Source organism: Sesamum indicum, linkage group LG6 (assembly GCF_000512975.1).
Source record: "Sesamum indicum cultivar Zhongzhi No. 13 linkage group LG6, S_indicum_v1.0, whole genome shotgun sequence".
Lineage (NCBI taxonomy): Eukaryota > Viridiplantae > Streptophyta > Magnoliopsida > Lamiales > Pedaliaceae > Sesamum > Sesamum indicum.
In genome coordinates, this window is record NC_026150.1 from 11,020,734 (window position 1) to 11,091,566 (window position 70,833).

General features: G+C 35.2%; 8 protein-coding genes across 17 annotated transcripts in view; 3 read left to right on the forward strand and 5 right to left on the reverse strand.

Moving 5' to 3' along the window:
• The window catches only part of LOC105164343 (CAP-Gly domain-containing linker protein 1), a 2,494-nt gene extending 1,971 nt beyond the window's left edge, over nucleotides 1-523 (reverse strand). Inside the window, exon 1 of the mRNA XM_011082969.2 lies at nucleotides 1-523. This exon is cut by the window's left edge and continues 1,971 nt beyond it. Within this exon, the coding sequence (XP_011081271.1) occupies nucleotides 1-259 (259 nt within the window). The 5' untranslated portion in view covers nucleotides 260-523.
• LOC105164344 (FAD-dependent urate hydroxylase-like) lies at nucleotides 11,566-16,214 on the forward strand. The gene is made up of 6 exons (XM_011082971.2): nucleotides 11,566-12,010; nucleotides 12,123-12,269; nucleotides 13,882-13,947; nucleotides 14,027-14,189; nucleotides 14,408-14,636; nucleotides 15,144-16,214. The coding sequence occupies exons 1-6, from the start codon at nucleotides 11,832-11,834 to the stop codon at nucleotides 15,662-15,664; spliced, it is 1,305 nt and encodes a 434-aa protein (XP_011081273.1). The 5' UTR covers nucleotides 11,566-11,831; the 3' UTR covers nucleotides 15,665-16,214.
• LOC105164345 (GTP-binding protein YPTM2) lies at nucleotides 23,319-27,312 on the forward strand. Its single transcript, XM_011082972.2, has 8 exons — nucleotides 23,319-23,523; nucleotides 25,628-25,700; nucleotides 25,888-25,935; nucleotides 26,026-26,073; nucleotides 26,216-26,287; nucleotides 26,363-26,518; nucleotides 26,700-26,803; nucleotides 26,957-27,312. Exons 1-8 carry the CDS (start codon nucleotides 23,510-23,512, stop codon nucleotides 27,051-27,053), a joined length of 612 nt encoding a protein of 203 aa, XP_011081274.1. The 5' UTR covers nucleotides 23,319-23,509; the 3' UTR covers nucleotides 27,054-27,312.
• LOC105164346 (classical arabinogalactan protein 10-like) lies at nucleotides 35,879-36,635 on the forward strand. Its single transcript, XM_011082973.2, has one exon. The coding sequence runs from the start codon at nucleotides 36,049-36,051 to the stop codon at nucleotides 36,457-36,459; it is 411 nt and encodes a 136-aa protein (XP_011081275.1). The 5' UTR covers nucleotides 35,879-36,048; the 3' UTR covers nucleotides 36,460-36,635.
• Nucleotides 36,763-45,131, reverse strand: LOC105164347. Of its 6 annotated transcripts, none has more exons than XM_011082978.2 (8): nucleotides 44,848-45,131; nucleotides 43,594-43,682; nucleotides 43,416-43,491; nucleotides 42,262-42,311; nucleotides 41,833-42,174; nucleotides 41,341-41,391; nucleotides 40,559-40,679; nucleotides 36,763-37,009 (listed from the first exon to the last, which is right to left on the reverse strand). In XM_011082978.2, exons 1-8 carry the CDS (start codon nucleotides 45,008-45,010, stop codon nucleotides 37,002-37,004), a joined length of 900 nt encoding a protein of 299 aa, XP_011081280.1. In that variant the 5' UTR covers nucleotides 45,011-45,131; the 3' UTR covers nucleotides 36,763-37,001. The 6 variants fall into 6 exon arrangements, with proteins under 6 accessions (XP_011081280.1, XP_020550771.1, XP_020550772.1 ...); XM_020695112.1 differs by lacking the exon at nucleotides 36,763-37,009 and adding an exon at nucleotides 40,275-40,472; XM_020695113.1 differs by lacking the exon at nucleotides 36,763-37,009 and adding an exon at nucleotides 44,580-44,723 and having other exon boundaries at nucleotides 40,275-40,679; nucleotides 44,848-44,989.
• On the reverse strand, nucleotides 50,228-54,058 carry LOC105164349 (RGG repeats nuclear RNA binding protein A). 2 transcript variants are annotated; one of them, XM_011082979.2, is made up of 7 exons: nucleotides 53,625-54,056; nucleotides 52,477-52,798; nucleotides 52,193-52,258; nucleotides 51,973-52,105; nucleotides 51,362-51,520; nucleotides 51,235-51,282; nucleotides 50,228-50,737 (listed from the first exon to the last, which is right to left on the reverse strand). In XM_011082979.2, exons 1-7 carry the CDS (start codon nucleotides 53,818-53,820, stop codon nucleotides 50,564-50,566), a joined length of 1,098 nt encoding a protein of 365 aa, XP_011081281.1. In that variant the 5' UTR covers nucleotides 53,821-54,056; the 3' UTR covers nucleotides 50,228-50,563. The 2 variants fall into 2 exon arrangements, with proteins under 2 accessions (XP_011081281.1, XP_011081282.1); XM_011082980.2 differs by lacking the exon at nucleotides 52,193-52,258 and having other exon boundaries at nucleotides 53,625-54,058.
• LOC105164350 (RGG repeats nuclear RNA binding protein A) lies at nucleotides 59,690-65,711 on the reverse strand. Its single transcript, XM_011082982.2, has 7 exons — nucleotides 65,159-65,711; nucleotides 63,153-63,465; nucleotides 62,914-62,979; nucleotides 62,693-62,825; nucleotides 62,119-62,277; nucleotides 61,990-62,037; nucleotides 59,690-60,163 (listed from the first exon to the last, which is right to left on the reverse strand). The coding sequence occupies exons 1-7, from the start codon at nucleotides 65,340-65,342 to the stop codon at nucleotides 59,990-59,992; spliced, it is 1,077 nt and encodes a 358-aa protein (XP_011081284.1). The 5' UTR covers nucleotides 65,343-65,711; the 3' UTR covers nucleotides 59,690-59,989.
• LOC105164351 overlaps nucleotides 68,671-70,833 on the reverse strand; it is a 2,266-nt gene continuing 103 nt past the window's right edge. The window contains exons 1-4 of one of the 4 annotated variants that reach the window (XM_020694520.1): nucleotides 70,190-70,833; nucleotides 70,051-70,101; nucleotides 69,555-69,621; nucleotides 68,671-69,272 (exon numbers count right to left, since the gene is read on the reverse strand). The exon at nucleotides 70,190-70,833 is cut by the window's right edge and continues 103 nt beyond it. In XM_020694520.1, coding sequence (XP_020550179.1) covers nucleotides 69,168-69,272; nucleotides 69,555-69,621; nucleotides 70,051-70,101; nucleotides 70,190-70,224 — 258 coding nt within the window. In that variant the 5' untranslated portion in view covers nucleotides 70,225-70,833 and the 3' untranslated portion in view covers nucleotides 68,671-69,167. The other 3 variants (XR_848018.2, XM_020694519.1, XM_011082983.2) reach the window with 3 other exon arrangements.

Sequence of the window (70,833 nt, forward strand, 5' to 3'; positions counted from 1 at the left end):
ACTTCAACGCATCTCTCTCCGAGTTCGACCGAGCTAGCTCCATTTCCAAGGACCCATTTGACTGAAGGAGCGACTCCATCTGCTGGCGGTACTCAACTGCCTGCTTCAGAAGATACTGATTCAGAGTTTTGAGATTTTCCAGCTGCCCCGAAGCCTCAGAATCCACGGCTGGCGCGGCCTCTTGATGGGCTTTCACAATATCCTCTTGCTTCTGCACCGGTTTATCCTGGTGGGAATGCGACATTTTCTTCTTAGCCATTGATTTTTTTCTCCTTTTTTCTTTTTCAATACAATATCTCTAGTATTTTTGGTGGTAGAAGAAGGGATGGACGATGAAGGGTTGAGGGTTTTCTGAGATTTATGGCTGGGGAAAACGTGAAATGTAGAACCTCAGATAAGGGGTAATGGGAAAGACTGCATACAGAGAAAGAAAAGGGAAGTGAAAGCGATGGGATAGTTCGTAGGGTTTCTTTGCAATTCAAATTTTGGAGGGCTCGAGATACGAGCTCCATTTATTTTGGTTTGGTCGATGGAGATATTAATTTTGGAGGTTGGTGGTGGCGGTTGTTGGTACTTGCTCCTTTGCCTATTTTAGATTATCAACGGTTGTTTCGTATCCCTTGTGTGTATATATAATAAATAATTTTTATTAAAAAAATAATTTTATTAATTAATATTAATTTTAAAAAATTGAATAAATAAGTTATTTTATCATAATGGATATTTTTTATTTAACAAAAATGGCACATCGATATCATTAATTGTTATATATGAATGTGGATGAACTTTTTTTTTTATATTAATATAAAAGAAAAAGCTACCAAACGATAGTTATGAAAAATTGTGATGAATGAAAAAGTTAAAAATAATTATTTAATTTTAAAAAATTAACATACCAATAAATTAAAGACGCCAATAGGGTGCTTCTTCAATTATATATAGTAGTAAGTGTGGCACATTCTATGTATGTGCATAATTTTTGTAAATGGATTAAAATAAATTATTTATATAAAATGTTATTAATTTTTGTAATTTAAAAAAGTACCTAAGAATATATATTAAGATAATAAATTAATATAAATATTTTTATTTATAAAAAACTTACAACAAAAATAATAAATAATATAGAAAAACTAAAAAAAATGTATGAAAGAAAAGAACGTATGAAAGAATATAACCATCCAGAGGTAGTTATAAAAGAAATAATTAATTAATTAATTTAAAATTTTAAAAATAAATAACATACAAAATTAAATGAGATACAAAAAGAGTGCTCTCACTTAATATATAGTATGAATACTAGTACTTGTATACACGACACCTTCATATGTGTGTATAATTAATGAAACTAATTAATATTTAAAAATTATATTAATTAAATAAAAGTATGAAAAATATATAAATAGGAAGTTGAGAAGAAAAAAAAATAAAAATTGACAAATTACAAAAAGATAAAATACCATTCTTACTGTTTATATTATTACTAAATGTCATAAAGTATATAAAATTAAATGAACACATTATCGCTTTAAATATAACTCACATTTGTGTTAATTACGGAAGATTTATTACTATAAATTAAATAATATAATTAGACAAAGAATATAGTGAGACACGTAATAAATTAAACAATATAGTGAGATACATACAAATTGTTACCGACATAATTATAATACTACACATAGAAATAATGTCGAAATAAGTCATATTTTAATAAAATAATTTATTTGCATTTGTATCTTATTTAGGCAAACGTATATTTGTTATGCTAATTATCCATTTCTATAAAGAATTAAGGAGAATTTGTAAGATAAAATGTTACATATTAAATGTTGCACCTTTTGATATGTTTATCCGGAGATGGGCTGAACAAATTTGAATAGGAAAATAAATAAGTATTAATGAAAGTGGGTGAAGCCGCGGAGGATTAAAGAAATCAAAATTATCACCGTATTTCAGGTCCACAATTTTGCATCCCGCGGCTGCGCTGTTTGCTGTTTATCATTATTTATCCATCCTCTCTCTCTCTCTCTCTCTCTCTCTCTCTTCTCTAAATTCATTTTTTTCTCGTCACTTACCAATAAATTTCTTATAAATTTATTTGCTGTAATTACAAGTAAATTATTTATAGTATAAAAAATTATATTTAATATTTCTGACGTTTGTTTTCATTTAATAAATGAATTCTTCGTTACTCAAAATTCACCAAATGTGTTTATATTATAAATTTAATGAAAATCAATATCTATTCGCCCCAATTGACTTATGACTAATTTATTATAAGTCAAATAAATCTTTTATAACTAAATTATCATTGTAAAGGTGATGATATACCTCTTCACATGCATTAGAGAAAACATGTACAAGAATAGTTTTGTAAAAAAATTATTTGACTTGCAATAATTAGTAATAAGTTAATCCAAAGTAAATATGGATTTTCATTCGGTGAATTTTGACTAACTGATGAATCTATTTATTAGATGAAGAATAATGTCAGGAGTACTAAATGTAATATTCTAAACCATAAAAAATTTATGTGTATTTACATCAAATCTCTGAAAATGACTATGTATAGTTATCCGAATAAACAACCACAAAGTGATAAACTGAAGTCTCGCTTCAAACTTAGATCCTCAACATCCTTGTTGTTTGTGACAAGGAGTTCTCTTTGGGCAATTGCAACAACTTCGTGTACTTGCATAGCATGGCTTTCAAGAATTCGCTTGTCCTGTTGAACCCAAAGCACCCAGCATAATCCAAGGAAAAGAGCAAACTCTCGAGGTTTCAGTCCACGGTGCACACTTCTAAACCATGCCTCCACCCTGGCCAGCCCATTCGAGATTGTAAGCTAAGGAAGGTTGGACAATGCCCACACTAAGCATGCAAATGGGCATGAAAAAAGAATGTGCATGATGCCCCCTCCATTTCCTCAGAGCAACATGGGCATCCTTCCCTGACTGACAAGCCCCTACGGCATAAATTAGAGAGTGTCAAGGGCATTCTTCCAACAACTCCATGGAAAAAGCAGCACCATTGGTCTGGGCCTTTCTTGTTACAGAAATATCAAGTCGCTTCAAATTTTACACTCAGAAGCTGGTTTTTTTACCATACTTAAAGCCAAGTCAAAAGCACTTCGAACTGTAGAACGCCCCTTGCGCTTATAATGCCACATGATCTCGTCCAGAACTTCGCCCTCCTGCGGTGGAATTGAGAGATACACTTAGAGTCAGCTTGCTCAAATTTCACTCGGAACAATGTTGGATTTATTAATCCAATACTGTTGGATCCTTAATCCAACGTTGTGCTTATACGTAAAATAATTATGTATTAAGAAATTTTGTAGTTTTAGCCCAATAAAGTGATCAAATAAGGGTTCAGTAATTTGGGTGTTAATGTATCTGATAAGATGTGAGTCTTTAATGTTTAGAGACTAATGGCAATTTCAGTTTTAGTGATGTGCTGAAATAGAAATACCTATTATATATGTATGTGTGTGTGTTATGGTCCCCGGATCATACAGTACTTCATTATATCTTCTGATATCCCATTATTATAGAGATATTAGAGAGAAAAGAAACTAAAAGAAACTTTGTGAAACCGTGTTGATCTCGAAAACTGCTGACACGATTCCATTGAGATTCCTATAGCTATGGATTAAGGTACGCTTCCTTATTTATCCTTATCATATTTCTTCATGATTTAGTGTGATTGATTTTAGGATTGATAGTGATCGTTGTTTGACTATGAAGTATTTAAAATATAACAAGTGGTATCAGAGCCAAACATGTTAAATTATTGAGGAAATATGTTCTTTTTAGGGTTTATAAAAAACTTTGTATGCAATAATATATATATATATATATGCATATATGAATTGTTTGTTATAGATTCAACAGCGTGGAGGAAGCCGCCTAGCAGACGACCGGAGTGGTCGAATGCGCGCTGTCGACGACGGACGTGACAACCATAGCGCCACCGGTAATCCCTTTTTAAAAATCTTTCTCATTTTTTTTCTTCTTCTTCATGTGTTGCTCTAAGGGAAAAAAAAGAAAAAGGAGGGGTGAAGGGCGGAGACCGTCGACGACGAGTTAGCTGGCGGTTGTAGACGTGGGTGCATGGTGGGGGGGGGGTCAGTTTTTTCTTCCCCCCTTTGTGAAATCACAGAGGAAGAAAACTGCCTCTGCTTCCTTTATTTTGGGCCAGGCTTTTCAGCTTGGTCCTGACCATTAAATATATACATATATGGGCCTATGCACAAGTAGACATGGGTTTTTGACCCATGCATAGTGGACGAGGTCACATAGATCCGACTTTGGGTCAAACCCAAATCCAGTCGTGTAAATCCGGTCTGGTGGTCGATGGTTGACCTTTGAATGTTGACTGATCAATAGTCAATACTTGACCATATCAATTTTTTTTTGGAAGCAGATTTTCAGTACAATTGTTAAATTCAAATGTTAGAATGGTTATGTATATGTTTTAATGTGAATTACTTGAAACAACATGTCACCAAAGTGACCTCTCTAAAATATAAAAGGAAGTGTGTATGTAAATTTTGTTAATGTTGATTGGCCCAAAGAAAAGTCCATATTTAATGGGATTTATGTACATGTATGGTGGTAGTCACGTAATGATTATTCAATTTTGCATGTGAATAGTAAATCGGCCCAAAGGAAGGTTTGTTGTTCAACATGTTGTTATCATTAGTGTTTAATCACTACAATAAGATATTACTCACAAGTCAATATTTTGTCTAAAGATAGAATATTGATGAAGTGCTCGATATCTTGAAGGTTGTTGTACCATTATTTAGAATTTATAATTGTGACTTTATATTTTGTTTTAAAAACTTATGTGAGATTGCTTTTATTATTGTACCTTGTTCTCTATTCAGTAATAGTTCCTGCTAATATTACCGCCGACATCAACTCCATCCTGATGCTAAGTGGCTAGGTTTGTTATGAGATTAATTTAATTTTCGTGCCTAGACACACATGGTGGATAGATTCTGGCGCATCCACTCACATCAGTGTGTCTATGCAGGGTTGCCTGAGCTGCCGTAAGCCAAATGATGTTGAAAGATACATCTATGTGGGTGATGGTAAGGCAGTTCAAGTTGAGGTAATAGGAAAAATTTAGATTATTGTTGAAAATGGAATATTTCTTGGATCTTAATGACACATTTGTCCTATATTTTTTTAGATGAAATTGTGATTTCTGTTTCTAATTTGGACAAATTTGGTTATTCTTGTTCATGTGGAGGTGGAAACTTTAGCTTATTTCTTGATTCAAAATTGGTTTTGTTCAGGTTCTTTATCTGCTTAGGATAACCTTAATTCCCTAGATACAATTGCCTCTTTTAATGAATCAATGCATTTGAGTACTCGAGGTGTAAAGAGAAAATTAACCAATGAGAATTCTGCATCGTTATGGACAAGAGATCAGGTCACATCTCCAAACGGAGAGTTGAGAGACTTATGTCATATGGAATTCTTGAACTTCTTGATTTTATAGATTTTGATGCATGTATTAACTATATTAAGAGGAAACAAACCGATATGAGGAGATATGAAACCAACAAGCTATGGACGATTTGGAACTTATATATATGGGTATTTGTGGACTATTTCTGAGTGTTGCTTGGAATGGTCAACAATACTTTATAACGTCCGTAGATGATTTTTTTCAGATATGGCTACATTTATCTCATTCATGAGAAATCATAGTGTTTGGATGTGTTCAAAAGTTTTAAGGCTGAAGTTGAAAACCAACTCGGCAAAAGAATTAAAAGTGTAGATCTGATCGTGGTGGTGAATGCTATGGTAGATATGACGGTTCATAAGCAACATTTAGGACCATTTGTTAAGTTCCTAAAGGAATGTGCCACAGTACACCATGCCGGGTTTGGACAAACAAGAAGCCTAGTTTAAAGCATTTGTACATATGGGGATGTCCAACTGAGACACGACCTTATAAGCATAATGAAAAGAAATTGGACTCAAGAACTGTTAGTTGCTATTTAGTTGGATACTCTGAAAGATCCAGGGGGTACAAGTTTTACAGTCCCACAACTAAGTTGATTTTTGAGTTAGGAAATACTAGGTTCTTTGAGGATGTTGAGTTTGAGGAGGGAGATAAAGTTAAAGACATAATCTTTGAAGAGGAATATGTGGATATTCCCACGGTACAATTGATATTCTTCAGGATTTCGTTCCTAATAGTATTAATGGTACGATAGATCAAGACATTGTCATAGAACCTCCCATTCACGAAACAATTACAGAAGAACAAACTTCAACATCTCCAGAACCTTTCCATTAAGAAGATCCACTAGAGAGAAGAGAAGTGCATTGCCAGATGATTACATTGTATTTCTCCAAGAACATGAAGTTGACATTGGAATGATGGAAGATGATCCTATAAACTTTCGTCAAGCAATTGAATGTTCTAACCCTCAAAAGTGGATTGATGCCATGAATGATGAGATTAAGTCCATGAAAGACAATGGCATTTGGGAACTTATCCAATTGCCAGAAAGTGCGAAGCCTATAGGTCGCAAATTGATATTTAAAACCTAAATTGATTTGAAAGGCAGAGGTATAAAAACATCTTGTTACAAAAGGCTATACACAGGAAGGCATCAATTATAAAGAGACTTTCTCTCCAGTTTCTTCGAAAGAATCTTTAAAGATTATAATGAAATTAATAGCATATTTCAATCTTGAGTTATATCAAATGGATGTAAAGACAACGTTGCTCAACAGTGACATTGATGAGACAATTTATATGATGCAACAAGAAAACTTTGTATTAGGAGATCCAAAGAATATGGTTTGCACACTTAAGAAATCAATCTATGGACTTAAGCAAGCATCTCGACAATAGTATTTTCAAGTTTCATTAGGTGATCATCTCGTTTAGTTTTGAGGTGAATTTGGTTGATGATTGTGTGTATTATAAATTCTATGGAAGTAAACAATTGTTTCAGGTTTTGTATGTGGATGACATCTTGTTTGCAAGCAATAATATAGGGTTGTTACAAAAAATCAAGAGATTTATAGCTAAGAACTTCGAGATTAAAGACCTTGGTGAAGCCTCTTATGTGTTCGCTGTAGATATACATCGCGATCGTTATCGGGGTATCCTCGAATTATTACAAAAGAACTATATCGAAGAGGTTCTGAAAAGATATGGCATGCAAGATTGCAAACTAGGTGATACTCTTGTGACTTATAAGGGAGACAAGTTCAATCTCAAACAGTGCCGTAAGAATAATTTTTAGGAAAAAGAGATGCAGAAGATTTTCTTCAGTAGTGGGGAGGCTTATGTATGCCTAGGTTTCTACGCGTTCGGATATTACGTACATCACTGGGATGTTTGGCAAATATTTGAGCTATCCAGGGTTGGACCATTTGAAATCAGCCAAAAGAGTCTTAAGGTACCTACAGAGAACAAAAGACTACATGCTCACATATCGGGTGACAAATCAACTTGAGATCATTAGGTATACTGACTCTGCTGGATGACAAGATAGCTTGAATTTACATCAGGCTATATCTATATGTTTGCTGGGGGAGCCATTTATTAGAAGAGTGCTAAACAGTCTCTTATAGTTTCTTCCACTATGGCAACAGAATTTGTAGCATGCTATGAAACGTCTAATCACAGAATATGACCATAGAATTTTGTCACGGGGCTATGCATAGTGGATACTATTCATAGACCACTTAAGTTATTTTGTGACAATAAGCCTGTAGTGCTATTCTCCAACACAACAATAGCTCGACGAAATCGAAGCATATAGACATCAAGTTCCTAGTTGTGAAAGAAAGAATATAGAGTGGAAAGTTGTCTATAGAGCATATTGGCACAAACTCCATGATTGCGGATCCGCTTACTATTTGCACACTGCTCGTATAGGTCTCATATCACTTTAAGATGCTTAAGTTCTTTAGGATATACAGTTTATGTGGGAATTTGTAATTTTAAATGCTCATGTTAAAGACATTTTTAGTCGTTCAATTTATAGTTTTTAAAGGTCATTTTTTGCAGAAATGAGCCTTGTAGTTTTTATTTTTACACTCTAATTCTATTATGAACCGATCTCACTAAAGTATAAGGATGACCAATTAGGAAATAGACGTGTTACAGATCACATTGTACGAAATTTCCATGCTAGACATCCATATCATGATCCATGTCATTCAATTGTATCAATGTTGTGTCCATCGACGGGTCGAGTTATGATAGATATAACAAAGGCCGCCTTGATCCTCATTTGATATGATCGATAGACTGGATTGATTTATAAATATATTAAGGAATGACATCAAAGCCGAGCTCAAAATAATGCATGATATAAGGTTTGTACATATAGCCCATGTGTGAGATTGTTGGATCCTTACTCCAATGTTGGGTCTATATATAAATAATTATGTATTATAGACTGTCATTGTTTCGGCCTAATAAAGTGATCAAATAAAATTTCAGTAATTTGGGTTTTAATGTATCTGATAGGATGTGGGTCTTTAATGTGTAGATGCTAATGGTAAATTGAAATACCTATTAATATATACATATATATATATATATGTGTGTGTGTGTCATGGTCCCTAGATCACACGGTACTTCATTATATCTTCTGACATCCCATTATCATAGAGATATTAGAGAGAAAAGAAACTAAAAAAAACTCTGTGAAACCGTGTTGATGTGGAAGACTATTGACACGATTCCATTGAGATCCCTATGACTATGGATTCAAGTATGCTTCTGTATTTATGTTTATTGTATTTCATGATGATTTAGCGTGATCGATTTTAGGATTAATAGTGATTGTTGTTTCATTATGAAGTATTTAAAATCTAACAATCAAATCTTCCCTCCAACTGCAATCACGTGAAATGAGTTTGACAACTTTAGCTTGATCTAGGAGATTCTTCAGGTGAGAGATAAGCTGGAAGGTCTGTGGTTGGTAGCCAAGGATGGCAAACTATCAGCACTGACTGGCCATCCCAAATTCTCCATCGAGCTCCCTCAACCAATACGTCTCTTGTATGAAACAGTGAGCTCTATGTGAATGATAATGCATGGCCAGAATGGTTAGCAAAGAAATTGGAGCTCGGGAAGTATCGCTATCGAAACACTTGATGCAATAAAGAGACTAGTTGAGTGGTCACTCTCTTATTTTGCTAGCAACGAACAATTGTACTCCTTAAGCTAGTGGAACGCTAAGCCCCTGAATCCTTGCCAACGCATAACTTGCCTTAGCTAACCCAACGTATCTTGGCCTCACTTTCCCCATGCCAGAAAACATTTGCCAAGATACCTTTAATCTCGGAGAGAGTTGAGTCAGACACCTTGAAGTAACTCATTATATAAATCAGGAGTGCTTGAAGAACTATTTTAATCAGAACCTCTCGGCCCACTTGTGAGAGTCTCTTTGCCTCCCAGCCATTGATCTTCTTCCAAATGCTTTCCTTTATCCTTGAAAAAACCTCCCTCTTCAATAGATCGACTGTTGTAGGGAGGCCCAAATACCTATGATGTTTTGCCATAATCTCCATTTCGAGGATACTTGCCAACTCTATGCGAACCTCCAGTTCCACATTCTAATATAAGTACATAATGGTGTCTCAAGTCAAATGATTAATCTTACATTATCATGTTAGGAAATTCTTATTTAGATGTTATTACTCCAATAAAGAATTTTCTATTGAGTCGTTTATTAGACTTATTTCCATCAACCACCATCACACATATATACTCGTATCTCTACATCAATGTCTATGAAACAAGACAATTTCTTACGAGCATCTGTTGTGTGATAAAGTATCCATGATATTCTCATTTCAATGATCCTTGCTAGGAATGTTCAAGGCTAAGGGTTTGGACGCATATTTCATGATCACTATCATAAGTGTGAGCGTGACCATGCTCAATAGCCATATATGTATTATATCCTAGGGACTTCATTCTATTATTGTAGATTTAAATAAACATGGAATTGAATGAAAATACTGACCATGCTAGAGCATACACAATAGCCGTGTATGTATGTCTTGAGGACTTCATTCTATTACTGCATTTTAAAATAAACATAGAATTGAATGAAAATGTTGAAGTTTATGTTTATCTGAAATAAATAAAATCGTTATGCAATAGTGTACTACAATATGCAACCTAGCATCCTAAGGCCCAATTAGCGCACCGGGCACTATCCTAATAATTTTTTGATTAATTCTTAATACTTTATGATTGGATTGTACGATTTTATGTGTCAATTAGATTGTATGATTTCACGTGCATTCTAAATCAATAACATGATCCATAAATGTGTAGTGGGTCGTACATATCCTTATGTCAATGGCATAAAGTGGTTCAGGGGACAATACTTGTTATACTATTAAAAGTTGTTGTAGGACTACTTGTACTAGATTGATGTATTTTTCACTAAGTACGAAGATCTTGTAAGATACCTTGATACGTAGGCAACTTTCACCAGGTTCCGGACCTAGCATTTCGAAGGTCCAATATCCATTCCAGAGGTCTCAGCTTTCGTTCTGCCAAAGTGTCGTAACTAAAGGTCTCTTCCATTCTTATGAAAGGTCACCAAAGTGGTATATGGTAATATCTCCACATCAGATATACTCAAACATTTTCTCACAAATGATTTTTATTTTTCAATTAACAAAAAGATACAAAATGGTTCCAATTATTATCTTGGTAGTCCAAGATTACGATGGCTATTTTTTTTTTTATATAGTACTGAAATAAGAGAAATAACCCACTTATCTCCAAACCAACTTTTGATTATAATTCATAGAACAATATAACATTAATAGAACCCAGTTGAAAGTCTTACGATAGCTTATCAATACGTTATTAGTTAGTACTATTGCATACTAAAGCAAGGGAAGATTTATATTTTTAGAAAATATAACAAAATCAAAATTATAAATTTAAAAGTATTATTTATTAATAAGAAATTTTATTAGATACATAAATAAATTTATAGTATATCAATAATTGAATATCCAAAAAAGTTTGGATAAAAAAATATAATATTATTTAAATAAAAATAAAACTAAAAATAATTTCTTTCTTAACAAAAAAAAACATAAGTTTAATTAAAATAATTCAAAGGTATAAACTAGAAATCTAATTTACTATTTTAAACTTAATCTAAAAAAATTTGATAAGTTTTTAAATTCAATGATTGCAAAAATCTAAAATAGATTTCAAATCATCTATGTGTTATGTTTTCTAATTGATTTTTTTTTATAATACATTAATTCAAGCAATACATCAAGATTACTAATATTAATATACAAATCACGTCAATTCAAAAAATAACTAAAGACAAACAAATTACAATAAGTCATATAAAATAGAATAAATACGCACACATTCAATGAAACTCGAATTTATGATCCAAACGTGTTCATGAATTTTCAATTTTAACCTTGCCCACGAATCTAAACTATAAAAAGCAAAACAAAAATTCTTTTATGGGTCCAAATGAAAATTAATGATATGTGCAACGTATTTGTTTTTCATTGGATACAGATTAATTCTTGTATCTAGAGTACACAAGGAACAATCTTGTGCAAAAAAAGGTCACAGAACCTGGATGTGGATACAAGTTCTCTGCGCTTCATCGTCAGCGAATCGGTTTGTGGTGTGGGAAGAAGCCAACATGGTTAAATCTCTGCCACTCGTCCCCCCGACCCACTCCCGTCGCGTTCTAGTATCAAGCGATACCGCAGCAGACAAACACACAATAGTGGGGTAGTGGTAGTAATCGTTGTTGGCGTCTCAGGCATCCATTCATGGCGAGTTTCGTAATGCCTCAGAAGGCGCTACTGACGCTTCCTACACTCCCAACCAAACTCAGATTGCAACCCATTTGTGCGTCAAAGGTGAATGCTAGACCTGATGTTAGAAAGGAAGATATAGTCATCGTTGGAGCTGGAATTGCTGGCCTAACTACTGCAGTTGCGCTTCAGAGGTTTGTCATATATATATGTATATATGTATGTATGTATGCCGCCGATGGGATATTGGAATTGGAAGCTTGTTTTTCGTTTGGTTTCAATTCTTTGGTTTTGCTTTTACAACAGGGTTGGGATTGGGTCAGTGGTACTTGAGCAGGCTGATTCACTGAGAACTGGGGGAACTTCGCTTACATTTTTCAAAAACGGATGGAAAGTGTTGGATGCTATCGGAGTGGGAAGTGAACTGAGAACCCAATTCCTCGAACTTCAAGGGTACGTTTATTGTTCTTGCTTGTGTATAAGAAATGGTTAATGGACTACTTGCCTTACATATATAGCAACAACATTAGATAAGATGAGAACAGAGTAACTTTCTAGGAATACAGCTCTTGGTGTGATCTTCTTGCATTAGGTTGTATTATGATTTTTTCGTCTTGTCGAGACAATCTTGGTAACATTGGTATAATTCTTTGAGAAATCAGTTTATTGAGTTGATTTTGACCGTCTATTGACATGCTACCTGAGTGATTACGTCCATGTGGTGCCTTTCTGCCTGATCATATTCAGCTATAGATAAAAGCACGGCAAAGAGGATAAAAATGAATAGAATTGCTTTTCATATCGTACTCATGATTGAAACTTTTAGAAAGTTGATAGCCCTGCTTGTAACAGTGCAAAATAGGAAGATAAGGAATGGGTCACATGTTAATGCTATTCCTGTCATTAAAAATTTGGAAGAAGATATGGTCCTGTCTGATATTGTTGACAACATGACAATGTTCTTAGTAGTGATATGTTATCAGGAGTGATAAACTATAGCACGAATTCACATATTGAAGGAAATACTTATGTGAGCATGATCAACCCCATAAAATTCTTTATGCTGATTATGGACGAAGCGAGAAATATTGGGCTCACAAGGTAGAGCTTATTCAAGCCTTCATATCTGAGGCATGTGGTCGCAGTTGTGATCACTGCTGAAGCACTTTATTTTATATCTGGGTGACTTTGATGTTCTAACAGCTCAAGTAAAGGTCAAGTCAATCTATATTTGGTTTTGGGCTGAAAGATTCCTAGATCCGGTCTCTCTGTTAGTGAATATAACATCATTTATGTGCTATACAGTCTAAATCTCGGTGCATGCGCTGCTTTCATTTTTCACATTCCTTAGTGTCTACTGTCTATTTAGTGACACCTGAAGAATGCATGCAAGTAAGACATCTTTTAAATAGAATGAGTTTTGATCTTTCATTGAATGTTTCTGAGGCGGACTCTACGAATTTAATAACCTTATTTTGGTTAAGGCAATTTGTATTCTAGTATTCACAGGACGGAATCATGTTTCAATGTAAGGATAACTACAATTTTGTACCCTTGTCTATACCAGTAATCAATTCAACCTCTTTCGTTAACCTGTCATCATATATAGTTCCTAATGTTCTCTTTTCAGGCAAAATGGTCCAGGCTGTTCGAACTCCCTTATTTTCTAACAGAATTTTCCAATAGGATGCAGTGCATTTCCATAGAATTTATCACAATTTTGGATCTTTAAATTTGAATTCAAGTTTTTAGCAAATATGCAACTCCATTAAAATAATTAACATAAAGTTACGACAACAACTCACATTGTTGAAAAATTGAAAGTATTTGGACTAAATCTGACAAGGGCAGAACACAGAGATTGAAATTCATTTAGTGGAAAAAAACAAGTACGTAAAAATATACAATTACACATAGCTCCTTTCAAATTGTCCACTGTTGGTAACTTCTCCTGATCTACTGTGGTATTATCAATTTTTATCATACAGTTTTATCTTTTGCCAAACATTTGTAACAGAATAAGAAATTGGCATCCTTGAACAATTTCATGCTACCAGCTGCGCAGGATATTGGTGAAATCAGAATATGGGAGAAAATTGTGTTCCTTCAAATTCAAGGATGAGGATGAAAGGTAACCCTTCTTGATATTCTGGCTAGCATGTTGAAGCTGAAAGTAGTATTTCTGGCATTTGACTGTATATTGGGAGCAGTCAAGAGGTGCGTGCTGTAGAAAGGAGAGTTCTATTGGAGACTCTTGCTAAACAGCTGCCCCCAGATGCAATTTCTTTCTGCTCCAAGCTGAAAAATATTGAAAGAAGTGAAAATGATGAGATCATGCTGAAACTGGAGGATGAATCTCAGATATTGGCTAAGGTAGCTTGATCTAAAATTTTGGTATGCAATAATATATAGTTCTTTCTTGCGTTTGACTAGTCCTAGAGCTAGGATTAACGGAGCAAACAATAATCCTTGCTCCTTTTCTGGCCTTAAAATGATATTTGACTCAATGGCCATTGCAACTCAAAAATATTGTTTTGAAGTTTATGAACAGTTCATGTTTGCTAAAATTGGTCAACTACAACTTGCATTAGATTGTTATTGCCTGTGATGGGATACGATCTCCAGTGGCCAAGTGGATGGGTTTTCGAGATCCCAAATATGTTGGGCATTGTGCTTTTCGTGGCCTTGGATTTTATCCTAATGGGCAACCGTTTGAGCCAAAAGTAACTTATGTCTATGGGAGAGGTGTGCGTGCTGCATATGTGCCAGTTTCTCCTACTAAGGTGTATTGGTTTGTCTGCTTCAACAGCCCATCTCCAGGTATGATTCAGTGCTTATCTCTATTCTTCAATAGATAGTCCTACAGAATGGTGTTATCTGCAAAAGTAGTGTTAAACAATACCGACATTCTTAAACTTATTTTGCCAATCAGCATACTAAAGAGAATAAGGCAAATGTTAGTAGTTGTTTGTAGTCAAAATATTAATAATTCCTTTATTTGGTCATAACCACTCAGGTCATGTGTCTACAAGTTGCAACCATCTTCTACGTACTCGTCACTTTAAAGTCATCCGATTTTATTAACCCATCTAGGTTTAGGTTGTCAATTCATGGTTGTGCGCATCAACTGGTCCTATGTGATGACAGTTCAGCAGCTGTTACCCTTGCAAAAGTTGATGTTGGGAAGCTGTTGTTTTCATAAAATGTTCAAGCTTTAATACTTCTTAAATTACATGTGTATGCATCCCACGATTACTTCACTGCTCCCACAGGAATATGAGAGACATTCCGGCAGATTGTTGACAGTTTTCAAATGTCTGATGCCAGGTCCGAAGATAACTGATGCATCCATTTTGAGGGAGGAAACTGAGAAATTGGTTATGGATTGGCCCAGAGAACTTTTAAATATCATTAAGTCTACAGCGGATAATACGATTATAAGAACCCCTCTGGTAGATCGATGGCTGTGGCCAGGAATCAATCCTCCAGCTTCAAGAGGAAACGTTGTTCTTGTTGGAGATGCATGGCACCCAATGACCCCAAATCTGGGGCAAGGTGCCTGTTGTGCGTTGGAAGATGCAGTGGTTTTGGCCAAAAAACTGGAACAGGCAATGAAGTTTGGAACCTCATCTGTTGAAGATGCATTTAGGTCTTATGAAAGTGAAAGGTGGCCCCGAATCTTTCCATTAACTGTACGTGCAAATCTTGTGGGTGCTTTGTTGCAGCTTGAGAATCCAGTGGTTTGTTCTTTACGGAACAATGTTATTTTACCTAAGTTTGTTAGGCTTGGGCCAATGTTGGAACACACAAATTTCGATTTTGAGCCTCTTCACCTTGATTCAGTATAGTTTGTCTGAACATGAAGTCAGAATTCCAACAGATGACAAGACCTATATCAGTCCCGAACACATTTGCCTACCATTGTAACAATACTAAAAACAAAGATAGCTGACAGAAATGAAATTTTGATTGTAATTTTGTATATATGATTTTATTGTCTAAGCATCTGCTGACCGAATGTGTTGCACAATCTAGCTGAAAACATGCATGCACATTCAAGTATTCATGAATATAGAGAGGGACATAAAGAGGTTTTATTTTCCAAGTAGCTACCAACATCAGAGCGCATAAAAGTTTTGTTTATAAATAGATTGATACTAAGACGAGAGAGGACACTGAACAATCAATCCGTAAGTGTTCAAAGGGGCGAAACTTGTGAATTTAAACTTAAAACAATCTTTGCACAGGCACACAAGCTAAGGCCTCTTCCAGCATTACAATAGATTGCGAATTCACTGGATTTGGATTCTGTATATGAAAATTCTCCATCTCCAATCTGGCAGGAAGTTTTATAACAGAAACATCTTGATTTTGACAGAAATCATCTAAGTCCTCACCCTGGAAGCAAGACGGTTTTCTATATCAACTGCCATATGAACAGATATAATGTAAAAGTTAAAAGCTAATAGAAGTTCACAGAATCATTCAACAAGCATATTCAGCAGCTTGATATTAAGCAGAATGGTGATATTCGACCCAGAGCATAAGAGAAAGAGAGGGAGGGAGAGTAGAAGATAACACTAAAGAGCTCAAATCACCTGTTAAGTTCATGACTACTTAATTACTAATCAATTAACTTCAAAATAATCTTGGAATAAGAGTTTTTTCACGTAGCTTAACAAATGAGTTTCTCCTTTAGCTAATGCTCCAGTCATGAGTTTATGACTTGCATGTTAGATTTAGTTCTCAGGCGGGCTACATTTCTAGCTAATCCATTTACTGTGTATGGAATTTGCCTAACGAGCATGGACATGTTGCTATTGAACAGTATGTGGTATCATTCTTTGCACTTGCATTTTAGCCCTAATGGAATACTCAGTTGAGGTAAAAGATAAATAAAATTAATAACCTGCACATTAACCATGAGAAAAATGATTTCATGTTCATGAATCCAGCGACCCACTCTATTCCTCCCTCTCCCCTCCCTTGCAAATTGAAAAAGAAAAAAAATGAAACATAAAACCCCTAGCTCTACATCAGGATCCAAGCAAAGACTCAAGTGAACAAGATAACATGACATATGTCTTAGCTCGCCTCTACCAGAAAAACCAATCCAAATTAGGAAACTAACAAGGCGTATATTTTAGGATTGAAACTTAGGCCCCTAAAAGCTAGATAATTGACTACCGAAAGACATTTGCCAACTACTTACAGATTCAGCACCATTTGTTACAGTTTGCAAGTTGAGTTTTGCGAGTGATGTCATAAAATAGGCAATATTTGCTTCATTTTGGATCATGTTATCTTTTGTTCGGCTAGGTTGTTGTTTTCAGTATTGGCATAATAATTCTTATTCAATGCACTGAACCCTATATGCATAAAGATTCTATTGATGGGAAGCACTAGGAAAGCCTAACTACATTGATGAATTAGCGAAAATGAAATTTTGCTATAATATATTTGCAGTTTGAATGGTGATTCAAATACATGTCCTATTATGCTGGCTATGAAAAAGGATTAATTCCAAAACCAAGTAAAACATAGCACAGGAAAAAACTCTGGAGAAACAAAGTGCATTACAATCCTATGGTCATCCCATCTTGAATGCTATATTTCCCACCCCACAGTCCATATCCCGACCATCCCCACAGCAAGGCTCAGAGCCAGTCCATTTCCCCATCCTTTTTTACATCTCTCTCAAATCCAAACTGACTGTTGATGAAATCATCTCCCTCCCTCGCTCCCAAGAACCACTTCCATGACTATCCACACAATTAGCACCTCCATCAAAACTGTACCTCTTATATACCCATCCCTGAAGGTGAAAATATAGCTATTTCCATCATCAATAATCAACATCAAAGTAATTATCCCCTACCTATCTGATGGAATTGTAAGTGGGATCAATCAAAATTCAAACAATAGACCATATAAACACAAGGATTACATAATCACTCTGCTGTGCACCAAATCCCAATATTTGCCGTCAAAGTACAAAGATTAATGCAAAATGCAATTATTCTCATGATCCCACTTAAATAACGAAAGTAATAAACAGGATGAACAGAAAGATTAAAAAAATTAACAAATTCGTAGGACTACATAAATCCCAAATCAAAGAAAATGTAAAAGAACATTTTGGGATGGGTTGTAACCTGGTGTAGAGAAAAACCACAAGATGGCAGCACATAGAACGAGTAAAAGAGGGATGACGTGAACGGCAGTCTCAGCAGATCTGAGGCGAATCTTCTCCTTCTTGGCCAGGTGGGATTCCGGGCTGAACGTGGGGAGCAGTTGTTCAGCGTCTGTTGCTGCTGTTGAAGATGGATGAGAAGAAAACTCGTCGGAGACTCGGGTCGAACTCCCCGAGCGATACATTGTCAATGGGGTTTACGAGTTACGACTCGTGAGTGGGTAGGAGAAACCTAAATCTTGAAAGATCAAACGAAAAGGAGAATTGAGATAGGTGGAGAAGAACGTTTCAAGGAACTATAAGGAGGTGGAGATCGTCAATCCCACAACTATTTGTTTATTGTGCAGAGAAATCTATACGATTACTTATTTACTCTTTTCAATGAGGGTAAATTCTACAATTATCCCCTCTATTATAATAAACTCGTGTCAAATCCCTTGATATTTGAAGAATTTAATTATATGGCATTATATTTTGGAAATTACAACTCTTTTTATTCGAAGTTTGACAATTACAAATATTTGGTTGTTGTTTGAAAAATTATAAATATTTTTTAAGTAAAAATAATTATATAATTTTTAAAAAATAAAGTGAACATTATTACTTTATTCTTAATGAAATTTTTATAAAAAATAAAAAAAATATAAAAAAACTTAAGAGTGGGTAAAATGAATATCTATAGGGAATATTAGTCCATAGAAATATTTTAGAAAGTTATAAATATATAATTATAATTTATAATACAAAACGATATTTTAGTCAATTCATCATAAAATTGAGTAAAAATCTAGTGGAGGTTAATGGAATGAACTCGTTTTAGACTAACGTTAAAATTAGGAGGGTCTAGCAACATCACAAAAGTCGAATGATTTTCATAAAAATTTTAAGATAATTGAAGGACTAACGTACAAAATAGTGATTAGCATTCTAATTCTTAATTGGGTAAAATATTATAGTGAATAAGATATGTAAAACTTGAGTACATGTGAGGCCATGATGAAATAATTGATGTACATTGTGGAAATGCTTGAATGCAAAGATGGGAGGTGAAACATAAGTGAAGAGTGCAGAAAAATAGGAGGTCCTGCATAGACCTCTATTTATAGAAGAATTTAAGACTTTAGTTATGGACAATCAAGATCTCCTAAGAATCCTATGAAGATGTTGTTGTCTTGAAATTGTGTTGGGCCTGCTGGACTGAGTGCACGGGGCACAACTTCTTGGTTTAATTTAGGTTGTATTTGTACTCGGTTTAAAAATATCTTATGAGGGCTTAATATATTACATAAACACAAATATATTTTGATGTGAGCAAACAATGCTCGAGCATAGTGGAATATTAGCATTCTGATGACCAAACCAGTAATGAATTGATAAGTAAAGAAAATAAAGTGTAGTAAAAAATGTGCAGTGTGTAATAGTTACAAAAATTTGTCCTTGAGATTGTTATCTAAAAGCAAGCAAAGAATGAGAAGTGACAAGGCAAAATCCTTATTTTTCAAGATTCTATTAGGACAGATCCACCCTGCTCTAGGGAAGATTTTCAACTTTTCAATGGAACAGTTAGTTATCAATTGGAAAGGAAACCAACTATGGGTCCCGACCTAACATAAGTTGGTAGCACCTTTTCAGTCTGCACGGCCTCCTGGGGTGTCGCTAACTCGGTCACACTTGGGCTTCAACAAGATCGGGTTATTCTTTTGGTATTTTATCAAGAGATCTGGGATGAGGTCATTTTCAAGGGACTAGTTCGCTCTGAGGGAAGTATTACAAGCCGCGGGCGTTAAAATGAGCAACAAAAGCGGCAAATAAAACATTAAACACGGTCATATCCCACTTCAATCGGATTATTCGTGCACTTGGATACCAACTTGATGCAAGTCAAACGGTAAATACCTCTTTTTGAGTAGCAGAGTGCTCTAGCTTCAAAAACTATCCTCTAACAATAGTTTCTTGTGTTGTCCACACAAGAGCAAACAATGCTCTCTGACAAGTTCACACAAAATACTAACGTGTATATCTTTGAGTTTTGTTAAAAACTCAAGAGAGTGGAACTATAAAGTAGAAAATATTCTAGATTTCTCAAAAAAGAAGTTTTAATCAATTTCAAGTTCATGAGAAGGATGAAAAGAGATACAATTCTTTGAAAGTAGAGAGATACGAGAGAGAAATAGAGTAAAATATATGTAATCACACTACGGCTCCAACACCTTCTATATATATATAGAGGGAATGGTGGCTTCAAGTGACGTGAACTCTTAGTCAGGAGGATACAAATTTCTAATCAAGAGCCTTTAATGCATTGTACAACCTTGTGATTCCTTGAAACTTGACCATGATTTGAATTAAATATACTTTAACTTTAAATTAGTAATTAATTAATCTAATTAATTAATTTCAATTTAAATCCTTATTTAATTTTTGGACCTAAGATTAATTAATCCCAAAATCCAAGTATTTAATTAATCGAATTAATTAACACTTTGATTTTTCTATCACATAGTACCTCATTTGAATAATTCAATTATTCAAATAATTAATTTAAACTCTTTTAAAATTAATCCTCGGTCTCTCTCTCTCTCTCTCTCTCTCTCTCTCTCTCTCTCGAAATTAGTTCGATAAGTAATTCCATTCAAAATTTATTCTCTAATTAATTTTTTAATATCATTAGTGTTTTGTGTGTGACCCTTATAAGTCCATCTTCAACTAAATTTGGGCCTGTATCTCATATAGTATTTAATTCGTCAACTAATTTGTTTTAGACATTCCACTAATCACTTAAATTAACTCAGAGTCTAAGAGTACTTGATACCATGGTAGTCATTTGACAATTGTTCATAGTATTATAGAATATATAAGACTCGAATGAACTCTTAACTTGGCCGATTGTGGGCGAGGAGGGATTCAAACCCCAATAACGTGGTTCGTAGCCACATGCTCCTTGAGGCATTTTCTCTACCCCTTCTTATCCTGAAAAAGTAGGGGGATCTTATGTTCTTGAACCGCATACCGTACAGATATGGTCCTTCTATCAAGATATTTTCCAAAATTCTAAATTATTTTTCATACTTGACTTTGACAACTACATATACACTCTTGATTGTGTTTCTCACTGATCAACGTGGGAAACTACTTTCCTATTGATCAACAATTGTGGCTACACTTCTTGAAATTAACACAGGTCAGCGGACAAAAAATAAATTATATTGATATAATATTTAGCATTATGTTTAATAAGATCATTAATAGTATATTACAAAGTATCCAACTAATTGGCTTTTTGATCACCTACATTAACAATTTTCTATTTGATCTTAAAGTCAATCACCCATACTTCAAACCCATCTTCTCAAAATGTTGAATCAACGGGTTGTCGTGTTTTTGGTTGATGCAACGCAATCCATCGACACTTCGCCTCTTCCTACCATCTCTTTAATCAAATGGTAATATATGAGGATGTATTTGGTCTTATGATGAGATCTTGATTTCTTTGCTTGCATAATTACTCAATTGTTATCACAATATACAACAACGAGCTCGACATCACAGGCAACTCTTGGATATAGTAGTTCATCCAAACTGCCTCCTTAACAGGTTCCAAAGCAATTATGATTCAGCATCAATAGTGAGTTAGTTGTAGTGTCTTACTTGGAGCTCCTCGAAGCAACTACCTTTCTATTGAGTTTAAATTCATAACTGAATTGAGATTCTAGTGATCACCTCAGCAATCTTAGGAGACTAGTTCTTGGAGAGCTTCACCCCATACCTCATGAGAAGGAAATCCCGTTTCGAACTCTCCATCTCGAACTTTTCAATACTTTATTGGTATACGAGAATTAGGTCAATCCTGATTGAAAAGTCTGGTATGGCCCCGAAAATGCATTGAATGCAACATAAGCATAAAATAAAATTTAAACAACATGCAAATAAGGAATTGAATCCCTTATTCTCGGGGCATTCAACACTTTAATTTGAATAATAATAATAATGTGACTAGTTACTTGGAACAAGCGAGACGAATCTAAATAAGAAAATTACCTTTTTCTAGTTTTTCAAAATCTAGCAACCTGCATTATTTCTTTCTCTTTTTGTTCTCCACGTGGGATGTAAAATAGCATCCGTCTACTTCGTCTACACCACACAAATGAAAGGGACTGCATTCTTCTACAGAACCCTATGATACAAAGCCTTTCTGATTTAAGAAGAAATAAATTTGGAACTTACTATCAATTAGTAAATCCAGATTTCTACGTTTATTTACTTGAAACGGTTTCAAAAATAAACAAAGCTTGATCCCATTAGAGAGAAAAAAGGAAAGGGACATTTTTCAGAGCATAGAGAAGAGCATGAGAGAGAGTTACTCACACACACAGCTGTAGGAGCCCCAAGGAGTCCTACTCGACCAACACTTTGCAACTTACTTGAAACTTCCCTTCTTCACCACTCACTCACCTAGGACTCTTGACCAAGTCCAAGGTGGGCTAAGGCTAGGGCTAGCTTAAAAATCGTATCGGGCTTGATTAATTTAATAATTAAATTAATTCAAATTCATGTATTCTTATTTTTTCTCCACACAAATTCGTTAAGACTGACGGTTAGATAACTAAAGGGACAAAAAATGATGAAATTTATAAACTTGAAAAACTGAGTCTAATAAGGAAGAAACATAAAGGACTAAATTTGGATAAGTAGCATAGTTGGAAGGACCAAAATCGATGTTTACCCTAAATCACAAGTAAGGAAAAAATCAAAGTGAAAAAAGTGATTTTCATAAAGAAATGAAAGCAAATAAGCCAAATTAATAATGAGTGAATCTAATGAAAATTATGTCAATTTTAAGTAGAAGAAAATATAAGAAAAAAAATTAATCCTAACTTAGACTAATCAATAGAATCCATTATTAATTGGGATATATTATTCCATAAATTAAAATCATAAGACGGAGCCCAATATTAGTACCAAAATCTAATAAATCAAACATATAATTATACATAATAAGCAATTTTATTCATAACACAAGAGGATATATTGTTGTATTTTTCAAAACACAGAGTGGTAAATTATTAATTTTTTTTTATATAAAAGTAATTTGCACATTTACAATATCACATGGAGGTAACTTGCATTTTTTTTCCATTAATCCTTACGTAATTTATGACAAAAAAAGAAAGAAAAATTGATATAAGTAGATGGACAACCAAGTGGGGGACACACATCACATCAAGCACTGCTTTGGTTGCCACATCATCAGCCCCACCTCTTCCAGTTCCGATATTTTGGGTGTCTTTCTCTTCCTCTTTAACAACTTTTCTTCTTCATCTATTTAATATAAAAATAAATAAGGAATAATCCCTCGTTCTCAAGTTTCAACGCCATCTCTCTCTCTCTCTCTCTCTGCGTAAAAGTTCGTTGTCAAATCATCATTGAGAAATTGAGTTTTTCCTCAATAACTGCGCATTCAGCCTGTGTTTTTCATCGCCTTTCGAGTTTTGTGCCGGCCATGAATCCGGAGTAGTAAGCTCTTCCTCTTTGTCTTGAATGCTTTGGATGTATGATTTTAGTTCGACCTTTCAATTTCACATGGTGTACAATCTGTGTGCTGGGGTTTCTAGATGAAATTTCATACTTGTTATTTGGTGTTGGTTATTTGATTAATTAGATCTTTGATTTATAATTTGTTGACAAATTAGTTTCTTTTGTTCGTGCGATTATAATCTATGTGAATTACATGAGGAACTGATGATCCTTTTAGCAAATGTAATTAATCAATTATAGCTTTCGAATGAACAAATCCATTGAGATCGAGGTAGCCAACTGACTGAGACGGGTGGTCGACTTATAATAGTTATTGTTTATCACATGTGTGTTTTGCTAAAAGGGTTAAGTATAATTTAACCACATGTGATGTGTGAATTGATAAAAAAAATTCTTGTAAAAAAAGAATTAGCAAATTATCTGTGTGTTCTTTGTTTTATTTTTCAAAATAGGGGGATAATTTACTTCATTTTTTAAAATAAGAGGAAAATTTATTTATTTTTTCATGGGAATTTTTGTTCATTTCTCATATCATGAGGGGTAAATTGCATTTCTTCCTTATACTGCATCTTTAAAGAAATTTCATTTAATATGGTTAATGATTTGTGGAACCTTAATTATATTGCTTCTTTAAAGAAATTTACTTCTGTTTGTGATGATACTTTTCGCGCTGTTGAATTATAGTTATTTGTTTCTTTATCAAGTTAAATTGATGAAATATTATGCTAATACAAAAAGCATTCTGGTTTGGTATTTAATTATGTTTATATTGAAAAGGTTAATGTCAAATGAAATAAGTTTTCTAGAATTTTTGTCCGTTAGGACCTTATCATAGTGTTTGGATTTCTATTTTGAATGTTTTGTTTTGGTGTTTTGGAGATAGAGAGAAAAATAGAGATAAATAAGTGTGTGTTGGAGATAGATGCTATGTTTGGATTTGTGTTTTGAGGTAATTTAAAATATTTTAAAATAAGTGGTGTAGGTTTGATATTGGGATTTGGAAGAAAAAAATTATTGTTCATTGTCAAATCATATATCTTTTATATATTTTTATATATAAATATTGTATGTTTGCCTGTTGTATTTTTGAGAGACAAACATCACTATTTATTGTCAAATATGTCTCTTTTATATTATATATAAGTGTATATATATATTATATAGAAAGTTGGAAAATAAAAAAAATATACAAATAAAGTGTAAAAAATACAACAAACATTGTGCGCGTTTTATCTTGTCTTGAAAAATGCCCAAACATAAAACCGAACACAGTGCATGTTTCTGGCTAATCTTTTCATGTGAAGTACTAGCTAGTAAAAAAAACCTGCCTAAGTTTTGTTATAAATTCCTTAGATGAGCTAATTACTGTGTTAATAGCTTGGTATGGTAAATGTGTCTACCCAAATAGTAGTGAAGTTCATCCTTCACTCTTAATTCTGCAAAGGAGCATGTGGATGTGGAAGCTCAAATGCATTGGACCATTTTCAGTCACCTCCTTCTTCCCCCACTACTGAGTCGCATAATTTTTACTGGTGAATTTCATTGCACGTTCACATGATAGATGTTGTGTGCTCATTTTACAATTGGATTGATGTTATACTTTTTCATGTTTTATTTTGGGAGGGTTACACTTTACATCCCATGACATATGGTATGTTTACGCAAATAATTCTTGTCTTTTGGATAATTATACATACACCCATCATAAACATCAATATTATTTACATAAACCAACCCTACTTTTTGAAACATTACACATACACTCTCCAAAAACGTCGACATAAATACACAAACTATCCCTGGTTGTTAGGGGTGGTTTTGTAATTATCCAAAAGGTAGAGGTAGTTTGTGTAAACAGATCATCGATTAGGTGGTGTAAGTATGATGATCCCTTTTTTTTTGTTTTTTTTTCTTATCATGTTTGATATTATGTAACCGCCAATGTTTCCTATAATTTTCTTTTTCTCCAACAATACGGGAGGAAAACCTAAATTTCGTCTTTTATGTCCATGTGAATGATCTTATTCGTTTTATCATAAAACTTCATTAATATTTATGTTTTGTTTTTCTCCTTTTGATACAGCGACTACCTTTTTAAGCTTTTGCTTATTGGAGATTCTGGTGTTGGCAAATCATGCCTTCTTTTGAGGTTTGCTGTAAGTTCTTAGTTCATCTTAAGGACGTGTTATTTATTTTTACCAAATCAGACCATTGACAACTCATTACTAGGTAGTGTTCCTCATTAAATTGTTCGTACTTATGAATAATAACATAATTCATTAGTATTTCACATAGCAGTAATCTATATTTACTTTTTTTGACCATCATATTATTTTTATTCAGGATGATTCGTATCTTGAGAGTTATATTAGTACCATTGGTGTAGACTTTGTAAGTGATCTATTTTATTTTTCTCCTTCATTAGCCTAAAATTTAAGGAGTTACAATCATGATACTTACTTTTCATGCTTAAATAAGTAGAAAATTCGCACAGTGGAGCAGGATGGAAAAACAATTAAGCTACAAATTGTAAGTATTTGAATTTCCCTTTGTGCAGTTGTTTATGTTGGCTATGAGATCCATTCTTAAGTAACATTTCTAATAGGGAGAATTTTGTTCTTGAGCAATATTTATGTGTAGAGACTAACGATTTTTCCTTTGGTATGTCAAGTGGGATACAGCCGGTCAAGAACGATTTAGGACAATTACAAGCAGCTACTATCGTGGGGCTCATGGCATCATTGTAAGTGTTGTGTTTACTCCAATGTGGATCCTTGCATGGGATGAACTAGCCTCATCCTAGTGGCATTTATATCAGGTAGTCTATGACGTGACTGATCAAGAGAGTTTTAACAACGTCAAGCAATGGTTGAATGAAATTGAACGATATGCAAGTGACAATGTTAACAAGCTTCTCGTTGGAAACAAGTGTGATCTCACGGCACAGAAAGTTGTGTCCACTGAGGCAGCAAAGGTAAAATGATCGACGCACTTTGTTAGCAAAAATTTTCGATTTGTACTAATGGTGCTCCTTTCTTCTGATAAATGTTGGATAATCTGTAAGTACACCAATCTATTGTAGTTAATTTCATAAAAGACAACAAATTTTAATAAGCTTCCAGTATAGTTTTAGTGATGCTTTTGTTCGATTTTAGGCATATGCTGATGAAATTGGAATACCTTTCATGGAAACGAGTGCAAAAAACGCTACTAATGTGGAGCAGGCTTTCATGGCTATGTCTGCCTCTATAAAGAATAGGTAGATATTAACATTTTCTATAAGTTATGCACTTCAAAACTTGGTTCCGCATCTTGACATACTTTTGAAGCAATCTTGGGCTTGTTGACAGTGAATTTTTTATGACATTTCTTGATGTACTGATACCTTCTGGCTTCTGCTATTTGCTATCAGGATGGCAAGTCAGCCAGCCATGAATAACGCTCGACCTCCATCTGTACAGATTAGAGGACAACCTGTTAACCAAAATTCCGGCTGTTGTTCCAATTGAAGTGCAGGTTGGTTGATTGGATGATGTCAAATTGTGTCCCTCATGGCATGTAAAATTAAATCTTTCTCTAGTGTTTAACAAGACTACTTCAAAATTTTTATCACTCTTTCAATGACTATGATAAACTTCCATTCCTTTTGATGTATTTGATTGGTGAAGAACACTTGTACAAAGTAACAATACTAGTCTAAACACCTCCCTTTGAATTTCGAAATGTAGTATACGTGATTATTCCATCAATAAACTTTGACACCGTTAACTTGTTCGGTAAATGACCTCTTTTAGTCTGTCTTGCCATTTATTTCCTCTATGTTAAATGATAAACGAATTTTCTTTTTTTTTGATTTTGGGTTTAGTAGTGAGAATCATTAGATTTTAGAAATTATTAACAATAATTGGATTTCAAATTTTTATTAATGAATGGTTACTAGAAATGAAAGTTCCGTATAGGTCCATGACACTGACACTAAAAGACAGTAAATAAAAATTTTTAAAATAAAACACGGGATTAAATTGTGCATCTTGCTGCTACAATGACGTGAGCCTTATGCATTAAAAAAGTTTAGTTGGATCATTGATAGATACCAACATTTGGTGCATTTTGGTTGACGTGAATCATATGAATGTTCTCAAGCACAATTCTCTTCTAGGAAGATTTTGAATTGTATTTCAGTACTATTTTTAATTAGTATATATTACTTTTTCTTTTAATATTTAACTACGTTCCAATTTATTTAATATTTTAATTAATAGAATTTAAAAAAATATAAATTCAAAATTAAAAAATTATTATAATAAAATATATTAATTATAATTATCGCATTTAATTTTCAAATAAATCAATTAAAAAATAAAATATATTAAATACATAAAATTAATTTAATTTAAAATGAATAAATTAAAATAACTCAATTTAATAAGAAATAAAATAAAATTAATTTTTTTAAAAAATATATATAGTTTGTAACAGATTTTCTACAGGAGATTTTGTAACATTTTATGCACAAGAAAATTTTTGAAAAACAAAATCCCGATGCAAAAGTTGTCATAATACGTGACACAAAAGATACAATAAAACCCATTTAAAAAATAACCACGGCAACATGTCTAGCAAAATGCGACACAACAAATGTCATAAATCCCGTTTCAAACATGCCGAGACAAAATGCGTTTTATATTTGTAATGAAGTTTGGGTTTTTGTGACTGAAATTTATCACCTAAAAATGCTGACATGTTTGCGATGATAAGCGTCACAAAAGATGTTGCAAAACCAAAAAAAAGATATCAATTTCAAATGTTGCAATGAAATTTTGTTGCAAAATTATTTCAACTATTATTCAATCACCAAACAACTTTTGTGACGGATATTGTAAAACTATCAAATTAAAGAGAGCAAAACCCAACTCCATTGTAGAGGATGTGGAGAAGAAAGTATAAACTTTCATATATTATCAAGCCAACCGGAAATGATGTACAATCAGCCTTATATATAAAAGACTAAAAGAGAATCTGCTAACTAACCATATCCACAAGAAACTAAATAACAAACCGTGCAACAAACAAACAAACAAACTGTACAATAGAAAATACACAAGTGAATAGAGGTCGCTAGCGACCTTATGAGAAAAGAGGTCGCGAGTGATGATCTGGTGGGATAGTGATGCAACCTGGTGAGAGACAACAATCTTTAGTTCGAGCTAGCGACCTCGAGGACTTGCATATTCTTCATAGCCCCCCCCCCTCAAGATGGACGCGAAGAAGCGAAGCCTAGCTTGCAAAGGAAACGTCCGAAGTCAGCAGCAGAAATGGACTTTGTGAAAAGATCAGTGGCCTGATCGGATCCACGAATGTGAGAAAGAGAGATGAAACCAAGTTTGAATTGATCTCTAACAATGTGGCAGCTGATGTCGAGGTGTTTGGTGCGCTTGTGAAAAATGGGGTTGGCGGTGATGTGGATGGCAGCATTGTTGTCGCAGCAGAAGGGAATGGGTAGCAGAATGGAGACATGGAGGTCGCGCAACACATAGGAGATCTAGAGGAGCTGGCAAACAGTAGAAGCCATACTGCGATACTCAGCTTCAGCTGATGAACGTGAGATGGTGGCTTGTTTCTTAGTCTTTCAGGAGATGAGTGATGATTCAAGAAACACAGAAAATCTGGTAATTGGTCGTTGAAAGTCAGGGTAAAAGGCCAGCTCGCATCAGAGTAAGCGCTTAGAGTCTGGGAGGTAGTGGAGGGAAAGAAGAGGCCAGTGGACGGCGACCCCTTCAGATAATGAAGCACATGAAGGGTTGCATCCCAATGAGAGGAGTGAGGTGCCTGGAGAAATTGACTGAGCTGTTGGACAACAAAAGAGATGTAAGGTCGTGAAAAACCAAGATACAAGAGGTGACCCACAAGCCGCCGAAAATGATCTAGATTATCAAGTGGAGAGCCGTCATCCCATTCTAATTTGAGACCTGGTGATAACGGGGTAGAAACAGGTCTGGCATCAAGCATTGAGGTATCAGCCAGAATGTCCTGCAAGTATTTACTCTGGGTGATCTGTAGGCTATAAGGAGATCAACCGAGTTCGAGCCCGAGAAAGTATTTAGTCGGTCCGAGGTCTTTAATGGTAAATAGATGATCAAGATAAGTCTTAACAGAATCCAGAGTAGAAGGAGATGACCCAATGAGGAGAATGTCATCAACATAGACCAATAAGGTAGTGAGCTCGCTTGAGGTCTGCTTGATGAAGAGACAATATTCATAGCTCGATTGTTTGAAACCAAAAGCCAGCAACTGATAGGTAAGCTCCAACTTCCATTATCTGTAGGCCTGTTTGAGCCCGTAAAGCAATCTCTATAACTTGCAAACGTGTCCAGCGGGAATACCAAGGAGACATTCAGGGGGATCCATATAAACATCCTCCTCCAGAAAACCATGGAGGAATGCATTGTTGATGTCCAGTTGCGCCAAGGGCCATGAATTGGAGGCTGCTAGTGCAAGGAAGATTCGTACAGTAGTAGCCTTAGCGACTGGGGAGAACGAATCAAAGTAGTCCACCCCCTTGATTTGAGTATAACCTTTCGCCACCAGACGAGCCTTGTAGCGATCAATGATCCCATCAGGATGAAGCTTCAGCTTATAGACCCATCGCGAATCGATGGTACACTTTCCAGATGGCAAGTTCGTCAAGATCCAAGTTTTGTTCGCAGCCAGTGCCTCCAACTCCTTAGACATGGACTCCACCCAATTCCTGTCTTTACAAGCTTGCAAATAACTGTTAGATTCCTATAATACAAATAAGTGAGCGACAAATCTAGAATGTGCAGTGGAGTACGATGCTGAGCTATAGGAAGGAGAAGTGAGGGTGCAGTTGCAGTCGTAATTAGATAGCCAGGAAGGTCTATAGCGAGGTCGCTGAGATCTACGAAGTGGAACAGTAATGGAAGAACTTGGCACTGGATCAAGAGTAGAGGGAGTGATCGTGGTTGGTGTAGGAGGGGTCGCTAGATCGCTCGAGGGAGTAGGAGGGGTCGCTAGGTTGCCTAAGAAAGTAGGAGGATCTGAGTCATCTGCAGGTAGTGGTAGGGCGATGGGATCAGAAGGCGAGGTAAGGTTGGAGTAAGGGAAGATGTGTTCGTGAAATACCACGTCCCTAGAGGTAAAGAGGTGATGGGATTCGAGATCGTAGACTTTGTAGGCCTTTTTGGTTTGGCAGTAGCCAAGAAAGATGCATTTTGTGGCAAATTTATCGAATTTTTTCTTGTGAAGCAAAGTGTTGGTTGCGAAACACAAACAACCGAATGTGCAGAGTTATGTGAGGTCGGGTCGCTTATGATAGAGGATCTCATAAGGACACTTCCAGTCAAGGATAGAAGTGGGTAGCCTATTGATGAGGTAGGTCGCTGTGAGAATGGCTTCCCCCCAAAAATGAGTGAGCAAGTGTGATTGGAAAAGAAGAGCCCTAGCTATCTCTAAGAGATGCTTATGTTTACGTTTTGCGATCCCATTTTGTGGAGGAGTGTACGGACATGAAGTCTGGTGTATAATTCCAAGAGAGTTAAACAACGAACTACATTGGTTGTTAATAAATTCTGATCCATTGTCTGATCGAATATATTTCACAAAAGTATGAAAGTGAACTTTGATTATATTTAGAAAGTTGGTCAGTGTTTGAGGGACTTGGGACTTATACTTGAGCAAGAAGGTCCAGGTCGCACGACTATAGTCGTCTACGACAGTAAGGAAGTAATGATACCCGGTTAGCGAGCCAAGGGAGTTAGGTCCCCAGAGATCTGTGTGCAAGAGTTCAAAAATACTAGCAGAGGAAGTAGTACTAAGGTTAAAGGACAGACGATGCTGTTTAGCCATAGGGCAAATATCACATTGATCATTGATAGAAGAAACATCAATTTTAATAGATTGGATGTGCTTAAGTACATTGGATGAAGGATGGCCAAGTCTTCTATGCCATAGCGACGTGTTACAAATGCTAGCTGAATGACAAGAACTAATCACAAGAGAACTAAAGGAAGAATCATCTAGAAAATAAAGATTCCCGACCCGGTTTCCCACAGCAATGGTCCTTTTAGTCCTCTGGTCCTGAAAAACACAACAAGAGGCGTGAAAAACGACCAATATAGGTAGTGAAGAGCATATCTTAGGCATAGAAAGCAAGTTAAATTTAAAGGAAGGCACCAGCAACACAATGGTGAGAGTGAAATTTTTGTCTAATGTGATGGTCCCGGAATGAGTAACTTGCTTGGTGAAACTATCCAGAAGATGTATTTGAGTGGGATGGGAGATAGGGGTTAGATTTTCAAGGGGACAAAAGTTACCGCACATATGATTACTCGCTCCCGTATCTACAATCCAAGAATTTAAAAAGTTAGCTCCAGAACTCATAAGGGCAATATCTATACCTGCGAACTCATCAGAGTGACCTCCTCCTTCGGTGCGACCTCCCCCATCTAGATCTCCAGACTGCATGTCAGTTCGCATAAGCTTAAGAAGATCCTGCAGCAGTTCCTCCTTAACATCAGGTCGCGACAATGTCTCCTTTCGGGTTGCTACTTCCGCTGCGAACCCACGCGCGATGCCTGTATCTCTTCTGCGTTTATCCACCAGTTACTTGTACCATTCAGGCGTTCTATGAAGTTTAAAACAGGTCTCCCTATTATGTCTTGTTTTTTCATAGTGTGAGCAGTGTTGGGTTCGCTTGTCTTGCGGAATATATCGCCTTTTGTCAGGTCGCAGGCCTCACTTGACATGCAATGCCACGTTCTCACCACCTTCTGCGAGCTCCATCTAAACACGCTTTTGCTTTTCCACACTTTGTATCATGGAGTACGCTTTGCTAATAGAGGGTACAGGGTCCATTGTCTCACCCCGTCGAACGCCTCATTTAGTCCCATAAGAAACTGCATGAGTTGAATGAAGGTTGCTATTTCAGCCACGGCCCCCCAAGCCCCACAGGTGCACCCGTTGCAGGTGCACTGTGGCAACGGCTTCAGCTCGCCCATCTCATCCTACAGGCGCTTCATGTTGGTAAAATATGTAGATAGGGAGGAGGTACCTTGTGTTATAGAGCAAATCTATCGCTGCAGTTGGTACAATTGTGGTCCATTGCATTCGCCATATCGTTGCTCGAGATCTAACCAAAGACTCGTGGATGATTTTGTGTACGTAAAAGGCTCCACAATGTTTTTGGAGATGGAATTGAGGATCCATGTGGTCATCATGCTGTCCATTCTAATCCATTGTTCAGAAAATGGGTCATCAGTATTTGGTTTGATGGAAGTGCCGTCGATAAATCCCAACTTCATCTTGGCACGCAGAGCTCTCTTGATCCCGAAGCTCTAATTCAGGTAGTTGTTGCCGGTCAGGGGTGCACTCACCAAAACCATCCCGGGATGGTCAGATCCATTAAGTTGCAATTTCTCCGATAACGGGTTTCCCCGCATCTCTGCCGTCGCCAACATTCCAGCCATTCAAAATAACGTAGCAGGGACCTTCAAATGGCAGAAAGAAAACGTGTATACAGAGACATTCAAATGAAGGCGCTGATACCATGTAAAACACTCAAATTAAAGAGAGCAAAACCCAACTCCATTGTAGAGGATGTGGAGAAGAAAGTATAAACTTTCATATATTATCAAGCCAACCGAAAATGATATATAATCAGCCCTATATATACAAGACTAAAAGAGAATTTGCTAACTAACCATATCCACAAGAAACTGAAAATAACAAACTGTGCAACAAACAAACTAACTAACTGTACAACAGAAAATACACAAGTGAATGGAGGTCGCTAGCGACCTCATGAGAAAAGAGGTCGTGAGTGATGATATGGTGGGATGGTGATGTTACCTGGTGAGAGACAACGACCTTGACTTCGAGCTAACGACCTCGAGGACTTGCATATTCTTCATAGATATATTTCAACCGTCACAAAAAATTTTTCGATACTATCAACAAAAAGGGGCATTGGTCCATCAGAAAATTCGTTTAAAAAAATTACAACTTGTTGGAAATAAATAAAAATCTGTTTATACTGTCCTATGATTGATATACACAAAAGATTAGAAAATAATGCATTTGTGATTCCTAGTTAGTTTCAAACACATAATTAATAATTAAAAATGAATGAAATTACCTTGTGGTAAATTTATTTATTTTTAGTAATTTTTTAACACAATTACTTTTTCATATTTTATTGAATATATTGAATTTCAATTGTATAATAACAAATAGGGATAATTACACTCTCCTTGAGATTTGATATAATTACATGTAGACTCTTGTGGTTTGAAAAATTATATTTAGCACCCTTGAGGTTTGCTTCAGTCTAATATATAAGTCCCCCATTAGTCAAAATTCACTAAAATTTATTGATATTAACAAAAAACCTGAATCGAAATTAATATTTACCCTTGACTGATTGATTACTGATTTATTGTAGGTCAAATAATTTTTTCGAACTAAACTACTCTTATAATAGTGAAGATATACATCTTCACATGAATTAACGCGTGAAGACGTACGAGGATAATTTGATCATAAAAAGATTTATTTGACCTGCAATAAGTTGGTATTAAATTAATTGGGATTTGATATGGACTTTTTTGTATTTTTTTTGTTAATATGAGCAAATTCGGTGAATTTTAACTACCGATGGACTTATTTGTTAGATAGAAACAAACGTCAAGGATGCTAGATATAATTTCTCAAACTATGGGGAGTCTATGTGGAATTACATCAAGTCTCAGAGGAGGGCAGTATAATTATCCCTAATAAATAAAAATGCTTATAGAAGGTTATCATAAGCAATTTATAAAACATATCATATATTGTTACAAAATAAGAAAAAAAAAAAGAAGATTTTTTTATTCATTTACTTTAGAAATAATTTATTCAATAAATACATAAATAATATTTTTCTACTAAAATAAAAATATCTTGATTTGACAAGAAACTACTTCGCTCAAAAAGAAAAAAATATATAGGTCAAAAGTTTGTGAACTATTCCTATGATTGTATACAAAATAAATTAGAATATAATAGACTTGTCTTTCCTTAGCTAATTTTATTCACATAATTGATAGTTAGAAATAATGACTAGTGATTTTAAATTACTTTTTATGATAAATTTGCTTACTCATATTTTATTTAATATGTTGAATTCAATTGCATAATTGTAGAGTTTTCAGAATGGTTTGTAGAAGGTTTTAAGCATTTTTAAATCATCTTATATGTTATTGAAAATGTATATTTATATATGATAAAATATATTTATTTACATAAGAAATAATTTATTAACTCAACAAATATATAGATAATACAGAAAAAGTTCGAACAACTAAATGGACTAATCTATTTAATCATAATACATTTACCATTACTTCTTCAAAACTATATGTGAAAGAAATATTTTGAATTTAATAAAAGTAATTAAATATCAAATTAATATCACTTTTTATTATCAAATATCAAGAAATAATTTATCACTTTTTATTTCTTCAATAAACAATTGTTTCTAATACTTGACACAAGAAGTACTTAAATTTAATAACAATTAAAGATGAATATTAAATTAAAAAAAATAATTTTCATGCCCAACATGATGGGATTGGCTAATACCATGTTGGTGGAGCGAATGACTAATCCCTTAAGCCTTATCTAAGGAAATAAGTATTTTCAAATTTCTGAGCGTACCAATCATAGATGCAAGAATGAACTAAAAAATGCCCATTCTATTCCTACTTCGTTACTATATACCAATCACCTACTTAGAGATTTTATTTTATTAAGCTTATTACAAGAAAAATCTTCATGTCCTAAACAATTCTACTTGATTTACTCTCAGTTTGGCCTCCGAGTCTAATTTTTCAGGTTGCTAGAACTGATAGTTACCAACAATAGGTAGTAACTTCGAGTTCTATGAGTATAGGTATTTAGTTTACTTTTACAATAATATTTGTATTTTATTTGTTTATATTAAATATTATAATAGTATTTCTATTGTTTTAAAGATATCGATGTATTTTTTAAAAAAAAAAATTGAATTAGACAGTTATTATACAAAAAATGAGGCAACAGAAATCACCTCGTACTGACAGGTTATGCTTCAAAAAAAAAAAATTATTTATTTCATTATGCACAAAAATGCTCATCTACAAATTTTGTTGCCATTAAAGTCGGGTCCTGATGTGATCTCCATTATGCTGGCATCTAAACGTGGGCAACAAATAAGAAGTGCTCGAGCACTACTTTTATGTAAATGAAAAATATTAAAAACATGGGATAAGTCTGGCTGCATGAAAACTCTGTGCAGTCTCAAATTTTCCAGCCAGGATAATTCTCCCAACCTTCCTTCTCTTTCTCTCTCTCCTCTGTGCTCTATCTATATCTACCTCTACTTCCAACTCTCACATTGTTTACAAGCCAACTCTCCCTAAGCCTTTCTTCTTCCCACTTGAAGAACATACCTTCGCACAGAATATTATCATGGCTCTCTCTACTGCCATCTTTGTGTCCACATTGCTTGCACTTGTTGCTTTTTCAGCTGCTCAAGCTCCAGCCCCATCTCCGATGATGCCACCATCTGCCATGGTATCTCCACCACCTGCAACAGCCACCCCTCCGCCCATGACGCCTTCTCCACTGATGCCGCCAATGTCTATGCCACCAACGCCATCATCACCTCCTATGGCTCCTCCGTCAATGGCACCTGGAATGCCACCAATGATGGCATCATCTCCACCTGCACCGCCCATGGCCATGGGGCCCATGGCACCGGCTCCAGGACCTTCTCCCTCTGCTCCATCACCACCCTCCCCCTCAGCCACTTCTATGCATGGATCTAGCATGGCCGTCGTGGCATTGCTCGGGGGAGTTGCACTTCTTGCTTTAAACTGATTTATGTTAGCTGAGTTTAGTCTTCATTTGGAATCCACCTAGATCGGAATAAACATGTGTATTCTTTATTTTTCTTGTGCTCTTTTGCTTGCGATTGAGTCATTGTTAATTGTTCGACGTTCGTTGTATTTTGTGAGGTAAATTGCTAATTTACCAGATTTTACATCTGTTTCTCAGAGACTGGTACTGTTTCCCCATGAACCTTGAGCAACACATGGATTGTCTATTTCGTCTTATATTTCACATTATAAAACCATCGATCTTTGTAACCGAGTAGTTAAGATCAAACACTGATACACAGAAACAATATGGGTTCGAACGCTTTTCAAGAAGTTTGGTAAAACTAAATATACGTTCTGACCAGTGTGTTGATTCTCATGTGAGGTGGTAATACTAGATCAATTATAAGAGCTTTGGCCGGCGCATCCCACATAGCAGGTCTATAGGTGTCATCCTACTTTTCCATTTAATTTACCCAAAAAAAAATTCACATTAGAAAGGCTCGTCAACTATCGTCAGTTCCCACACATCGCATGCTTCATTCATGTACCTAAAATACAAGTTATAAACATCAAAATAGAGGATCTGGAACACAATCTGCACAGCTGTACAGGTTTGTAAATTGTGTTATATAGACAGAATAAATAGTAGAAGGGAAAGGTAGAAGACAGCTTGAAGGGTAGCAATAGCCGATATGCAGGGAAGACTTATCCTGGTGGAAATGTGTGTTGGAAAAAATCAAAACCAGGATGGGCTTTCGGCAGTGTGTGAGTTTGGTCGGTATAGACTCTAGAGAGGAGGACCATTAGCAGGATTGTGATGTGTGCACATGGTGTGTTGCCTCCACTTCGACACAAACACACAGACAGAGTGCAAAGATACTTCTGGTGGTACAAACAAGTGGTCATGATAAAAGCACAACTCAGTGGTTCCAAAGACCTTGATAAGTCTAGATGTTACCATTACAGTTCACAGAATATGTCGCCCTTGTGATATTTTGGTGACTCTTTGAGAACTGATCCACTGGTGATTGCCAGAGAAGATTAGATTCCTAAAAGATGGAACCTGTGTGAAAAGTCGGAGGAAAGCATTGGATTCATCCATAGAAGCCAAACAGAATCAATATCATCAGCAACTTTTTATCTCGATTTATTCGCTAGAACTAGCACTGGACCTTGTGATCTGAGAAAATCTGTACAGGTCAGCTACTTAGTCCTTCATCCCTCCCAAACTCAAGATAATCGGAAATAATATACTAATGAGGAGCATTCCCTCATTCAGCAACTTAATCTGATTCCAAAGAAATTAGCTTCCAATTCCACAAACTAGACCGATTTTGTGAAGATGTGCCGAAAAGATCACAACACGCAGAAAGGGTCAAATAGTTTTCAATCGTGAATATTATTCATCTTTTCCATGATTTCAGCACTATACTCAATGAAGTCAGTCTCCTATATGGGATGATTCTCAGGCTACTGTTCACCAACAAAAGTTGGAAGCTGCAGGAACTATTCTTGCTGATCCCCCTTCTTTCAATGTCTAAAACTTGCAGGAACCACTAACACATAACTGTGTATCTTGAATTTCTGCAACCTCCACTGCAAGACCCTCACACTGAATCACACTCACAACCACTTCCAGTTACTTATTGTCTATATGAAATAGCTGGATATTATTATATATACTCACTTAATTATATAGATACTTGTATCTTTAATAAGAATTTTCAAATTGAATTATTAATAATAACTACAATTCTTAATTATAATTAGTATAAAATATTAAAATAAATAATAATAACAGGTAAAAATTTCTCTTTAATAATGATAAAAAACCTCACTTCTAAGTTAGTTAGTTAAAAAATGGAATCCTGAATTGACCATTTTGTCCTCAACTTAAGAAATAAAAGAGAAAATCTAATGTCACAGCCTCTTTTCATACACCCTCTCTCTCTGTCCCTCTCCCCACTGTCGTAGCTTCCTCCCTCTCTCTTCCTCCCAACGACTACCTATTAGCTCCTACCTCTTTTTGTCCTTGTGGCATTCTCCATCTCTTCCTTACCCTCTCCACTCTCTCTCTTTCTGCACTCTCCTGTGTCTTTCCCTCCGACTTCCACTCCCTCGCCTTCACTATTTCTCTTTCTTGTTACTACTTTCTACCTCTCTTCTACATTACCAATTTCTAGAACAAAAGAAAGTAATGATTGGAAAATGAAAGACTGAGAAAGAAAATAGCAAATAAAAAAAAGACTATGATAGGATAGGAAAAAAGTATAAGGAAATATATTAATACAAAAGACTAATAGAGGGTGTTCATGTAAATTTTGCCACTGAATAGAGGGATTACTTAATTACAACTACAACCTCCAGGGCTATAATGGTAATTTTGCAAAAGATAGGGGGTGCTTGCGTATTTGGAATTTACCTCAAAGGGTGTCAATATTATTTACCCTATTTATTATGTGTCCGCACTAATACTCGTGTATTGTACATTGTAAATTATTCTTATATTATGAGTAATTCTTTTATGTGTAATTCTTTTGGGTTATAATAAATTAGGAAAAAACTTTTAAAATTTTACCCCTCCCCTTCCAATATTTTGTATACAGTTTGATAGGGCTGAGGTTTCACATGAGACCTAAAAGTGCTCAAGTTTTCAATATGTTCCACAAAATTATCCAAAAAAGCAGCTTTTGAGAGTTAATGGTGTCCATCATTAGTTTAAGAAAAGAATTTCAATCTTAGGAAATGGAGTATTATTCTGACATCCAAATAGGAATCATAAATTTAGGGAAGAGAGAGTAATAAACACAAATATCATATCATATATAAGCGTGAACTAAAACTACTTTGAATTATCAACATGACTATGTGTGATAACTGCTAAATTCCACCATGCTTTCTGGCTTTATCAAGTACATACCTGGAAGTACAACAAGCTTCAAATATGTTTGTTAGATTAAAGAGTTAATGACATGTGAGAAACAAATTTGCATATCCTGAGAACTTGTATACAGTTCACATTGAAGCCACAGTCTCTTATTGTTTTTATGTTCTATCACAAGGATGAGGTGGTAGAAAAAGTGAGAAACTATCCTCGACCTTTAACTTGACTGACAGAACCATAAACGGAATAGCTAATCTATGAAAACGGGGCAAGTTGAGTTAAACCTACTAGGCTCACTAACCGAACAGAAAATTAACTAGAACTGCACTAGGCACTGAGGCTGCTTGGTGTCTCAAAAATCTATTACTAAATCTGAGCCACAGTAACATACATAAAAAATGAAGCAGCAGAACTCTAGAGAGCACAGAAAATTAATAGAATGTCTAAGCAATGCAAGCTTCACCCCCAATGTCATGGGAAATGATTGACGTTCCAGAAGGTGACCTAAAACAGCAATCAGGATTCCACAATATTCAATTACTAAACCAGTTACAGAGATTATTTTCCAAGGCAAACTAACCAGAATCTCCATTAAACAACTCAAAGAAGATAGCCTAAACGTTAGGAACCTAATTTTTCCAACTCCAAAGGATGCTTGAGGCAGTCTTTATCATGTTCATTTCATTGTCCTTGATTCATGCAGTCTTTAATAATATCCACATGAACTAAGTAATTCATCCACGAGTGGTAACTGATTTCTTTTCTAAGAAAAATCATCCAAAGATGCAAGTGTAAACGAAGGAAATAGAAGATTGTTATATTCAAGTAAGAATTTAACAAAATTTTTTGCTCTTTCCGATGGAATAACCAACAGAGAAGAAAATCTTAAAGAAGTTGATTATGAGGAATATCCAATCAAAGATAAGAAATAAGTTAGAATGAAGTCTGACTTGAAGAGCCTTTGTAGGTGACGAATTTTCAATCACACTATTTCTTTTAAAGTTGTCTAGTGTTCACTAGCTACCTCTATCACTTCCCCCTGAGGTGCTTAATGATCACAAGCAACTTGCTTGCATAACCAGTTTCCACTTGCAGTTCGAAAGAATGCATTTATATTCTGCAACCAACTATAATAATAAAAAAATGTTCTATTACTTTCACCTTTTTCTTTGTTTTCTACGGCATTCAAAACATTCGGTACATGAGGACTTACTCCTACTAGTGAAGCTAAACTGGAGCTTGCTAGGTTGGACTTTCAGTTCTTCCACCAATATATGGCGAAGCTTCTCATTTTCTTTCATCAGCTCCTCAATGAGTACTTGGTGTTTCAACACCTGAAAGCACAAGAAAGTTTATACTTAATATGTTTCATTTAACGCGCAAAAGACAAGTAGAAGAAAGAATATTTTCTTCGGGATATTTAAAGAAAATAGAAAAACAGAAACAGAAACCAAAAAAAGAACATAAAAAAAATGAAGACAGTGTGAGCTCTATTTGGGAGAACTTGTGCCACTGATCACAGGAAGTCTCAGAGTAAAACAAATTTTAACAGAGCCTGATGAAAATGCTATAATAACTGGAGGTATGATTGCAGTTATTTTCTTTCAAATTCCTAATTTACTGAATACACTTCAGCTTATGGCAGGTCTATTGTATTCTTTTCACTACATCAAAAGAGACAATTCCATTAGAGTCCTTACATTTATGCAATTAGATTCTTGAGTATTCCACATTTCATTGATCTAAAAGTTCCCATGATTTATCGAGAAAAGAAGACTTAAACTTCTTTGTGTTTTTGCATATCAAAGTGATTGCTTTGTTGGGGCAATCTTAACCTTTTTGAGCTCTTTTCCCCTTTAGTAATATTCAACATGAAACTAAAGTCTCCGACAAAATTTAGAACACAAATGAGTATTCAGCTGATGAATTAAGTATTATTTGACATTAGTGGGAAAAATTTCTCTACATAAAGTATTAAGTTCCTGTGCAACCTACCATTTGAAGCACATCATTTTCCAACTGCAGCGGCCCAGCCTGCAATGAGAACTAGGAGTCTGTAATTTTTCAGTTGACAAGATAGAAGAAATTCAACTCAGCACTACTGAAGTTTTAGCAATCAAATACACAATAACTAGCGATTTGAATTCTAGCCTCAGTTTTAAACAAAGATCAAATAAGGACACAAACACCAAACTTGAGAATCTGTGAGAAAATAAATTTAAATGTTCTGAATCTATTGACACATTCATCAATCAACGTGCAATTGTGGCACATAAATGAAGAACAATTGTGATAATAGCACCAGATTTTCAATCTTTCTCTAGTTAAAAGAATAAGATCCAACTAACAGAAAAATGTGATTGTTCTAGGTAAAGATCCTCACCAGTATAGCACACGCAATGAAGAATTCAGAAAAATGCTTGTCAACAACTTAAAGTTATGTTGCAAAGAAAATACTCTAATAAAAAAGGATTCATTTTTACATACTTGGTCATGGAGTGAGCTCCCCTTTTCTAGAAGTGGATTTTTCAAAAAGTTGTTAATCACTGTCTCTGTTCGACTCCTATGTTCTGTGTCAACTGCAGCAAATTTTGGCACTAAAGTCTCCTCTAAGGATACTCTGGTTTTTGCATCCCTAATGTTGCCTTCATATGTACTGTTTGATACTGATTGTACCAAATTATGAATACTTCCAGCTCGATTTTCATGTGAGGGTTCCTTAACCTTGCTCATCCCAGTTTCCAAAGATCCTTTGAAGACGCCTTCATTAAGAGGAAAGGAGGCATTGGAACCTATTCCAAGTTTTATCATCACACTTCCTGCCACTTGCTGACAAATTAGGAGATGAAGTGAGATTAGGAAAATACAACCAACTTGCAAGCGTTGACTAAACAGAAGACAGTATGGGGTACATACCCAAAAATGTGATTGAATCTGATGCAGCACAGAAGGCTTCACAGCAAGGCCTGTCATGCCATGCAATATCTTAGCATATCTAAAATAAATGAGGATATGCAAGCTGCTGTAGCTTCCAAGCAACTAATCCAGTCATAATTCAACACACCAGATCTTCATACCTGCTCAGACATTTTCAAAACAAATGTAGAACCAAAAAACTACTGAAGTAAATGGAATCTTTTGGCAAACATAAATCAGAATTTCCTACAATTATTTTTAGCTCAAAAGGTGTAAAAGAATGAAAGTATAGCATTACAAAAAATTAGGTTAATTAACAAATATAACTCAACTTGCCAAGTGACTCAGAGTCGCATGAATTCTTTTGGTAATCCTAAATTAGATTCTTACTGTGCAACTTGGACTTAAAATATCCAATTTCTATTGTAGTCAATCTATAAAGAGTTCAATTGGATTTTCGCCATCTGAAAGAAGTAACTGAGTCCATTACAGGTATCTAAAATAGTGAAGTCACTGCGACAGTTAATCATCCAACAAAGAAATGATAAATTATACAATTATGTTAATCATAATGATTAATCATAAAAGAGTAATTGGTGACTTTTACGACCTCAATCAATTTAACTTCTGCATTCTTAATTTTTTCAACAATTAGTTAGACATTTTCATTGCTAAAAATTTAGGGTGAAACTATTCTTAGAATCGACCAATACCATAAAAGATCAGTAATAATTCATTCGATGACAACAAAATTAGGCGGTCATGGCAAGTCAAAAACATTCAGCAGATGAATTTGTTATCGTCATGCTGCAGTAGTTCTTCTCATTTCCATCCATAAGAGTATGATGTTTACGCATATAGAATCTAAAATACAAAAGTAAAAAGTAAAGCATTACACAGAATATTAATAGTCACAGACAAGAAATTTGGCAAATATAAGGAAACACCTGCGCAAGCTATCATGATATCATCTAACAAGTTCTCCAGATGATCTTGATGGCAATCTCTTTTGAGTGTAAAAAGATTGAGATATAGACAATAAACTAGAAAAAGCGAAGCTATCTATACATTGTCTGCTCTTGATTGGTTGTATACATATTTAGATGCAATCATTTATCATAAGGTTATCTAACATATATCTTCAGGATACGTACCAACTCCAAATCCATGGCCAAAACCTACTCCACAGCCAATACCTGCTTCAATGTTCTTTGCACCGACTTTCCTCAACTAGACACATTAAAAGACATGGACAGAAAACATTAGAAATTCAAAGCTGTCATAGCAAGTACGAAAAATACAAAACAGATGTCAGATATTAGAATCACATACTGAACTATTGACATGTCTTTGCACACCAGAAAAAGCATCAGTTGCACCCCTAGTAGCAATCATTACTTGGTTCAGGACTGGTATTGCACCTAATAAGATATTGAAGTTTCATAATAAATGAGAAATATGAATAAGCCCACATACTAATGTTTACAAAATAATAATGTAAGCTTATAGCATCATTTTGGTGAGCACAAGATGGAAGAGTGGAAGGAATCTATCATGATCAAACATGATTACAGTTATAGATGGTTTTCTCGTGATCAAAGCAATTAAACAGAGAACATTTAAGTTAATATCTCTTTCTTAGGAAGATGGTGCTCTAGATGTACCAGCATCAGTAAAAAGATGAAGTCCAACTTTTATGGATTCCCATATTGCACATAACTTTGGTGATTTAGTCTTCATGAACATGGTGCCATCTCATTTTCTTACCATGGCTGTCCCTAACTTGGCCTCCAAAGAATAGAGAAGCTTCATTTACTTGCCTAAAGTAAAAAAGCAGTCCTCAAACCCAGCTTATTCATCTATTAGAAAATCATTTTCCGTTTAAGCTTTTTATACACAAAGTTTAGCTCATCATATAGCATTGATTGAATCAAGATGCAGTAATGTCGCCTGATGTACTGATCAATGGAAAAATTAAATCATTTTCTAGGTGAGCCTTCCTTTGTAAGTAATTTAGACAGTCTTAATTTAATAACCAATGACAACAAAGTTAATGAACTAGATCCTACCTTCAGATGCACATATTTGACTCATGAGTTATACACTCAAACGAGGTATAGAATAGTGTAAACCTAATCATTCTCATCTCGTCATTATATTCTTTTTTCTTTCCATTTCAGGTTTCAGAATATATAGACATCAAACACCAATTTCTCAAACAAGAAAACAACCACAGCATAAAAGTGTATAATATTGATATTGACATTAAGTAAATTCAATAGAATAAACCCATAAACACAATCATCGTAGAGCAGAACCTCCAAAAATATCGAATACTTCTCCACCACATCACAAAAACCGGCCAAGAGCTCCACTATCCAAACTTCCCCAAATTCTCACCAAAAGTAAGCAACAAACGCAAGAAACGAACACATAGAAGACATAGTTATCAACAATTCCCTCTGTGGATTGAAGAAAGAAACAAGATTAATCTTTTTTCTTTTTTCTTTGCTAAAGTCTCAAGGTCTTGAGAGATAGAAACAGAATTAACAAGAATTTGCACATACAGACACTAAGAAAAGGTACCCAAGTTTAAAGGGCGACCGACGCCAATGCCAATTCCACAGCCAACGCCAAAACCAGTGAATACTTGACCCACTTTCAAAGTAAATGGATTTTCTAAACTAATCCCTCGCTTCTCTTTCATATCCTTCGCATAAATGACTCCACTGCCAGCTCTAGTCTCCATTCTTTCTTTATTTTGCTCTAGAAGTTCCCAGCGGTGTGAGGAATGAAGTTTGACGGCACAAAGCGGCGGAGTCTGGCGAGCAAGGAGACGAAGTACAGCAAAATACAAGTTTGAAGTCCTTAACAAGTTAAGAAAAGCACTTTTAAATTAAAATCTAAAAGCCCTTTGTATTGCTTTTAGCTATTTTAGCTTTTTTAAAATAAATTCAAGTTTATTTTTTATTATTTTATTTTTATTATAATAATTTTAAATGTAATTTTATTATTTTTAATTTATTTTTGAAATTATATATTTAAAGTTGATATCGAAAATTTTAAATAATTTGAATATTTAACAATAATTCATTTATATTTTAAGTTTTTTATATTTATGTGCTATATTATTAATATATATTTTCTTTCACATTATTAGTTTATTAACTAATAAATATTTTTTTTTTGCAATTATGCAAGTTTAATTATTATGTATGAATAAAAAAATATATTATTTAGTGAGAGCATTAATAAATTAGATATGCATATATGGACGGTGAGAAAATTAAGTGTTCTTGATAACTACACAAACTGTCATGATTTCATAGTGATTTAAATCTTCCTTTTGAACCAAAAATATTCCTAATCTTGTGAATTTATTGCATATTCAGCTAAAAGGGATGATATGGGATAAATATGCAAAATCAAGCCGAAAACAGATATTAAGGGCACCAAAAAGGAAAGAAAAGATTTCAAGGCAGTTTTGCGGGATTGACTAAACGTGCCCACGTTTAGTGATTTGGTCATCACGGATGAAGAAAGGAAAGACGCAATTTTTGCAAGAAAAAAAAGGAATGATTTGCTGAATTTTGGAAAGGACTCCTTTAAATACGTGATTGATGATTTATTAATATTTTTAGAACCAATCATGTACTTATCTCCCCCCTATGTCTAGATTCGTATAAGACTTTTATTATAAATAGGGGGGTCTCTCCATATGTAAAGCACACTTTTGAATTGAAGAGAACACTTTGAATTCAATAGATTAGTTCACTTTCATACTTTCTCTTTTTATTTTAATTTGTTGCCGGGGTTAATGGAATTTCACTTCTTAGTGTGTTCTTCCATTAACATGTCCGGCTAAATTCATTATTTTCTAGTTAAGGTTATGGTGATTGCTTGATTCGTAACTTGTTGTGATATCTAATCTACTCTTTCTACACTTGTTAAATAAGTATTCATGTTATTCTCTGTGCCTTTATTACAAACATCTGATTTATGAATAATGTGGTCAATTATTCATTATCAAGAAAGTTTGCTTAGCTAATTGAACTTTACAAATTCGTGTAATTGTTTGTTCAGTTTAAATACTTAGTAGCAACGTAGCATAATTAATTATGTCAAAGTAGTTAGTTATTTTATGGGGAATGTATGATCTAATTTAAACGAATTATCCTCGTAGGAATTTTGTTAATTAGAATCACGTCTTTCTAATTCTTAATGTTGTTAATAGATTAAATCTTGCGGACGTTCCCGGGATTGTGAGTTAATTAAGAATTTAGCCAACGGTCGTACCTTGACTAACAAAAAGGTAAGAAAAGGTGAGGTTGTTATGCCGTACCAATGACCATAACTGATTTATTTGTTTATACAAGTGTTATATTTGCATTAATGATCAACTCATAGATTTAAGAATGATCCTGACCTTAACCGGAAAAGCTCTCTCTCATATCTTCGCATGGTAATTTTAGTTACTTTCTAGTTTATTTTAGTTTTTAATTATTTCTCTCTACCATCAAGCATCTCCCCAACTATTCTTTTTTTCTTTTAAAGAAATCGACTTAAACCAGTCCCTGTGGAATGATCTTATTCCCACTTTCGCAAGTGTTGTAGGAATTATTTTTTGTGGTTTCGGCACCTATAAATTTGATGGGTGTCGAGACCACAAAAAGTAATTCCTACAACACTTGCAAAAGTGGAAGTAGGGTCCATTCCACCAGGACTGTTTAAGTCGATTTCTTTAAGAAAAGGAAAATAGTTGAGGGGATGTTTGATAGTAGGGAGAGATAATTAAAAACTAAAATGATCTGAAAAGCAATTACAATTACCAAACGAAGATATAAAAGGGCACTTTTTTTGTTAAGGTCAAGATCATGCTTGATTCTGTGAATTGATCATTAATGCAAATATAACACTTGTATAAATAAATAAATCAGTTATGGTCATTGGTACGCCCTAACGACCTTACTTTCCTTGTCTTTTCGTCAGCCAAGGTACGACCATTAGCTAAATTCCTAATTAACAGACAACCCTGGGAACGTCCACAAGATTTAATCTATTAACAACATTAAGAATTAGAAAGGTCTGATTCTAATTAACAAATTCCTACGAGGCTAATTCGTTTAAATTAGATCATGCATTCCCCATAACATAACTAACTACTTTAACAAAATTAATATGCTACGTTGCTACTAAGTATTGAACTGAACAAACAATTACACGGATTTAAAAAGTTCAATTAGTTAAGCAAACCTTCTTGATAATGAACAATTGACCACATTATTCATAAATCAGATGTTTGTAAGCACAGAGAATAACATGAATACTTATTTAACAAGTGTAAAAAGAGTAGATTAGATCTCACAATAAGTTACGAATCAAACAATCATCATAACCTTAATCAGAAAATAATGAATTTAGCCGGACATGTTAATGAAAGAACACACTAAAAAGTGGAATTTCATTAATCCCAGCAACGAAACAAAAAGAGAGAGTATGAAAGTGAAGAATTCTATTGAATTCAAAGTATACTCTTCAATTTCAAAGTGTTCTCTTCAATTCCAAGTGTGTCCTACAAATGGAGAGACCCTCTATTTATAATAAAAGTCTCCTACGAATCTAGACATAGTGAGGAGATAAGTACATGATTGGTTCTAAAAATGTTAATAAATCATCAATCACGTATTTAAAGGAGTCATTTCCAAAATTCAGCAAATCATTCTTTTTTTCTTGCGAAAATTATGTCTTTCCTCTCTTCATCCGTGTTGACCAAATCACTAAGTATGGGCACGTTTAATCAATCCTGCAAAACTATCTTGAAATCTTTTCTTCCCTTTTTGGTGCCCTCAATATTCATTTTTTGCTCGATTTTGCCATCTTTATTCCATATCATCCCTTTTAGCTGAATATGCAATAAATTCACAAGATTAGAAATATTTTTTGCTCAAAAGGAAGATTTGAATTACTATAAAATCATGACAGTTTGTGTAGTTATAAGTTCTTGTTGAAAGTGCAAAAATGAAGTTTATAAAATTATTGACGAGGTGAATTTCGACTTGTATATAAAATATTTTATACCAAGTATTATAATTGGACTTCTCATGGCGAAAAGAGGGTATAGGAGTATTTTGAGTGCCATCACCGCGGCCTCTTTGCAGGAAGAGGAAACTCCCATTTTTCATGAGGTGGAGGGTACCAGTACGCACTAGGGTGATGCAGCGCAGATGGATTGAGCGCAGAGGATGGTTTTTTATGCCGCCGGGTCGGCTGTCTAGTCTTTCAATTATAACCAGGATGGTGTGTCTGATGATGGTATGTGGTCGTGTCCTAATAATGCAGGGCCTAGTTGATATTATGTTAGGGGCCCCTATGATTATGTATTTGGACTGATAGATCGATTTCACTATGTAGTGCATGTTGCCCAGCAGCCGTTGTGGAACGGTTGCACCTAATCTCAGTTGGGTGATGTTGATGAATTGATGAATATCAAGACCAAGGGCCATATTTCTCAATATATATAATCAAATATCCCATTGGGCTGATTATGTATTGCACCACGATCACCATACCCATGTATCATATTATCAATACTTAAGAGTATTTTTGACTATTTTTATTTAATTTACAAAAAAAAATAGCCAAATTATATATATAAATAAAAACTCTGTTTTTTGAAAACTTAGCTAAAAATCTCCTATTTGTTTTAAAAATAGGCTAGGGCCCCCTCCCTTTTTTTTATTTTTTTAAACATAGTTCAATTGCCTCTCCATTAAATGTAACTAACGACATTAGTGTTTTGATAAAATCACATATATCCTTCTATATAATATACTATTCTTTATTTTAATGACTATTTGATCTTTATCGATAATATAAGAATCGTCATATTTAACTAATTAATTTTAACCGTTGGGTTTTAAATTCATAAAAGAATTGAATTCAAATTTAATTAATTCTAAATATATATTATAAAAAAATAAATCCTTCCTCCACCACTGCCCCCACCCCACAAAAGGGTCGTTGTCGCCTCCAAATCTGGCTACTCGCATCTCCTAGATTTGCTCTAGGCAATGGCAGTAGCCCAGACTGGAGATAACGACAACATCGCCCAACGAAATTATTTTTGTAGTATCTAAATATTATATTTAAAAATGATTAAAAATTTTAATTAATTAAATTTCAAATAATTCATTTAAATATTTTTAAAAAGTTTAGTCGTCAGCTCGTGTCGTGAGATGTTTGGTCAAGTCCTATAACGAGGGAAACCCTCGTTTTGTGTTGCTGAGACATGCACCTAAGGAGAAACTCATACTTATAACATTAAGTTAAATATAAACACAACTTTAATATTTTTAATTAAATAATAATTTAAATTAATTAATAATATATAATTTTTATAATAAATATATATTCATATATGTTAAGATATATAAATTTGCATAATAATTTAATATATTAAATTGTGTATGTGGTATTAATTTAATGTTTTAATTTAATTATAAAACTTTAAAAATGAATATTGTTTTCTATATTTGTAGATAAATATATTTTTAAAAAAATTATTTAATTTTTTTAGAAAGATGAAATTGCACAAAAAAACACTAACAAGTTAGAAATAAGTCAAAAATATTATATAACCACAATAGAAACATTTTAGTCATAAAAGTCCCAGAAAATAGTGGAAGGACACCAAAACACTCTCCAAACCACACCACTCCCACGATCCTACATTTTCCACTAGTTTCTAAAAAAGGGATGATTTCACAGTGAGTTTCACGTAACACCTGCGGGGTGGGGGTTCAGCCTTTGAGGAAAAACACAGTGACGTAAATTGAAGTTTAGCCTAAAATAAATGCACGCACGACACCTCTGCCTTCATAAGCAGCAAATACATTAAAACACTTTTCAGAATCTATCCTGCCAAAATTCTCAAGATCATTGTTAATTTGAACAGTCTATTTGCAAGTTGGACAAAAGTTTGATTCTTAAAACACAATAGTTGGAGAATACCATGATTTATAACAGGACAAAATTGTTATGACTCAACTTCAACACAAAAATGATTCCAATAACTCAAACAAAAGGGAAAAAAATCTGAAAGAAGAAATAAAGGAAAAAGGCCCTAACGCTCTAAATATGGTGAAAACATTCATGCATGTCCAAGTAGTGAAGCACCATGAGTGCAAATCCTGGGGATACATCTAAATTTACACTGAAAATACTAGGAGTTTGAGCAATTTCATTGAGCCACCGCAAGCCACAAAGATAAGCATGTAAGCTTCAATGTATGGCAGGAAGGCCCTCACTTGGCAACCAGGGAAGGGAACTGTCCAACATCTTCAATAGCTGGGGCCTCCACGTTATAGTTGTTTCCTCCAAATCCACCTCTACCACGGCCACGTCCCCTGCCACGCCCACCTGCTCGGTAGTATTTGTCCCCTTCTGCTGGCTTCAGAAACTCATTTATGCTTACAGACTACATACCCACAAAGAAAAAAAGGTGCAAGGATTAAGCTTAATGCATTATATTATCAGCAAGCAAGTACTATCCAAGTTTCCAAAAAAGTGTGTTTCATGAATAAAAATGCCAAAGTGAGTTCTCCAACTATAAAATATTTAGCATGAATAACACAAAATGATGCACAGTTTAAAGGAATATTGATTCCCTTGTATAACCCATGCAAAAGTTTTTTAACAGAAAATCACAGGTATACATTTTTTAAACAGGAAGAAGAGTGCTGTGCAAATAGAAGAAAGTGCCAAACAACTCAACCATTTCATAAGCTAGCTTTCTAGACTAAACAGACAGAGGATAATCCCAAAAGGCCAAACTAATTCGATTTATCAGGATCATGATCTTTTTAGGGTATAACAGAACTTGTGACTGAAATAGGAAGGCAATGATTATTGCAAATCTGTCAAACAAATCAAACTGACATACATATCAACAAGTACTGAAAGACATAAACATACCTTCTTAGCCTTCTCAGCTGCCTCTTTGCGCTTATCCTTATCTGAACCCTGCCGCATTATTCACAATTTTAGCAAAACCAGTAAAATGTTCTGATTTTAAAGATGGCATTGCCCAATATCAACTCACCAATTTAATGAAGACCTCATCGTCATTCTTCTTGTTGGACAAAAGTTGCATAGATTCAAGTTCTTTGTCCAAGCCGACCTTCCTTTCCTCAGATTTTAATGCAAGCAATGCCTTTCTCTTCTCTTCCAGTACTTTCTCATACTCCTCCAGAGTCATCTCCTACCATGATACAGATAAAAATGCAATTAATTTCTAAAATATAGTGAAGTAGCACATCAGAGTTGTTCAGATGAATTACAACATACAGACTATCACATAAACAAAAATGTTTTACACTAACTCTGGTCGTTGGCACTAATTTTAACAAGTTATACAAATGACTTTTTCGCAGGCTAACCCTGTAGCAAGACATGGCATAAAAGCATTCACGAATGCACACAATTTCACCTAATCAACTTGCTTAAAAAGCAATTACATTTAATGCAATCCTACAAGTTAAATTTTAAAGCTGATGAACAAAGACCCAAATCAACTGCCAAAATGAAAATGGATTTGAAATCAGCAAGACAATACTGAAGCAAGCCATGCTTATAACAGTCTATCTCTTAAAATATGAAGCATGTAACCAACCACAGGAGATAAAAGAAAGCGGCCAAATTAATCAAGTATACCTTTTCCTCTGGCTCCTTCTCTTCCTGTTCATTTGCAGAAGAGTCCTTGTTAGCATCAATGACATCATCTTCTCCAGATTGCTTTTCAGAATCAACATTCTTCACTCCTTCATTGGTAGGTTCCTCAGTTTCCCTAAAGTTTAGGAAATGGTGGTCTGAATTATACAAAACCCATGCAAAATCACAAGCAAAGTATGCTAGTTCAAGAATGAGTGGTTACGGGACTATTTCATCAGTGGGTGTTCCCCAATTTCCACGTCCAGCACCCTCTCGTTTGAACTCAGTGCTGCAGCATCATATTTGGTGAAAAATAGAATAGGAAGGCAACAAACTAAGATAATGAATACAGTTAGGTTAAGCATTTAATCTCAAGAACACAAGGAAAACAATAAACCTGAAAACACCAGAACTACAATTTGCAAACAAATACCATAAAATGTCCTCTCTAAGTGAAGCAAAAAGGCAAAAGTATAAATGATAACCACAGCCTCTTGATTCCCTTACCCACGCCCAGTTCCACTGCGGCGATCGAACGCCCTACGGGGACGGTCACCCTCGGCAGCTTCACCATTATTGTAGCCACCACGACGACCACCACGGAAACCCCCACTTCCACGAGGTCCACTATATGGACGTCTTTCAGAAGGAGCCCTTCCACCATCTCCGTCTTCTGAAGCCCTGTAGCCACCAGAGAATCCATTACTGTTTCCAAATGTATTTTCATTGTCAACCAAATCTCTGCTAAATCCACGCCCACCGCGTCCACGCGCAGCACCACGACCACCACCACGGCCTCCACGCTGACCATCATTCCTGGACTCCCTCACTGTTCAAATTTTTGTTATAAAAGCTGTTAGTAGGAAACAAGAGATATAAAACACATAATAATCCTGTTGGCATCAGATATGCAAAATAATAGCATAAACTTCATAAACTATGGAATGCAAATGAAAAAGGCTGTCTCAGAAAAGGAAATCTCAATCTGTAAACAGCTGAGGACAAAAATCCAAACAAGCAAGAAATAATCACAAACAAGGCAGTCATGGAGTACACAGCATATCCAATTTAATATAGAACAGACCCCAAATCCTGCCCTTTGTGGCATAAATAATAAAGAAATTATGTTTATCGAAACAGAATCTCATAATAATCAAAGCGCAACAACCTTGAAACAACATAAAATAAGCAATGAACCAAAAACAGTAACGATAGAAGATATTTCTTATCAATAGATTATAGAATTTCCAAGGAACATACTCATCAAGGCTGTACATTTGATCATTCCCGGAAACTTGTTTCTTTTTTAATTAGTGAGTCAAGTTCAATAATTATATGAGTTAACGAAAGGCGAATGAAATCCATACAACACCACCAGACCCCAACTAAATACAAGAGGACAGCGAAATCCAAGGAAGATATAGATGTCACTTCTTAGCACTCAAGGGGAAAGGAAAAGTTCACAGCGAAAACGCGACCAAAAGATTAACAATTCTGAGTAGCAGGCTATACTACACAACAACCATCAACTGTAACTTATAAAAAAAAGGAAATTCCGCCTTCGGTTTATTTTTCCAGTTTATATTTCAAGCATCACTAAATAAAGGATATACACAAACGAGTTGCAATGAGCAAATGGGTCTACAGTATCTCACCAGCCTGAGCTGGTGGTAGAGGCTTAGATGGCAGCTTAGCCGAGGCCTTGGCCGCAGGCTGAGCCTGAGATGGAGCTTTCTTGGGCTGAGCAGCAGCTAAAGCTGAAGCAGCAGCTTTTTGCTGTGCAGCAAGGAGAAGAGTCGGGTCCTCTGCGTCATCATCACCCAGAAGCCCAAATGGATTCAAAGTTGCCATTTCCTCACTTCCTTGACAAATGAATCAATAGACACACAATGGCGTATCTCAAGCTATAACCTCCCTTAAGATCCTCAAAAATAAAGATGACCCTAGTTTAAGGAATCCATGAGATTACAAGTACGAGAACGAAATGGAAGGGGTGGCGAAATGGTGCAAACCCTAGCCGAATGCGGCAGAGAAAAACAATGAGTAGTAGAACAAAAACCTATAATCCTTTAAAAACCCTAGTGGGGATGGGGACTATTGGGGGAGTGAGAGCTGTAGTGAATTTGTACTGTGGTAATTGTAGGCCCCAGAGATTTGTTTATGGATTTGGGCTTTGCTGGAGGGCTGCTTCTCTAGCCCATTAACATTTTGGTTAATTACATCTACCACCATTCAAATTTTGTCTTATTTTGAATTGATCAACTCAATCAGGGAACTCAAACATCCTGTGACGTGTGTGATTTGGTAGATGCTACTTATCAGTGATTTGGATGATAGATTAAGGCTTGTGTATGAAGATAGGGTTGTCCTACAAATGTTTCAATTATATATGACTGAAAATTGTAACGATATTTTGTAGACGGGAGACATAAGTCATTTATACAATTTTAGTGGATTGATTGGAAAGATAGTTGACTAATTGAATTGACTCGCAGAAATTGTTATTATGTGTTTATTTGTGGTTATGTGGTATGAACCTCGGATGAGTGATATGTAATCTTATAATTGATTGTTAAATTAAATTGAGTGAAAAAGTTACTAACGAGAAATAATTATTAAATAAAATTGAATGATGAAGTTAATGATGTGATATTGTGAATGGTAAATTGAGATAAAAAGATGGCTTATCTAACCTGGGGCATATTTAGTGGTTTACATAGCAGGGAATTAGTTTCGGACTTGAGGAATCATGGTAGCCGCATGCATATGAAAGATGTATCTTAGATTTGGCGAAAGGTGACTGTATTGTGAGATATGGTTATTATAAGCCTTGTCCAGTGCAGTTTAAGTATGTAGTAAGGATGGTGGATTCCAAGAAAGAGTTTGTTTCCTGTCAGTATGTGACAGCGAGTCTCCTATGCGGTCTAAGATGGTTTAAACTCTATAAGTCTATGGTCATAGTAATTGATTGAGTGAGAAGAGATTTTTTATATTGATCAGTAAAGTAAACGCCTCTCAAGTATGAAATATAGATGCCTAGTTAAGGATGACAATCGATACCCAATTTCATACCCTAGACTAAAGACGGGAGATAGTTGGCAAAAGGATCGTACTTGTATGGAGTTTGGAGCCTAAATATTCACGCTATTATTCACCTAGTTTCTAGTGTCATAGATTGTTATTAGATGATCACCTGTGGTAACGGACATTTCTAATTATGAGATAATAAAATATAGTAAATTAAAATTAAATTTAATTAATTGAGTTGACCACACTCCTAAGTTTAGTTGAGGATGAACCTAAAAAGTCATACATAAATCATAAAAAGTGATGGAATTAGTTTAGAATTAATTTTGAAATTAATCTTAAAAGAGATAAATTAATTTAATTGGATTAAACTCATTCTTGGATAACATAAATAATTGGATCATTTATAAGGGTTAATCAATTGGATGGATAGTTCAAAAATTTGATTAATTACATTAATTTGATTTTGAACTTAACCTTTTAAATTGATTGGGTAATTTAAATGAGGCTTGGATTAATTATTTAGTAGATGGGCTTGACGGGCTAAAATAATTAGTTGGACTAATTATGATTATGAATTTGATTGATAAATTAAATTTATTAATTAAGTATATATGGGCTTGTGTATATTTAATTAGATTAAATATCCACATGGGCTTTATTTTGAGTATTTTATTTAATTAAACCCAAGAGATTAAGTATTAGACTTAATTTAGTTTGTTGAACAACTTAAAACAAGCCTGATCTAAATTTTCAAACTCTAGCAGGTTTTGAAGAAGACCAAGTCAAAGACATGGCTGTAGTACACATGTTGTGCATGTTTTGTGGAGATTAGTTGAGTAGAAATTCAAAATGGCCAGGTCTTTTGAACAATACACGACACTAGCACACGAAAGTCTCCCTTGATCGCGAAAGTCCTCAAACTTCTTCGAGTTACGTTCTTCTTGATTTAGAATCAAGTCAAGAACAAGGAAGATTCAAAACGCACTAATCGACAGTGCGGCTTTTTTTTATCTTTCTTTCTGGATTCATTTCTTGCTAGCATAAGAGAAATCTCACGTTACCGGTGTGGTGTGGACACCTTCACACGTTGGAGTTTAGCATGCACGTATCTTGGAGGAACAACGCGTACAACCGATTAAAGAAAATGAAAACGGTAATATTTTCTTTTAAACATAGCAATCTCATTTTCTCCATAGCATAGATCGTAGATCTAATATTTTTATTTATTCTTTGCGATTTTATACACCGTTAACAAGAGAATGTTCAAGGAAACAACCCTTGAATGCTAATTCACACGTTTATTCCTTTTATTTCTCGTTTCTGCTGCGTTCCCAACCGATTCACTCCCTTTAGGACGTGTAAAACATTGACATTGACATTGCATTACCCTTTTTACCACATATTGATCTCGTGGCACATGAAAATAATATTGAGTTGGCTGCACTAGGGTCTGAAAATGAAATATGTGATGTCAACGCAAATGTGCATGAAAAAGAAGGAAAGTTCCAGTAAGTGTGATTCAAACTTACACGGCTGACATTGGAAGTGATAGTGAAATCGAAATCTGTTTCAATTTTGATTACTTTGTTGAAGGTGATATGATACGTGACAATTGTGATCCTATAGGTACTATTGAGTTAGGGGGGACGAGGTAATGAGCATGGGCTCTAGATTTTACATTTTTAACTAAATAAATGACATATAGAGTGATCCAGGTATTTTAATAGAGCCTAGTGAAAATGAAGAAGAAAACAGGTTTTTGAGGTTTCCTGAATTTGATGAAACACTGGACATGAAAAAACCAAGTCTAGAGGTGGCTTTTGTCTTTGCCAACATTGTAATTTTCAGGAAAGCTTTGAGGCAGGTTTTAGTGAGAAGGGAATTTCAGTTAGTATTTGGAAAATTCAGACAAAAAGATTGATAGCAAGATGTATAAACAACTGTGGGTAGAAGATAATGTCCTCCACATTCCAGGTGAGGAGCTTGAATTGTGTGAAAAATTCGATATGACCCGAGAATTGACAAGAATTGAATGAAAGTTTGAAAATAAGCATATTTAAATTTTAAATCGAAAGGGAACTAGTCTCCTAGTCCCGGGCATTCGGCACTCAACAGTCAACAAGTATAAAATAAGTTTGAAATAAAACAAGTGGTTATTGCAACAAAGAGTGATGAAATCGTAATAACGAAATTTTACCTTTCCAATTTGAAGACTTTTTTCAAGCTTTTCTCTTCCAACTGTGTGTTCATACAAAAACCAACGCGATCTTCTCTGCGTCGAACACACACTACACCACAAGGTGGTCTACACCAAACCTTGCTAGAGGTGAAGTGTATGTAGTATAAGAGACTTAATTATACTATTAACTTAGTATATCAAAGTAAGAGGACTTGTTGTATATATACATGTATATATTGCGTGTCAAGTCAAAAATAGATACAGCCCTTGAAAGGTAGAGAAATCCGCTAGGGTTGGAGAGAATTGAGTGTAGAAGAGTTGGATTGAAGTTTGGAGCAAAGAGTGGAATACCTAATCAACTAGGTAACTTCCCTATCTCTACCAACTTTCCATAAACTCTCCTCGTCTACTCAAATTCGAAAATCAGCCTTCTCCTTACTCTAATAGCCGATTCTTTATTTTCCCACAAAGCAAGTTGACCTAGACAAGGTCAACATGTGCTAGGTTTGGTGTATTTAAATTGAGTTTGATTAGTTTATCCCAACATATTAAATTGAGTCGAACAGCTAATTCTGTTGAGCTTATTATTTAATCTAATTAAATAAAATACCCAACAAATAAATCCCAAGTGAATTGTTAATAATATTTAATCCAATTAAATATTCACAAGCCCAAAATGCATTGAATTAATTATATGAATTCAATCCACTTAATTAGGACGAGAAAAAGGTTGGGTCCCGACTAAAAGCTCGCTAACCTATCAAGAGACAAGTCCCTTGAGCCCGTCTGGCTGCCAAATGTACCGCCTCCCCCCCCCCCCCCCACCCCACCTGGGGGAAACGCCATTTAGCAGCAGCCTCACCCACCTTCTCCTACACGCGGTGTTTTGCACGCGCCGCCCTTCCCATTGACTCTTTAAAACGCCCTCCCCCCCCCCCCCCCCCCCCCCCACACACACACATGTGGTAGACGACTATTAGTACAACACCAAAAGGAGGGTCATGTAATAGCCACCTCAACCTGAACACTCGAAGAAGATCACATTCACTTCACAATAACCCTCCTCAGGATGCAGACTTTTTTTTCTCTAGGAGACCTACCTAGCTCAAGTCTCCTAGACTAGCCTGACTTCTTGAAAACCTCAGCAAAACACTTTCGAATTTGGGGGAGCCTTGTTGACAACAATCATAGACTCGAGTCCTAAGAATGCACGTCAAGTCATTCGGTGAGGAACTAAGGCTATAAAAACCAGTCTCCTCGATTCGATTAAGGGTAACGATTCCTGGTACAAGCACATATACAAATTTACTATAGAAGCACTATAAATAGTAAAATTACTCTCTCATCTCTTAAGCATCCATTGGTATTATGTTTTTCTTTTCTTGAGTTTATCTTTTTACAACTGTTTACTAACTTGATTCCCCATTCTTAACTTCAAAAGATTTGACCCAAAGATTTTGAATCCAAAGACTTCATTAATGAACAATTTTTCCTAGCATCATAATTAATTAGTCAAATCTCAATTAAATTAACCTAATAAATTTAAAAAGACTAATATCAAATTTAATTAATTCAATCAATTAAGTTCTTAGGCCATCCATTCAATGACTAACCCAAATAAATGACATAATTATTTATTTTTCTCTATGAATTGATTTAACAAAATTAAATCAATTTATTTCTTTTGGAATTAATTTAATTAATTCCATCTCTTGCATAGAAGTTTGTGTGCTATGCTAGGTTCACCTTTAGAACGACTTGGGTTTGCGAACAATACATTGATTAATTAAATTAAATTAATTAATTCTAATGATCTATTAACTAGAAACACCCATTACCATGGATGGTTGTATAGCAACGATCCATAACACTAGAGACTAGATGAATATTGCCGTGAATATTTTAGAGTTGGGGTGCCATACAGGTACAGACCTTCCACCAACCGTCTCCTAACTTTAGTTTAAAGCATTAAGTTGGCATTGATTCTTATCCTTGACTAGAAAACTATACTTCATATTCAAGATGCATTTCCTCTATTGATCTGACCTAGAGAACCTTCCTTACTCAATCAATCGTTTTGGCCAAAGACTCAAAAAGTTTAAACCGTCTTAGATCGCATATGAGACGTTCTGTCCAATACATCCGTTAGCTCAGACGCCACGTGGACACTACCCTAAGAGTTACAGCCGAAAAGATCCGCACAGGCAATATTGATGCATCTATAGTACGAGCCAAAAGAAATGCAACCCAGTTCCCTCCCTATAACAAAAGGTGGCTTAGATTGAATCAAATTCAGTTAATACCTTCCAACAATCATTGATAAAGGGATGAGGTCCCCTGCGTACTGGGTCCTTCGTGCCAAGAAGATTAAGTAGAGTTTCAGAATCGACTCAATAATTAGTTTTAATTTTTTTTAAAAGTTTGATTTTGAATTTAAAATCACTTTCAAATTTGAAAGTTGTAAAGAGCTGGGCCAGTTGGCCAATAGTTTCCAACCATCAATTTTTAGAATAAAACAAAATTGTTATGACTCCATTCCAGCACTAGAATGACCAAAAAAAACTCCAATAAATAAGGACAAGGGGTAAAAAATGACAAAAGCAAACAAGGGTAAAAAGGCCCTAATGCTCTAATTATGGTGAAAATATTCATGCGATGTCAAAATCATGAAGCACCATGAGCTAGAATATTGGGATACATCTAAATGTACACTTAAGTTAGTATGAGTTTGCACAATTTTCATTGTGCCACCTGCAAGCCACGAAGCTGTGCTGGTTGACGGCAGAGCTTAGATGGATGGTCAGGTGTCCCTCACTTGGCGACCAGGGAAGGGAACTGTCCTACATCTTCAATAGCTGGGGCCTGCAAGTCATAGTTGTTTCCTCCATATCCACCTCTACCACGGCCATGTCCCCTGCCACGCCTGACTGCTCCGTAGTATTTTTCCCCTTCTGCTGGCTTCAAAAATTCATTTATGCTTACTGACTACATTACAATAAAGAAAAGGTGTAAGGATTGAGCTTTAATGCATTCTTTTATTACCAGCAATGTAATATCCTCAGTCCACAACAAGGTTATAGGCATGACGTACCAAATTACACTGAATAACATTCACTAATAGACAGGTCATCTTGTCACCAGTTACAAAGAGAGAAATTGTTCAGGTTTCATACTTCTTCAATTAAATCTTCCTTCCAAATAGCCAACTACAAACAAGAATCCCAATCTAGCCACCACAAAAGATGCTAAACATGCACTAGCACTGCAGCGCAAACTTTAGACATAGTACCTTGATTATGACTATAACTAACCAATATCCATCTGTATATATAAGCAATCAACACTAGCAGTAAATGAATCCCATTATTTTCAAATGAAACATTCATTTGAGTAAATCAAGAATCAGTTCAGTTGATTAAAAACAGTTGCAACAATGTAAAACAAACGGAATCAGAACATTCCCTTTAGCAGTAGTTCCATCTCACAATGGATTACACAGAAAAAATGCCAAGTGTACGGAACAATGATGCCTGGTATGACATAAGTGCATAATATTTTTAACAGAATTTTGCAGAAACCACAGATAGATGTATAATAAATTCCATGCACAGAAGAACTTACAGTAATATAGAATATGGCGGATAACCTAGTCTTCATTTTACAATCAGGCACATTTTTCAAGCAGATAATATAGTAACATGCTAATGGCATATGACCTTTGCAAAGGCAAACCCTTACAGAAATGCTTGGAACGCTGGGCCAAGGAGTACTTTAGTTGGCAAACATAACTATATTTGACTTATTTGCATAAGCACATAGAAATATTTACCATACATGAGTATCCGCCACGGAAGCTTCTATTTTGACTTTCCAAAGTAGAAGTGTAAAATAAAGTTTCTTAAGACAATATCTTCACCTTATTTAACATCCTTGGGGAAGGAACAATTTTCATACACATGCAGACAAATGTAGCATAAATAATATAGTTACGCAATACATTGGGCATATTTATAGTCCATAAATCAATCACAGAAAGTAACATAATGCCAGTATACTCCACGATTTGAATTGATGATAACCACCGTGCAAAACCACAGCAATGTTCTTAAAGTTTGTTCTTAGGCGCCTCTTGCCGTAGAATCCCATACCTATTTCACAGACATGAACATTGTGGTGTACGACACAAATGTAATATACAAGATTGCAAAATCTACTAATTTACAATTGTTTACTAAGTTCAATCAATTGTCAAGCTGACGAGCAATCATCTTTGGTACTCTAGGGATAGTCAAGACGTGTGGGTGATTTCTCCCATTACAACAGTGTCTAAGATATCAATGGCAAGAGGTTCCCTTTCAATTTCACTTGCAAGAGATTACTAGCAAAAGTAAATGAGAAACAGGCAGCACATCTAACCACAAATTTTTTTGATAAAAAACAAGTCCATTTCATGCAATAAAGACATGATATCTGAATGCTGCAGTCCAACACTAAAGATTGTGGGGGAGAAATTTGATCCTTACCTTCAGTTATTTCCCACATATAAGTAATGAATCAGGAGCTAGATTATATAAGACAGGGTATTGCATCTACTAGAATATACTTAAAGAGGAGGAAGAGTAAAGACAACATGAACTACCAGACAACTCTAACCTTCATAAGCTAACATTCCCACCTAACTCGATGGAGTATAGTTCCAATAGCAGAAAAGGCCTAATTTAATTTGTCAAGATCATAATAATTTTAGGGGAATGCACAGATGCCATTCTATTTCAAATTTATCAAACAGATACTGACTGGGATAATCATACCTTCTTGGCCTTCTCAGCTGCCTCTTTGCGTTTATCCTTATCTGAACCCTGTCGAGTTATTGACAACTTTAGCACAACCAACATAGTGTTCTGGAATTAAATACGACATTGACCAAGATTTGCACTCACCAATTTAATGAAGACATCATCATCATTCTTCTTGTTGGACAAAAGTTGCATGGATTCAAGTTCTTTGTCCAAGTCGACCTTCCTTTCCCGAGATTTTAATGCAAGCAATGCCTTTCTCTTTTCTTCGAGTACCTTTTCGTACTCCTCTAAAGTCATCTCCTAACGATACAGATGCAGATGCACTTATGTTCTAGGATATAGTGAAGCAGCACACTGGACTTGTTAAGACAGGCTACAACTTACAGAGCATCATGTTGAGAATAATGAATATGTAATTTTTTAAACTGAAAATAAAAGAAAGTTCTACACTAATTCTGGTCATAAGCAGTCAATTTTCAGGCATTATACAAATGACATTTTCACCAGGTGAACCTTCAAATAATGTAATCCAGCAAGTCAAAATCTAAACTTGATGAACAAAGACACAAAACAAACTAATTGCAGGTATGCACGTGGATCTGAACTCAGCAAGTCAATACTCAATGAAGCCAGGGTGATAAGAGTCCAACTCTTTCAATGAAGAATGCTAACAAAGCAAGAGATACATGATAGAGGCTAAATGAATCAAGTTTACCTTTTCTTCTGGCTCCTTCTCTTCCTGTTCTTTTGCAGAAGTGTCCTTGTTAGCATCACCAACATCATCTTGTCCCGATCGCTTTTCGGATTCAACATTCTTCACTCCTTCACTGTCAGGTTCCTCAGTATCCCTAAAATTTAGGATTTGAAGGTCTATATTATACAAAAATCCATGCAAAATCTGATGCAACATAGGCTAGTTAGTGATTGAGAGGTTACTGGACTATCTCATCAGTGTGTGTTCCCCAATTTCCACGTCCAGCACCCTCACGCTTGTACTCAGTCCTGCAGCATCATTTGTGCTAAGATATTGAGCCTTCATACAGTTAGATAAAGCAGTTTATCTTGAGAACACAAGGCAAACACCATAGCCACACTTTGCAAACAAACACCATAAATGCTCATCTCTGAGAAAATGCAAGTATAAATGATAACCACGGCTGCAGAATTCGCCTTACCCACGTCCAGTTCCACTGCGACGATCAAACACCCTGCGAGGATGGTCCCCCGCGGCAGCTTCACCATTATTGAGGCCACCACGACCACCATGGGGACCCCCACTTCCCCGTGGTACACTATATGGACGTCTTTCAAAAGGAGCCCTTCCATCATCACCATCTTCTGAAGGCTTGTAGACACCAGTGAACCCATTACTGTTTCCAAATGCATTTTCATTGTCAACCAAATCTCCACTAAACCCACGCCCACCACGGCCACGGCCAGTACCACGACCACGGCCTCCACGCTGACCTTCATTCCTGGACTCCCTCACTGTTCAAAATAACTTTATAAAAAGTTGTTTGTGTCCAACAAGAGACAAAAAAAAATGTTATGAACATTTTTGTTGGCGCCAGACAAGCAAAAGAACACCATACTTCCTAAACTAAGGAGTGTTGGCAAAAACTTCTACTTTTAGAGAAGTGATTTTAGTAAAGAAAGTTGGAAGTCGTAGCAGAATCAAAAGTGGATAGTGTTTGTAAAAAAGTGAAGAAAAGCAGATAAAAGCTAAATTGGGTAGTGTTTGTAAAAAAATCACTTCTTAAATAAACTTAATTGCTTAAAGACCATTTTGTCCATATGTATTAAAAAGATACTATGTTTGTTTAATATTTGCACTTGTCATTTGATAATAATAATTTTTCCCTAAAAAAATAATAAATTTTATTGCAATTAGTATATCTCACATTTAATTCGACAAATACTTGTCATTTATATTATTAAAATATTAAATATGAATGAAAAAATTAAATGTTTAATTTAATTATATTTTCACTATGTAATATAGTTGTTCAGTAATTCATGCACAATAAATAACCTCGCATGATTGCCGAAAAATATATTTACTAATTAATCATAGCAATTTTAATTTATATTTTTCTATGATATAGGAATAATAGTCAATAATATAAAAAATAAAATAAATAAATTTTAAAATATTAAATATGTGAAATAGTAATATTGTTAGTGATAAATTATTCAATTTATTTGAAAATTCTAACATCAACCTTAGACAAGCAATTTTAATAATAAATTAAAAGGGCAAAGCGAAATAAAATTATTATATTGAGGGTAAAGTATTCCAAAGAAAGTTAAATTTATTTACAAAAAAGCCAATACAGCTAGAAGCACCCTCCAAGGTGCTTCTGACTTTTGGCTTAAAAGTGCTTTTTTCTTGACAGTTTCAGAAGCAGAAGATGGTATCCCAAACACTTCAAAAGTGCTTTTCTAAACCTAAAAGCTGAAAAGTGCTTTTAAGAAGCTTGCGCAAACACGCAAATGGAAACGGTTATGAAAAGAAAACTCCATCTCTAAACAGCTGAGAACAAAATACAAACATACAAGAAAAATAACCACAAACAAGGCAGTCGGGGAGTACACAATACTTCCACTCTAATATAGAATGAACCCCAAATCCTTTTCTTTGTGACATATATAATACAGCATTATATGTAACAATTCAAGTTTTAAAAATCACAATGGCATCAAGCTTCCAACCATATAAAATAAACAAGGAATGAGAAAAAATGCCACTTATCAATAGAATACAGAATTTGCAAGGAACAGACACATCAGCTCTAAATTTCGTCACAACATTAAACTTGCTTCTTTTGAATAATTCGCTAAACAAACTTCAATGAGGCTAGTTCACGAAGAAAAATTTCATACAACAGCACAGTACCCCAACTAAGTACCAGAAGACAGCAATTCAAAACACAAAATAGAGAAGTAAAAATCCAAAGAAAATTTAGATGGCAATTCTTAGTACTCCAGGCAAAAGCAAAGTACATAGCCAAACCGATTAAAAGATTAAAAAGTTTCAGAGTAAAGCGAGTTAGTACACAACCACCAATACAACTAATCCAAAAAATATTCCACCTTCAGTTTATTTTTGCTGTATATTTCAAGCATCACTCAGAAAACGACAAAATAGTTGAAATAAACAAATGGGTCTTCAGTTTCTCACCGGCCTGAGCTGGAGGAAGAGGCTTAGAGGGCAGCTTAGCCGCAGGTTGAGCCTGAGATGGAGTTTTCTTTGCTTGAACAGTAGCCGTAGCAGGACCAGCAGCTTTCTGCTGTGCAGCAAGGAGAAGAGTTGGGTCCTCTGCGTCATCATCACCGAGAAGCCCAAACGGATTCAGAGTTGTCATTTCTTCACTTCCTTGACAAATCTCAAGCTCTGAGCTTCAGTAAAGATTCTCAGGAATCATGATGGCCTACTACAGGAATCCACGAAAATGCAAGAAATTGAGTGAAACTGAAAGGAGGAATAAATGGACCAAACCCTATCCGATTGCTGCAGAGGAAGATATGGGTCGTAGAGCAAAAACCAAATCTTTTCAAAACCCTAGTGGCTGGGACTCAATGGGAGAACTATCGCTCTACAACATGGACTCGGAGGTGAATTGTACTGTTACCACTTTAGGCCCCAGAGATTTCGCAGGTTTGTGGTTGCGTTTGGTGAGGGATTGCTGATCGAGCCCACCGAGACTTCGGCTCTGAAGGTCCATTTTTGGCAGCACAGTAGGCAACGTTTAAAATTAAATGGATTGTCTTTAATTAAATGTTTGATATAAATTGTAAGGTATTTATTTACATGTATTAACAAAATCATATTAATTTTAAGGTATTAATGAAAAAGTTTGATATAAATTGTAACGTATTTACTTACATGTATTAACAAAACCATCTTAATTTTATCAAGTATTTACTTTTATGTATAAACTTGCTTTTAGTTGGAAATTTACCTTTGAGCTATTATTTACAAAATTTAAATGCACAGCAAAACATTTCCCCAAGATAAATCACATCTATGCCCTAATTTACATTGAGCAGACTCGTGTTAATTTTCTTCGGCCGATCAGAAGACAAACTTGGGGTGTAAAAAAAGATTAAGGAGTATAGAGGGAGCTCAAATAAAAAAAGAAAAAGAAAAGAAAATTGAAACTTCATTACCTAAGAACCAAACTCGGTCTATACTCGTGTTCTCTCCAGAGTTGAGAAACGATGAAAGAGTTCATATATGTCTGAAAAATAGGGAAGAGTAATTCAACTCTTCTTTCAGCCTTGGGGTTAAAATGGTCATTTCAAAATGGTGTTGATAGGGGTATATCATGCCTATCTAGAAACTTACATAAATACTCAGTAAAGATTGGTGTCTATTACAAAGTTATGCTAAAGATTTGTGCCCCCTCGATCTGGGTCGGGTCACCCAACTACGATGACCTGCTACTGAGAACCGTTGACACCTGACAACACATAAGGCGAGATCACGACACATGACACAGGCAAGTAGACTCCTTCAGACCCTAAAAATAAACCATTTATACTTCATTTAAGGGAAGATATTTATTACATTCAAACCCGGACTAAATTCTTTGAGATCACTTTCTTCTATCTCGACCCCAGTATTAACTTAAGTATCGAAGAGTCTTAACTATGGACTTCCTAGCAAACCTAACCATATGCTCTTTCCTCAGGTACAATACTATTTCGAGGAAGCGTGAGGTAGCTAACAATCTGCGACCTGGATCAGTTAAGTGTCGTTTGTGGAAAATTGAGAAAAGAATACCTAAACTCAAGATGGAAGGAACCTCTAGAGGAGAACACACCCTATGAAATAACAAACACCACCGAACAGACCCCTGTGAGGCAAGAAGAACAAATGGTACACTTAACTCGTGATGAATTACAATGCATGATTGAGGCTGCTAACAGAAATGTCATTGTAGAGTATGAAAAAATAGTTACACCAACTGTTCGAGAACATGTAAAGAGACAATTGTTCAGTCGCAAAGGAAAGGAGATCGCAGATGATCTAAAAGAGGTGACAACTAAAGTAGAGCACGAGAAGAACATGAACCAGGGAGAGGGCATGAAAAGAAAACGTTAGATGATGGGTCGAGTAAATGAGGAAGATAGAGAGAGCCAAGGATTTCGTGAGCAGAGATAGAAGATGTCGGAAAGTAGATAGAAAGACTAGGCCAACAGATCCATGAACTCAAGAGGTGTGGAAAATTGGTCGCGCAGAACAGGAACTCTCCCTTTGCCAACAAAATTCTCATTGAGGTAGTGGATCCTAGTTTCAAGTTGCCAGATCTCCCTAAGTACAATGAATTAATACATGAACCAGGAGCATGTATCCGCCTTCGAATTGATAATGAATTAATATGGGCAAACTGACTCCATAAATACGAAACTATTTGTGACTACTTTGATAGGAAGGAGTGGTTCACTAGTTTACCAAGTGGGACCATAGAATCTTACAACTAATTGATCCAAAAATTAACTTTTCATTTCGCTAGTAAAAGAAAACCAAAAAGATCAGCTACCTGCTTGTTCACCATTTGACAAAGAGTGATAAATCTTTGAAAAGCTTTATAGGAAGGTTCAATAATGAAATTTTTGAGGTACAGGACTTGAGCATAGACATGATGGTGAGTATTTTAATACATGGTCTAAAAAAGGGACCATTCGCTTTAGCTTTGGCTAGGGACCCTACAGAAGACATTGAACAGTTAATGCATTTGGCTTCAAAATACATAAATGAGGAAGAGATGAATGCAATGTAGGATGAGGAGTGGTCCAACCCTTAAGGCGAGATAGAGGAAAAGTACTTCTATGAAGATTTGAAAAAGATCACTTTTGCATAAATTTAAAAAAAAATCATGATCTAAGAAAAATCTATATAAATATCACTTTGAACAGTTTACCTTAGCCACAAAAAGCTTGCAAATCCAAGAATTGCAAAACTTGAAAAAGATCTTCGCAATAATTCAAGTATAAGAGACCCATGGAGGTCGCATACAATTAAATTCTAAAAATTCTCCAAGTAAAAGCAACCCATTGAGGTTGCATACAATTAAATTCTGAGAATTCTCCAAGTTAAAGCAACCCATTGAGGTTGCGTTTAATTGAAAAAGAATTTTTCCAAGTATAAACAACCCATTGAGGTCACTTATAATCAAATTCTAAAAAAGAATTTTTTTTTCTGAGTCAAAAAAACCCATCAAGGTCACATGGAACAAAATTCTGAGAAAGAATTTTTTCTAAGTCAAAAAGGATCCGACGAGGTCGTGTGGAACAAAATTCTGAAAAAGAATATTTTCTAAGTTAAAAGGACCCCATTGAGTTAGCGTGGAACAAAATTTTGAAAAAGAATTTTTTTCTAAGGTAAAAGGACCCATCGAGGTCGTGTGGAATAAAATTATGAAACAGAATTTTTCAGGTATAAACGGCCCATTGAGGTCGCATGTGATCAAATTCTGAAAGAAAAATTTCAAATATAGACAACCCATTGAGGTTTCATATAACAAAATTTTGAAAAAGAATTTTTTCTAAATTAAAAGGATCCATCGAGGTCACGTGGAACAAAATTCTGAAAAAGAATTTTCTTTAAGTTAAAAGGACCCAACGAGGTCGAGGTCGCCCAAAAAAATTTTGCTTTTTTTTTTTTTCAAAAGAACTTTTGTACTCATTTCTCAGTTCAAGGGGGTGAGGGGGGTAAAGTGTATGTTTCCTATTTCGCATATGAAAAACACTTATCAGGTTAAAAAGAGATGAAGTTTTACAACAGGTATCTTACGAGATAATTCTTGACTGACATATACACTCGGAGATACACATATTACTTCAATAAGATAACTTGCATATGAATCTTGAAAAATAAGAGTGAACATTAACTTCTGGCCAAAGTTGTAGCATGAATGTCATACTCTGTGCTGACAGCATGAAGAGTGAACATAGAAGGATCCAAGTATAAATCCAGTCATGCAACAAGAATATTTTGTAGACTGAAGTTAAGAAAAAAGGTCATCATGAAATTCGGCACCGATTCATGCAAAACTTTATGAAAACAATTAACACTGAGGTACTGGGCAGATTTTAACAGAGTATATGATCATAGCATTGAGTATAAGAAAGATTATGTTATATAAACTTCCAACCTTGTCTAGGCCAGGTATGGAAGTGCCCTCCTAATACAGGAAGCTAGCAGAGCCTCTCAATCCTTCCTCAATGGAGTTCGATATCAGAAACAAAACTACAGGCATGAGAACTGCTCCCAAGTGAGGTCGGGAAGCCTGTGAGTCATGTTAGGAATATATTCAAGATGAGAACTTTTGAAATAGAAAATACTGCCTCCCGGTGAAGCCAATCTATTATTATATCGCATTCCGGCAAGGCTAAATCCGACTCATTTATTCACAGAAAGCTTCAATACATCTTAGGCTTCTTTCGAACACTCAATTAAGCCCTAAACTCTAGACGACACCCTGAACTAAGCTACAAAAGAAAAATAACAAATGGGTTGTAACTGTCGATCTATTTCAGAAATATCTTTATCGTTGTTTACATAGATATACCTCAGCCGATGCACACATTGCAGCAAACCACATGCTGCCAATCTCCATATTGGCATCAAATTCCTCTCTGCATATCACATTATCAGGCAATCAGCTTCATATTACTTAAACCAGCAAACATATATGAGTGAAAAGAACTTGAGAAACTCTGGCAACCCCCCACCAACATATGCAATTATAAGCATCAGAGGGCATTTGGTTATTGTGAGTCCGGGTGCAGACATTCACAATATGCATGCAGACAGATGCATTGACAAAACTAGCATGAACATATTTCACACTCTATTGAGTGAAAAAGAAGCTTTGCCGTTACATCAAGAGTCTCGCTTCCTCTAAAATTATCCTATGGTCATACCTCTAACTTTTGTCCAGCTAAACCTTTCACTAATAGAAGTTCAGAGATTAAAGCATAAACTCATTAGCATATAATGATTCTTAAGCATGCATATAGAGAAATAAATCCAATTATATCCAGAAATGGTAAAGCATCACGAACCCGATATGAGTCAGGTCCGACCCCCACCAAATACAATCCAGGAAAAACACTCTGTCAAAACAGAAAAACCCGTTAACATCCACCATACCCAAAAAGATAAGAATCTAGAGAGAGAGAGAGAGAAGCATTTCAAACCCACATACGTCGAGTTGTTTCTGAACGTTCTTGGGCCATCTTCTTGGTCTACGGGCAGGCTTACCTCCAGTCAAAGCATAAACATCCTCCTCGATTTCTTCCCTCGACAGAGAAATCCAAACTTTCCTCTTCTCCTTCCTCTCAACCCCACCACTGAGCTTTCCTCCTTCCAGCAAACCGCTTAGCCTCTGCGACTTAACCCCGTTACTGCTTCTAATAGTTTTGTTATAATTATTCCCATCCCTCGTTCCTTTGTCCAAATTCCACGCCGCTTTGATGACCTCTTTCCTTGGCCGCAAGTTCCAAGGCCTCGCTGCTTCATTGTCGTCGTCCTCCTCCCACACCAAGCTGTTGGACTGCGAAGCAGTCGTGGGTCCGCTCTCCAAGTTGCAGCCAGCGTCGGGGTAGCAGTGGTGACGTTGATCGGGGGAGTCATGGTGGCGAAGGCGGTGTTGGAGGGAGGTGGATCCAGAGGCGGAAGAGGAGGAGTTCTTGTGGGGCCATTTGAGGTGGGGCAAGGAAAAGTTGTGCAATGGCTGTGATTTCACCGGCGGCACAGCCATAGCACCACCGTATGAATACTGAATACCTTTTCTTTGGGTATTTGAATTACGAAAACTCTGAAAGGAGTCAACGAGGGTGTACTAT

What these genes read in the sequence shown, in the direction of transcription:
- LOC105164344 (XM_011082971.2), top strand. Translation starts at nt 11,832, where the DNA reads ATGGCGAGTTTCGTAATGCCTCAGAAGGCGCTACTGACGCTTCCTACA. An exon ending in AATCTCAGATATTGGCTAAG is followed by an intron (nt 14,190 to 14,407) that starts GTAGCTTGATCT and finishes AACTTGCATTAG; the next exon opens with ATTGTTATTGCCTGTGATGG. An exon ending in CTTCAACAGCCCATCTCCAG is followed by an intron (nt 14,637 to 15,143) that starts GTATGATTCAGT and finishes GTCTGATGCCAG; the next exon opens with GTCCGAAGATAACTGATGCA.
- LOC105164349 (XM_011082979.2), bottom strand. Translation starts at nt 53,820, where the DNA reads ATGGCAACTTTGAATCCATTTGGGCTTCTGGGTGATGATGACGCAGAG. An exon ending in CCCACTGATGAAATAGTCCC is followed by an intron (nt 52,106 to 52,192) that starts GTAACCACTCAT and finishes CCTAAACTTTAG; the next exon opens with GGAAACTGAGGAACCTACCA. An exon ending in CAGCTGAGAAGGCTAAGAAG is followed by an intron (nt 50,738 to 51,234) that starts GTATGTTTATGT and finishes GTGGGTATGTAG; the next exon opens with TCTGTAAGCATAAATGAGTT.
- LOC105164347 (XM_011082974.2), bottom strand. Translation starts at nt 45,010, where the DNA reads ATGGAGACTAGAGCTGGCAGTGGAGTCATTTATGCGAAGGATATGAAA. An exon ending in CGGTCGCCCTTTAAACTTGG is followed by an intron (nt 43,683 to 44,847) that starts GTACCTTTTCTT and finishes ATATCTTATTAG; the next exon opens with GTGCAATACCAGTCCTGAAC. An exon ending in TGGCCATGGATTTGGAGTTG is followed by an intron (nt 42,312 to 43,415) that starts GTACGTATCCTG and finishes ATGGCATGACAG; the next exon opens with GCCTTGCTGTGAAGCCTTCT.
- LOC105164345 (XM_011082972.2), top strand. An exon ending in GTGGGGCTCATGGCATCATT is followed by an intron (nt 26,288 to 26,362) that starts GTAAGTGTTGTG and finishes CATTTATATCAG; the next exon opens with GTAGTCTATGACGTGACTGA. An exon ending in TGTCCACTGAGGCAGCAAAG is followed by an intron (nt 26,519 to 26,699) that starts GTAAAATGATCG and finishes GTTCGATTTTAG; the next exon opens with GCATATGCTGATGAAATTGG.
- LOC105164350 (XM_011082982.2), bottom strand. Translation starts at nt 65,342, where the DNA reads ATGACAACTCTGAATCCGTTTGGGCTTCTCGGTGATGATGACGCAGAG. An exon ending in CGCAGTGGAACTGGACGTGG is followed by an intron (nt 62,980 to 63,152) that starts GTAAGGCGAATT and finishes ATGATGCTGCAG; the next exon opens with GACTGAGTACAAGCGTGAGG. An exon ending in AGAAGGAGCCAGAAGAAAAG is followed by an intron (nt 62,278 to 62,692) that starts GTAAACTTGATT and finishes CTGTATCGTTAG; the next exon opens with GAGATGACTTTAGAGGAGTA.
- LOC105164346 (XM_011082973.2), top strand. Translation starts at nt 36,049, where the DNA reads ATGGCTCTCTCTACTGCCATCTTTGTGTCCACATTGCTTGCACTTGTT.